Source organism: Phocoena phocoena, chromosome 9 (assembly GCF_963924675.1).
Source record: "Phocoena phocoena chromosome 9, mPhoPho1.1, whole genome shotgun sequence".
Classification (NCBI taxonomy): domain Eukaryota; kingdom Metazoa; phylum Chordata; class Mammalia; order Artiodactyla; family Phocoenidae; genus Phocoena; species Phocoena phocoena.
In genome coordinates this window covers 3,411,817-3,483,905 of record NC_089227.1, presented here as the reverse complement: position 1 = coordinate 3,483,905, position 72,089 = coordinate 3,411,817, and the positions used below count along the sequence as shown (strand labels likewise).

The window sequence follows — 72,089 nt, the reverse complement described above, 5'->3', positions numbered from 1 at the left end:
AGAAAAGCACAATCTTCTGACACTGAACCAGGAACAAATAGAAAATGCAAAGAGATTAATCACAAGCACTGAAATTGAAATTGTGATTAAAAATCTTCCAACTTCGGGCTTCCCTGGTGGCACGGTGGTTGAGAGTCCGCCAGCCGATGCAGGGGACACGGGTTCGTGCCCCAGTCTGGGAGGATCCCGCATGCCGCAGAGCGGCTGGGCCCGTGAGCCATGGCCACTGAGCCTGTACGTCCGGAGCCTGTGCTCTGCAATGGGAGAGGCCACAACAGTGAGAGGTCCGCGTACCGCAAAAAAAAAAAAAAAAAAAAATCTTCCAACTTCAAAGCTTTTGCACAGCAAAGGAAACCATAAACAAGACCAAAAGACAACCCTCAGAATGGGAGAAAATATTTGCAAATGAAGCAACTGACAAAGGATTAATCTCCAAAATTTACAAGCAGCTCATATAGCTCATTATCAAAAAAACCCCACCCAATCCAAAAATGGTCAGAAGACCTAAACAGACATTTCTCCAAAGAAGATAGAGTGCCAACAAACACATAAAAGGATGTTCAACATCATTAATCATTAGAGAAATGCAAATCAAACTACAATGAGGTATCACCTCACACCTGTCAGTATGACCATCATCAAAAAATTCTACAGACAATAAATGCCAGGGAGGGTGTAGAGAAAAGGGAACCCTCTTTCACTGTTGGTGGGAATGTAAATTGATACAGCCACTATGGAGAACAGTATGGAGGTTCTTTAAAAAACGACAAATAGAACTACCATAGGACCCAGCAATTCCACTACTGGGCATATACCCTGAGAAAAACCATAATTCAAAAAGAGTCATGTACCACAATTTTCACTGCAGCTCTATTTACAATAACCAGGACATGGAAGGAACCTAAGTGTCCATCTACAGATGAATGGATAAAGAAGATGTGGCACGTATATACAATGGAATATTACTCAGCCATAAAAAGAAATGAAATTGAGTTGTTTGTAGCGAGGTGGATGGACCTAGAGACTGTCATACAGAGTGAATTGAGTCAGAAAGAGAAAAACAAATAGCACATGCTAACACATATATATTGAATCTTTAAAAAGTAAAAAAGGTTTCTGAAAACCCTAGGGGCAGGACAGGAATAAAGATGCAGACATAGAGAATGGAGTTGAGGACACGCAGATAGGGAATTGTAAGCTGGGATGAAGTCATCATCTTTGTGTCCATGTAGAGAGGTTGGATAGGGAGGGTGGGACGGAGACATAAGAGGGAGGAGCTACGGGGTTGTATGTATATGTATAGCTGATTCACTTTGTTATACAGCAGAAATTAACACACCATTGTAAAGCAATTATACTCCAATAAAGATGTTAAAACAAAAAATGTATTGAAGACCTAAATGTGAGACTGGATACTATAAAACTCTTTGAGGAAAACACAGGCAGAACACTCTCTGACATAAATCGCAGCAATATCTTTCTCAATCTGTCTCCCAGAGTAATGGAAATGAAAACAAAAATAAACAAATGAGACCTAATTAAACTTAAAAGCTTTTGCATAGTGAAGGAAACCATAAACCAAATGAAAAAACAACCCACAGAATGGGAGAAAATATTTGCAAATTATGTGACTGACAAGGGATTAGTCTCCAAAATTTAGAAACAGCTCATGTGGCTTTATGTCATCAATATAAACAACCCAATCAAAAAAATGCACATTCTTCATTTCTGTGACAGTGTTTTTGATTGCTATAGGTTCCTTTTGATTATTTCTTAGAGTTTACATCACTCTGCCTACATTACCCATCTGTTCTTACATATTGCCCACTTTTTCTGTTATAGCCCTTAGTTTATAATAATAGCTGCTTTATATTCCCAGATAATTCCAAAATTTCTGCCATATCTTAGTCTGGTTATCTTGCTTACTCTGTCTCTTACAACTATGCTTTTTGTCTTTTAGTGTGTCTGGTAACCGCTGAAATCTGGACATGAAGTCCTGGGTAAGAGAAAATAAGTTTTAAAATCCTTTTGTGTGAGGTTTTCTTTTACATGGTGGGGATATGCAGTGCTTACTGCCTGCTCTACATGTAGGTGTCAGAGGCTAATATTTTCTCTTGTGCCCTTATTTTTGTCTCTCTGGCTGTCCTCAGGTTTCCTTTAGATATTTTTTTTTTCTTTAACAGTGTCTGAGATGCACAGCTCTTTTCATTGTATCACATAGTATCTCTATTTATATGGTGATATGGTGGGGTTTTTTAGAAAGTATTTTTTCTATATTGTATCTTTTCTTTGCATTTATAACAAAATTCACTTCAACAATCACAGAATCCTTTTCCTCCAATGCCACAAATTGTTTTTCAAATGAAAGAACTGGTACTGATGCTTATCAAAATATAGAAGACAATTGATATTTTATATAAAACTACTTTATATGTTAACTTTTTCCCCAGAAACATTTTTTTTTTTTGGCCTGGCTAAAAAGGGCAAGCAGGGAAACTATTTATTTATATAACTGTGTATCAGTCTTTTAGTAAGCCTGTGCTTCTCAGCTCTGGATTTTTGTTTATTTGTTCTTTCTTAGATGAGACAGGAAATCTAGAAAAGGCTGGAGTTGGATAGTTCCCTTCACCAGGCTGGTTAGGTTCTGGTAAAAAAGTTTCTCTGAGGCCAGGCCTTGTTAAGAAAATCAGAATGCTCTGGGCATACTTCTAAATGGCAAATTTTCCCTCCCCTGGCCAAAAGCATAAATGGAGTTTTCTCTGCCCTTTACTTGGAAAACCTGGTCAGGTTCCTTGGGGATAAAACTCACCAATTGTGGGGACTCCCCTCACACTGGGCCTGTGGGTTTTTAGCTTTTAAACTCTTCCATATGGTGCCTCCAGAAATTTGTTAATCACAATTTACATTGTACTCCTGGGCTTTTGTGCTGCTGAGTTATGATTCTCTGTTTCCACCTGCCCATCTCTTCAGTGTTGTGGGCAGTCATCTGCCCTGTGTCCTCAGTTCTCTAAGGATCTAAGATGAATTCTTGATGTTCAGTTTGTTCAGCTTTTTATGTTTTTATTTTATTTTATTTTATTTGTAGAACAAGAGTGTTGACCTTACATGTGAGAACAAAACCCAGAAATCTCCATGTACTTCTTTAAATGCAGGAAAAAAGACAAGATGCCTGGTGTCACTGCTGTTATGCATGGTACTAGAAGTTCTGGATAACACTTGCAGACCAGCAAAAGAGACAAAGCATGTATGTTTTTTAAAAAAAAATTAAGTAGAATGTCCGTTATTTATAGATTTTTATGGGCAAGTACAGAAAACATATCGGATATACTACTAAAAGTAAAAAAGACTACAACAAATTTTCTAGCACAGATTTTAAAATAATCTAGACCAGTCCTTTACACTGGCAAGAGCAAAAATACATACCTAGGACCTAAGCCCACAGAGAAAGCACAACTACTCTCTGAAGAAAATTCTTAAAACGTTAGAGTACAAAGAAAGAAAAATATATTGTTTAACCACAAATTCACATATAAATTTATAATTTAATGAAATCAAATTAAAAACTCAGTTGGATTTTTTTCAAGTGCTTTTTTGAAAAGAAGTTGTCTAAAACTTTATAGGAGAGAATAAAGTTCCATCAATAAATTAGTCTTGAGAAAATAAAAGAGAGAATTGTCATACAAGAATTTAAGATAGAATGTAATGTAATAATAATAATGCTGATGTTAATAATAATAAAATAACATGATACTATGATACCACTTAAAATATAGACTCACAACAGAAAAGCAAGCTCAGAAATAAATGCTCATAAAACAGATACAACTTGATATAAGAGTGGTACCAACAAATCAATAATAAAGAAAAAATATTAAATAGCTTTCTTGGGGAAGACTGTTCACCTCACATGAAATTTAAGCTGGGTCTGTATCTTTCATTAACTACAAGATGGATGCAGAATTAAGGACTTGAAAGTGAAAGATAACATAAAACTAAGAGATGAAAATATAGAAAAATATCTTTGTGATATAGAAGTAAGGAATTTCCTCTTTGGTAATATTAAACATTCACAAACCATGAAGATCAAAAACTTACTGGAACTTACTCTACCAAACTTTGAAATATCTGTTCAACAAAGAGAGACAAATAGGAGGCCACCTGACAGATGATAGACTGAGACAAGATTAATTGAAATGTAAAAACTTGACAAGACTAATATTTAAGAATATATCAGAGTCTTAAAAATGTAAAGAAATACAGGAAAACTAATAAAAATGCAATTCATCAAAGACAGAAAATAAGTTAATAATAAAAGGGAAATCTAAAAAGCTAACAAGTTCAGAAAAAGATGGTTAAATTCATTAGTAGGCAGATATTTTCAAAGAAAAGCAACAGTAAGATATCATTCTGCCAACCACGTAGCTCATGGCTTGGTAGCAAAAACAAGCAAGCTGCTTGTTTTTCTGCAGTACACAAGCTAAGGATGATTTATGTATTTAAATGGTTGGAGGAAAAATCAAAAGAAGAATAATATTTCATAAAGTGAAAATTACTGAAATTCATATTTCAGTGTCCATATAAAGTGGTATGAATGTAAATTTTTTTAAATTATTTTTAAAAGGATATTCTACACCAATCAGCTTGATAAAAACAAGAAAGGTAATTATAAATGTGGTGGAATATATGGGAGAATAAGCATCCACATACCTTAGGTAAGAATGCAAATTTGTACATCATTTTTGGGAAGCAATATGGCAGTACTTATTATGTAGAGATAATGAAGACATATAACCTATGATTTGCAAGCTCTTCTCCTAAGTATACCTCTCCCAGAGAAATTCACATGTCCACAAGGCAACATTCATGGGACTAATCTTGGCTTCAATATTTGTGGTATAACAAGTTCGGAGCAACTTAAATGTTAATTCCTAAGAAAATAGACAAATAAAATATGATGTTTACATGAAGAGAATACCTTGAAATATTAAAACAGATATATTCTATCTACATAAGGCAACACTGGTGATCTTAAATGCTTAGGGTTATGTATTAAAAAAAGAAAAGACAGAAGAACGTCTATAGCACAATAGCACTTATAAAATTTTAAAACGTATGCATCCAAGACACTACGAGATTCATTCAACAAAGCATTGAATGACAATTATAGATCACACATTGTCCTAAGTGTTGGAGATTATCAAGGAACAAAACAGAAAAAAAAAAAACCCTTGTCCTATCAGAACATACACTTTAGTGGTGGAAACTGACAATAAACTAACTAAATTAGTAAATGACAGAAAGTATAAGGACTACAGGGAATAAAAGAGCAGGAAAGGGCTGAACAAGCAAAGATTAAGCAGCAGCATCCAGTGAGAAGGGAGGAAAATAAGAATATTCTGAGGAGAGATTTTCATAAAGAAGGTGGTCAGAGATGTCAAATGCTGCTAAGTGAACAGAATGGGGACCAATGGAGTGACGTCAGCAGTGTACTATGATGTCATAGTAACCCATCAAGAGCAGATTCCCTGGGATTGCAGGAACCAGTGCCCAGAAGACTGACTGTGAAGAGATGAGGTTAAGTGGGTACAGCAAATACGTGCAACCCTTTCAAGCTGTGCCGTGCAGAGAAGCAAAGAAATGAGGCATCACCTGGTGAGGACACACACTCAGGAGTAGGTGTGCCGTTTAGTTTCAGTGTGGAGTGTTGGCATGTCTGTGGCCTAAGGGAAGAGAGAATTCAGTAATCAAGTGGGAAAGAGATTAGTTGCAGCTGCAAAATAGTCACCAGCACGGGCAGGATTAGTACCCTAAGTAGTAGAGCAGCAGTAGCCTTTGGGTAGAGAAAGGGCACTTTGCCATTGTCCAGGACGGAGCATCCAGACTGTAGATGCAGATGTGTGGAATCGGAGGACTTGATGGCAGGAAAATAAGCTTCTTCCCATCATTTCTTCTCTCCATAAAGTGTGAGGTAGGATGATTAGCTGCAACATGGCACTTTTGGAGAGTCTTATGTAGGTAGATTCAACCCCTCGAGCTGTGAATCCTGGGTTCTGGGCCCAGTTGTGTTCAGATGAAGTGAAAAGTTTTCAGAGGCTCCTTTCTCCCACCCCACCCCAGAAGGTAGCCCTTCAGAGATGCAAGGGGGTTTTGTCCACACGTGGCCCATGGACCTGTCCTCACTGGTGGTCAGAGACAATAGAGTTCCAAAGATAAAGGTAGAGAAACGCTTCTGAATCATGGCAGGGGAAAAAGACCTTCAAAAAGGAGAAGGAAAAGGTGGGACATGGAAAACAAAATCAGCATTAAGAACATATCATAAGCAGTTCAGTATTCCACCTACAGTGGCCGCATATTCATGGATTGTGAAATCAATGAAGTGGGGTCAAGATCATCATTTTTAAAATAAAAGAATGGAAGAGAAGAGAAAAGACTAGAAAAAAATGAAATTATGAGCATTCATCTCATGGATACACACATATGTGTGAGTACTGTGTCATGATGTAGGGTGTATTCACACTGTCAGTTGTTCTTATACTGCTGGAAAACAGACTCACAGACACAGAAAACAAACTTATTGTTACCAAAGGAGATAGCTGGGGGGGGATAAATTAGGAGTTTGGCATTAATATATGCACACTACCATATATTTAACAGATAAACAACAAGGACATAGTGTATGGTACAGGGAACTATACTCAATATCATGTAATAACCTATAATGGAAAAAAATCTGAAAATGAATATGTATATACATACACGTATATATATAACTGAATCACTTTGCTGTACAGTTGAAACAATATTGTAAATTAACTAGACTTCAATTTAAATTTTTTAATTAAAAAAATGATAAGGGAAATGAAAGGGAAAAATATATAGATTTAGAGCAGTAGTTCCTAAATTCTAAGAAAGATAATGTTCCTTGCGTGCTAGGCTGTGAATGAACTCAATGTAACATCCTCTGGAACAATCTTCTCCCCACCCCCAAAAATTTCATCCACAAGATGCAGTTGTGTTTCTTGAATCTAGAGGCCTTTGTTTATTTATACTCCTCTTGTAAATGATGCATTTTCAGTTTTTTAAACACCTTCTGAATTTTCTCTGGAATCTATTTTATGATTAGAAAATACTGTTAGAAATGCATTTTATAAGGGTTTTTTTTTTTTTTCCTCTTGAAGATATTAGCTAACAGAGTTGAGTTGTACAAGTTGTGATGAGTTGAAAAAGCAGCAGTGAATGGTACTCTTTTGTGCTATCTATAGAACATGGTGGGATCATTTTCTTTGTCACTCCAATACTTTGTTCTTCACTGCCCTTCAAACTGCATTGTATTATCCTTTGAGTTAGTCTGAATGGAAGTGAACATATTCAGAAGTTAGATTTAGAAAAAAATAAAACAAAATGTGCATATCTCTCAAAGACATTTTGCCATTCTAAATATTTCATCAGAGGATTAATAGCAGTTTAACCATAATTCCTTCCCTTTCCCAGGGTGATAATATTTTCTAGAGAACTATTACCTCTCCTTACACTTATACACTCATATTTTACATATGAAACACTACAGAATTGTATATATTATTTTCCTTAGTTATATCTTCATTTTATTTCCCCCTTTTTGAGACAGAAAATGCAGTTTCTGTGTTGCTGTAACCTATTTATGCAAATCTCTATCCTGGTTACGCCATTGGAGATTTTTTAAAGGACTCTGATCATTTTTATTGTGTTTTAAATTACTAAAAATATACAATGCAGATTTTATATTTATACCACAACAGAAGCAAAGAACCCAACCATCTACCTATGCCCAATCCAGCCTGGCACTGCTCAGGCACCCACCCAGCTACTCCCAGTGTTTTTGTTCCCAATAAGACAGTCAGCTGTACAAAATTTCCAGGCTCAGGGCAGAGACATTACTTTAGCCACAGTTGTCTTTGAAACAATTTTATTGTGCTTAGAAATAGTCAGAAACCTTGAGAGCAGGAGGTTTTGCTCTGGAAATCTGGTAGAATATTCTGAGGCAAAGGAAAGGAAGCAGCAGCATTGAAAAAGAAAATGTTAGCTACACTCTTGATGCTGCTGAGAAGGCAGAGGGAGAGGGATTCCTTCAGGAATAAACCTGTCTGAGGGCTTTAGGTTCTGAGGGGCTGACACTGGAACCCCAGTCCTGTCAAATGTACACTCTCCTCCTCCTAAACCTCACTGGAAGCTGTCTTTTCCCTGAGGAAGGTTGTTGCTAAATATTTGAAGGAATCATGGTTAAGAATTTTCCAAAATTCATGACAGACATCCAACCACACATCCAGGAAGTTCAGAGCACATCAAGCAGGATAAATACTGAAAAAAATTTACACTGAGGCATATCATATTCAAACTACAGAAAACAAAAACCAAGACAAAGTCTTGAAAGAAGCCAAAAGGAAAAAAAAAATCTCACTTATAGAGGATCAAGGGTAAGTATTATAGCAGACTTCTCATCAGAAATCATGCAAGCAAGAGGAGAATGGAGAGAAATATTTACTGTTGAAAGAAGAAAACCAAGGCTGGAAAATAAGATTTCAAACGGGTTTATTAATATTATGGAGACAGGGAGTATTATTTTAACAACTTTTTGATGTATAATTGATTTATCATAAACTGCACATGTCTAAATTGTATAATTTAATGTTTTGACATATGTATATGCCTGTGAAGCCATTACCACAACCAAGATAATGAATATATCCATCACCCTCCCAAAGATTTTTTGTGTAATTCCTGTAATTCCCCCCTTCTAGGCTACCTTGCCCCTCCACCCCAGCAATCTGTGATCTGCTTTCCTTTGTCACTATAGATTAGTTTGCATTTTCTGTAACTTCATGCAGTATATGCTTTTATGTCTGGCTTTTTTCACTCAGCATAATTATTTTGAGAATTATCCACATTGAAGTATATATATATCAACAGTTGATTCCTCTTTATCATGATTGTCGATTTCATTTAAGGATATTCCACAATTTGTTTACCTATTCACCTATTTATTTGGCTATTTGGGTTGTTTCCAGTTTGGGGCTATTATGATTAAAGCAGCTGTGGACAGAAGAAGGAGAAGAGGAAGAAGGGGAGGAAAAGGGGGATGGGAGGGCAGAGGAGAGGGAGAAGGAGGAAGAACTGACCTCTCCAGCTAAGCCAATAAGGCCACTGAGGAGGGGTGACTTTCCTAGTTCACTTTTCTCCTAAGTGGAGTTACATGACACAAAGACACATGGATACATACTCCCTGGCCTCCCCTCTCCCCCCACAAACCCCCTTCAGCCTTCCTCTACTTCATCTCTGGAAATCATGCTGGAAGACTGGTATCTATGCAAACTAGATTGATCCAACTAATGTGATCTTGGTTCCCCAACACTCTCTGCTCCAGTGACCCTCCAACTCACAACACAGTGGTCACCCAGGGGCCCATGATTTGTCATCACCCACAAGTAACCAACACCTGGAGTCTCAAGGCCCAGTGTTGTTGTGCTCCCACCACAAGCTCTGAACTTCCAGCTTGCTCGCCTCCATGTTTCCACAGCTTCTACTCTCCAGGTTCATCGCATCTGCCAGACAGTGACCCCTCTGTGTTTGCAATCTCTACAGTCCTCACTGACTTATCTTCCCCTCATAGTCCATTGCATGAACCACACTCTGGCCAACACTTAACTGTTTTCCATTTGTCCTTCCCCCACATGTCTTCACATTCATCATTTAACCATCCACTGTTTGCCCCGTAGCTCAGGTGTCTAACATGGCAGAGACAGACACAAATGCTGCCACAAGAGACCCTTTCTTCCAAACTCAAGAGTAGCCACCATTTCATTTGCATCTCCCTAATAAGGTACCACTCCCCTATTTGACTCACTAGCTATATTAAATATATAAAATTTCCCTCCAACCATCTATCAATCTCTTTATCTGAGATGCAGATCCACATTTTTAATTTTAAAAATAAAATAGAGTATCAAGGGACTCCTGCATCCAGATGTGCAGTATGTGAACTGCACAAAAGCAACTGGGTGAGGGCCAGAGCAGAGACTACAATCCAGTCTGGACTGAGGCACACGGTTTCCACATTTTGGATAATCTGTCTGATATGAGACGGAGTTCTTTGGCAATTGGTCCACCCAGATGAGATGATTTTTTGTAATTTGTGCAATTCTGCATCTGGCATTAATTTCTTCTCACCTCCCTCCAACACACACAACAGGCACACACAGACACATACACACACAGACACACACACACACACACACACACACACACTTCATCATTTCCATCAACACCTTCTCTTTCATCTCATAAAGGTCAAATTTCTCCTATTGTTTAGAGTTTTCTACATGCATGTATTCTTCGTCTCATCACCGTGACCTTCCTCTGGAATCTTCCTCCACCATTTTTTCTCTCTTACATCATCAAGCTTTCTAGCATGACTAATTTTCAAAACAATCTAAGAACCAGGAAAAGACTTGCAAAGTAACTTTTGTAACAGAATGAATCCCTGTACCAGGGATTTTCTGGGACACCAACTAGGTTAGGGGAATTAAAAATGAGTTGAAGTAGATAAATTATTACACAGAAAAGAATTGTCAATTAACTTGCTTTAAAAATGTGTCAACATAGTGGGTATGGTATATCATTCCATATCTTTGTGTTGTCTTCAATTTCTTTCATCAATGTCTTATAGTTTTCAGAGTACGGATTGTTCACCTCCTTGGTTAAATTTATTCCTCAATGTTTTATTTTTATGCAATAGTAAATAGGATTTTTTCTCAGTTTCTCTTTCTGATAGTCCATTGTTCATGTATAGAAAAGCAACAGATTTCTGTATATTAATTTTGTGTCCTGCAACTTTACTGAATTCACTTATTACTTCTAATAGGTTTTGGTGGCATCTTTAGGATTTTTTTATATATAGTGTTTATCTGCAAACAGTGACAGTTTTACTTCTTCCTTTCCAATTTGAATTCCTTTTATTTATTTTTCTTGCCTGATTGCTGTGGCTAGGACTTCCAGTACTATGTTGAATAAAGTGGTGAGAGTGGCATCCTATTTTTTTTTTTCAGTTATTTTATTCTTTAGCTCTGTTTGGTCCTTTATATTTTCTCTTCGGTAAACTTCTCACTGTGTTCATCCATTCTTGTTCCAAGTTCATTGAGCACCTTTATGATCATTACCCTGAATTCTTTATTTGGTAGATTGCTTGTCTCCACTTCACTTAGTTCTTCTTTTTACCTTGTTTCTTCATTTGAAACATATTCCTCTATCACCTCATTTTACCTAATTATCTGTTTTGTTTTATTTTATTTGTATTAGGTAGGGTGGTTATGTTTCTTGACTTTAGAGAAGTGGCCTTAGGTAGGACATGTCCTATGTGTCCCAGCAGCACACTCCCCTCTGCTCACCAGAGCTGTATGCTTTAGGGGTGCCTCTTATGTGGGCTTCATGGGACCTTCTGTAGTGGCCAGGCTGACTACTATGGGCACTCTGGTAGGTGGGGCTAGTCCCTGGCCTGATTGGCTGCTAGGTTCTCCCTTGTGAAGATGCTACTGGCCCAATGGTGGGCTGGGATGCATTCTTGTATGTCTGGCTGTGCTACCTGGAGCATCCCAGGGCTGGCACCACCCTGCTGGTGGTTGGAACCAGCTCCCAGGGTGGTTGCTTGCAGGGCTCAGGTAGTCCAAGGGCTGGTGCCAGCACACTGTGGGTGTGACTGAGTCTCCATGTGGCTGGCTACTCTGCCTGGTGTGTCCCAGGACTGGTACTAACTGGATGATTGGCAGGTAAACCCTCACCACTAATAGACCAAAGGGAGGATTCCAAAATGGTGCTTGCTGACACCAGTGTCCTTCTGGTAGAACGAGCTCCCAAATTTGGCTGCCACTAGCATTTATGTTCCTGGGCAGGGTGCAGGGGTGTCCCAGTTGCCTCCTGACTCTCCAGGAGGCTCTCCAATGTCAGCAAGTGGGTCTGACCCAATTTTCTTTCAAAGTACTGCCTCTGTGCTGGGTCTTGAAGCATGTGAGGTTCTGTGTGAGCCTTTCAAGACCAAAGTCTTTGTTTCCTACAACCCCCCAGCTCTCCCATATGCCAGCCCCACTGCCCTTCAAAGCCAGATGCTCTTGGTGCAGAATCTCCAGCCTAGGAAGCCCGATGTGGAGATTAGACACTCACTCCTTCAGGAGAACCTCTGAAATTGTGATTTCCTCCTGTTTGTGGGTTACCCACCCAGGGGTATGGGTCTTTATTGCATCTCTGCCCCTCCTACTCATCTCATTGTTGTTCTTTCTTTATATCTTTAAGTGTGGAAAATCTTTTCTGCTTATCTTCAGGTCATTCTCATAGATAGCTGCTTTGCAATTAGTTGCAATTTTGATTTGCCCATGGGAGAAGGTAGGCTCAGAACCTTCCTACTCCATCACCTTGACCACACTCCCTCCTCCATGAATTCTGAGCAGGAAAAGAGCATGCTGTGTCAGTCACTCTATATGGCTGGATCTGTGGTATAAATGCTCAAGTAAGCTGGAAACTGACACTATGTGAGGTCATCTATTTCATGAGTGATACTCAAAGGATATTTAAGAATAGCTTGGTGTGATGAATTGGGAGATTGGGATTGACATATATACACTAATATGTATAAAATGGATAACTAATAAGAACCTGCAGTATAAAAAAATAAATGAAATAAAATTTCAAAAAGTATCTTTGACACAGGACAGAAATAATGAACACTGTCAATTCTCCCTCTGTGTTATAAAAAAATGGTTTAAAAATGAGACTATTTCTTCTTCTTTTAATTCTCATATGGTGCCACTTATTTAGTTACATCATAGATCACTTGTATCACCTCAGCATTTGTTTGGACATCAATGAGGTAGGAAACATCCATAATTCTATTCTAATTGGTAAAGACCTACAGAGTGCAAGGCACCAGGAGAACACAGAGATGCATTTGACAAGCATTTTATACACAAGAAACTTACAGTGTAGAATTGGAGAAATAGGACAATCATCCACATCAAATTCCCTCGATTCCCTTTAACACCGAAGAATCGGATTTCTCTGGAGGGATCATGTCTAAAAAATGTTATGTATTGGCAATCCCTACTTACTTGTTTCCTTCAGAAAGTAAAATAAATTTTTAAAAAAGTATATTTAGACAAAGATAACAGCAAGTTTGTCATAAATATTTCTGCCATTGATTGAAACTATTCAATAATTACAAACATCTGAAAGATCATATCGAACCTCAAGCTTTTAAAAATTCAAATAATTCCAATTGCCTAGTTGTTGATTCTTCATCTGTTATATGTGTGTATCTAACTGGAAACTATTTGAGGCAGAGCACTGAAATCTTATACATTAAACTTGTACATTAATCTACCAAGAGAGTCCCAGGTCTTTTACTGTTTTGTGAATTCTGAATTTTCCCCCAGGAAAGTAGACACCAAAGCAAAAGGGAGAACTTTTGAACCAAAGCACCAACTCACATGGGAAAATGTAACTTCATAATTAAACGTTATTTTTTCTTCTTCCATTGATTCCCTTGGAGTGAACAAGAAAGGGGAGTTTTTTCCTTCTTTTGCAGTTGCCAGCCCTTCTTCCATCCTTATCATCTCTGATGACCAGCGCCAAATCATTTCACTGCCCTAGATGTAAGGAAGCAGCCCTGGCCTCCATATTTAGAGGGGAATCCATCCTGGCATTGGTTCCTGAGAATTTATCTACAAATAGTCTAGCTAGATAGGGAATTCTGCAGCAGAGAAATGAGTATAATCATGGTCTGTTAAAAATGAAAAATCAGAATATAGAAACTTACTGTGGAGGCACCACAGAGCTCCTGTAACATTCACTCCCAGAACCCTAGAGAGGTTGCACACCTATTTCAGAATGCAAGAAGGAGCTGCATGAAGCATGCTACCCATATAACTCCTGTGATAGATGGTGACAGATGGAGCATGTGATGATGGACACAGCTGTAGCTGGGCCAGGACAAAAGAAGAAGAAAGTACTACTTCCAAGCAAATATTTCTAATTATCTGCTTCTTTTTAATATGGGAAATGCTATTGTATCTGTCTTCTAAATATTGAACACAAAGCATACTGTATTAATTTCCATCTAGGACTTCAAGATGCTATCCATTCTATGCCAAAAGACACCTACCACCCAACTCCTACTATATTAGAGTATTAATATAATTACAATATGCCTGGTTCTAGAAAGTATGGTCAAAACTTATTTATTGCAGTCATTTCTTCCTCCAAAGCTGTCACTCAATGGATGAAAGAGAAATAGAACTTTGATTGTAAATAAACTATACTTGAACAAAATAAATTTTAAAAGTAAAAATAGAAAACAAGAAATAGAACTTTGAAAGAAGCTGTTATCTTTCCAGATAAGTTTCTTTGTTCCCTTTTGTTTCACAATGTTATTCTAATTTTAAAGTAGAATAGTGGGAAAAAATCAGAAAACAATGGATTTTAAGTGTAGCCCTCCTATGTAACATTGAAGAAATTTTATTTAACTTTTCTGAGATGCACTTTGAAAAAAATTCAAGGAATGGCATTAGTTCTCTTATAAATTTAATTTGAGGATGAAATACAGTAATGATTAGTGTTAACCTTCTAACAGTGAGATAGATAAGTATAACTTGTATAACTAAGTATTTGTCAAGTGTAGGAATAGATAATCTTATCAGTATTATAACTTTTATTATCTCTATTTCTATTAAGCATATTTTAGAAAATGGGTGTTGCTCTTTTTTCACTGTACTCATTTTCCCCTTTGATGACTTAAGATCGTGATACCATGAACAAGTTATGCAGCCAAGTTGGACCTCGGCTAGGACAAAATCAGGAGTCAGCCATGCGGGAAGATCAGGGACAAAGTCAACATTCCCTGGTATGTCAGGGTACCCGCACCAACAGAGAATGTACTTATTGACTCTGGACAAAAACACCCTTCCTGCATCATCTTGGCCTTGTAGCTCCACTGCTTTGAGTTTCTACTTCTTCAAATGCTCTTTGGGGTTAGTGAGAAATACCACTGAAGTTTCTGGATGCATGATCTATATTAAAATTCCAGCATTATGCCTGGAGTTTAAGTCCCCAATCCACGACAGTCGTTGCTATTGTTGATTATGTTCATTTCAGTTTTATTTTGACTTTGGGTCCAAAGTCACCTTCACTCTAGGTCTTCCCCTTCTGGATCTATAAATACACCCCACACACATACCACATAAACACACACACTTCATTCATGACAGTTTCAGATACAAGCTCTCTGTGAGCAAACCTGGTAGGTTTGAGCCATTCCATCAGACCAGGGTTTCTCTGTGCCATAGACAAGACTCAGCCCACAATGCCCCAAGAGACAAGGTCTGGGCATCCGTGTTCCCCCAAGCTGAAGACTCTCCTCAGCATCTGGGCTGAGACGATGCATCCCATAAGATTGTGCAAGGTGCCAACCCTGCAGGTTTCCTGGTACTCCTGCTTCTTCCAGGCCCAGAATTTAGTGGCTAAGGCAGTCTGCTGCCTTGTCAGAATTTTGCTGTTTCTCCTCTGAACTGGAGCTTCACCCCTATATCTCGATTTAGGGTTTGGAATCCTTCCCCTTGGACAAACCTACTGGATGGAAACCTGGTTAAGTCATGAAGATCTCTCTCCCAGATTTCCCACCACTCCAACTTGACTACTGGTTGCAGGGACTTTCAATGACCCCACCACAACCTCTGGAGGTTGCATCTCAGATTATTTTGTGGGAAATTCTGAGGGGAAAACTTTTGGAAAGTGGATGAGATTGTGATATTTATATTGATGAAACTACTCTATTTAAAATGGAGCTACTCAATTTGTCCCTAAGTTGATGATATCTATGAAAATATAAATTTTACTAAGAGAGATCTATTAATCATATTTATTCACATTTAACAAATCTAAATATAGACTAAATATAAATATAAATATCGCAGTATTTACCTAAACTTTTCCATCTTCAGAAGCAAGGAATTCTTCCTGAATTATAAAGTATATATGGGTATACCTTACTTTATTGTGCTTTGCTTTATTGAGTTGCACAGATACTGCATTCTTTACAAACTGAAGTTGTGACAACCCTGTGCAGAGCAAGTTTATCAGAGCCTATTTTTCCAACAGCATTTGCTCACTTCGTGTCTCTGTATCATATTTTGATAATTCTTGCAATATTTCAAACTTTTCATTATTATTCTATTTTTATGGTGATCTGTGATCAGTTGTCTTTGATGTTATTTATAATTATTTGGGGGCTCCACAAACCACACCCATTTAAGACAGCATACTTAATTGATAAGTGTTCTGACTGCTCCATCTGTTGGTTGTTTTCCCATCACTCTCCCTCACCTCAGGCTTCCCTGTTCCCTGAGACACAACAAGATTTAAATTAGGCCAATTAATAACCCCACAATGGCCTCTAAGTGTTCAAGTGAAAGGAAGAGTCACGCATCTCTCACTTTAGATCAAAATCTAGAAATGATTAATCTTAGTGAGGAGCGCAGGTTAAAAGCTGAGACAGGCTGAAAGGTAGGCTTATTGCACCAAAGAGTTAGCCAAGCTGTGACTGCAAAGGGAAAGTTCTTGAGGGAAATTAAAAGTGTTACTGCGGTGATCACACTAATGATAAGAAAGCAAAACTGCTTTATTGCTGATATGGAGAAAGTTGTAGTGATCTGGATAGAAGATCAAATCAGCCACAACATTCTGTTAAGCCAAAGTCTAATCCAGAGCAAAGCCCTAGTGCTCTTCAATTCTATGAAAGCTGAAAGATGAAGAAGCAGCAGAAGAAAAGTTTGAAACCAGCAGAGGTTATTTTATAAAGTTTAAGGGAAAAAGCTGTCTCTGTAACATAAAATTGCAAGCAGAAGCAGCAAGTGCTGATGTAGAAGCTGTAACAAGTTATCCAGAGGATCTTGACTAATATCATTAATGAAAGTGGCTACACTAAGCAACAGATTTTCAATGTAAACAAAATAACCTTATGTTGGAAGAAGATGCCATCTAGGACTCTCATAGCTAGAGAGGAAAAGTCAATAGCTGGCTTCAAGCTTCAAGACAGCCTCTCTTGTTAGGGGCTAATGCAGCTAATGATAAGTTGAAGCCAATGCTCACCATTCTGAATTATGCTCAGTCTATTCTGTCTGTGCTCTATAAATGGAACAACAAAGCCTGGATGATAGCACAACTGTTTTCAACATGGTTTACTGAATATCTTAAGCTCACTCTTGAGACCTACTGCTCAGAAAAAAAGACGCCTTTCAAAGTATTACTACTCATTGACAATGTACCTGGTCACCCAAGAGCTCTGATAGAGATATACAGAGATTAATGTTATTTTCATGGTAGCTAACATAACATTCATTTTTAAGCCCGTGGATCAAGGAGTAATTATGACTTTCAAGCCTTATTATTTAAGAAATACATGTTGTAAGCCTACAGCTGCCATAGATAGTGATTCCTCTGATGGATCTTGGTAAAATCAGTTGAAAACCTTCTGGAAAGGATTCACCGTTCTAGATGCCAAGAACAACATTTATGATTCATGAAAACAGGTCAAAATACCAACAGTAACTGGAGTTTGGAAGAAGTTGATTCCAACCCTCATGGATGACTTTGAGGGATTCAAGACTTCAGTGGAGGAAGTAACTGCAGATGTGGTGGAAACAGCAAGAAACCTAGAATTAGAAGTGGGGCCTGAAGATATGACTGAATTTCTGCAAACTCAGGATAAAACTTGAACAAATGAGAAGTTGACTCTTACTGATGAGCAAAGAAAGTGGTTTCTTGAGATGGAATCTACTCTTGGTGAAGATGCTGTGAAGATTGTTAAAATGACAAAAAAAGGATTTAGAATATGACAAAAATGTAATTGATAAAGCAGCAGCAGGGTTTGAGAGGACTGATTCTAATGTTGAAAGAAGTTCTACTGTGGGTGAAAAACTATCAAAACAGCATTGCATGCTACAGAAAAATCAGTAGTGAAAACAAGAGTCAATCAATGTGGCAAACTTCATTGTTGTCTTCTTTTAAGAAATGGCCACAGACACCACAACCTTCATCAAACACCACCCTGATCAGTCAGGAGGCACCAACATCAAGGCAAGACCCTCCACCAGTGAAAAGGTTATGACTCACTGAAAGCTCAGACAATGGTTAACAATTTTTAGCAATAAAGAATTTTTTATTTAAGGTACTTACATAGTTTTTTTTTTTTTGACATAACAGCATTGCACACTTAATAGACTACAGGATAGTGTAAACATAACTTTTATGTGCACTGGGAAATGAAAAAAATTAATTTGAAACACTTTATTGTGATATTCACTTTATTGGGATGGTCTGGACAGAACCTGCAATATCTCTAAAATATGTCTGCAATTGTTTTCTAAATGCCTCTTCACATTTTATTAAAAATAGTAACTAATATTTATGTATTTACTATGTGCCACTTTCAGAACAATTCTAAGAGTCTTACATGAATTACCTCTTTTATTCTTCATGAGAAATACATGAGGGAAATACAGTATAGTCCCCACTTTACAGATACAGAAACTTTTGTTAACCCAAAGTTCAATTATTTTTTTAATTATAAAATTCTATATATGTCAGGTATGACCTCCTCTACTTTGAGTTCAATACCTATAACAAGCATTTATTTCATTGCAGTATTTTTATTTCTTCTAAAAGTTATTCACAGATAAACAAATAAATAAGCAAAAATGCATTCTGCTCCTGAATGCAAAATTCCCTTATTTTATACCTAAAGGAAAAATAGTTGCTACTGAGGACCCCAAATATCCATACAGGGTTAGGAAATGAGCACAGTGATATTAGGGCTTCACAAAGAGGTAATTAGACCACATAGGAAGCACAAAGGCCTGGTGAGAAGAGGTTTATAAGTGGGAATAAATGGGGGAGGGAGAGAGATATTTTATTTAAAAGTCACAATCCTATAGAAAAAAATTAAATTGGTTCCATATGCCAAGAAATACATAAACATGAAAGTGCATGGCTTGGAAACATTCTTTCTGTGTGGGAAGATGCAAGGGCAGAGGAGCATGGAATCAATGGTGTGTTCTACATACTGGCCTAAATATTGACAAGGAAGCCAAATAGAGTATCTGTGTGGACCTGAGAGATTAACATAAACCCACATCAGCAGGCTTAATACTAAAGACCTGATTTTTTTAAAAAAATCATACACTCCTAGCTTAAAATGGTATGGGGAACGCTTTGATTGCCCTTTCCCATCATGTGTGATGCCATAGAAACCCACTGTTGTTTCCATCCACCTGCTCCAAAGACATTACTCTCATAACATGGGATGCATCCTCCATGAATGCTCTGAGACTCTGTATATCTTCAAGGGAAGATGCAATCAAACCCAGGACACTATGGTGGAGAGCACTTCAGGGGTACATTCCTTGAGCTTGGCATCCACATGGACTGGAATATTCACCAGAGGGGAAGCAGAACTGAGACCATTAGAAGAGAACAGATTGCTTTGTCTTGGGGGTGCCTCAAAGGAAACCAAAAGCCTAAACACATCTGAAAAAGAAAGTGCAGAATAAATCAATACACGTTAACTTGTAGTTCAAGGTTATGCATTCAGTTAAAACCTCTTGAACATTTCAAGTTTCATTTCTTTAAGTTCAAAGAATTTGTGCATTTGAAATTTGAAGAAAAGATTAAACTTTACATTTTCACAGAAGGTGGCACATCTCTGGAGTAATCATTATTCAGGATTACATGTTTCGTACCGTTTATTCAGAACACTTTATTTTTATCCTACTTTGTCCCAGAATTGTTGGGAAGATTGAAATATGATCCAGAGCTCATACCTGTGATGCATGTTCATTTCTTTGGGACACTTGAATCAAGTCTTTTTTGTAGTAAAGTCCAATCTGAAGTCATATCCCCTTTTGATTTACCTTGACGTGTTCTTTTACGTGAAAGGCAGCTTGAAGACAGAGACAGGATAAATGTTCCTCTTTGGATAGAGCCAAAAACTCTCCTAGTCAAAACTTCTCCCCCACCTGCCTTTCTGATAAATGAAAAAGAACTTCCTGAAAAGATGAAAGAAGCATCTATCAGCCACTGACATCTTGCACAGGTGAGGTTATCAGAATAGCAATAGCTGAAACAAGTCTCTCCATAAAGAGCACAGGTGAGGGTTCTTTGGAAGAAAGAGAGGATCAGGGGATCTAGTGCATGTTTTGCTCACTCCTGAGAGGGCTGGCTCTGCAGGACATCACAGCATTTTTCTATTGAGAGGTGATGGCCAAGGCTATGTCTTCTGGATTTGGGATGCCTCAGTTTGCTCATCTGTAAAATGATTAATATTACACCCTCTCTTTAAGGGTTGTTTTGAGGAATAGCTAAGTTGTAAAGCACCGAGAATAGTAACAGGCACATGATCAAATGTTATCTAAAGACTGCCATCGTATCACCCTCATCCTTCTCATCCTCATTCTCATTAAAACCAGTAGGGACACTACCTATTAAGAAGATTTTTAATGTGGATATTAAAATCCAAAATGGTTAACTAATTCAGGACCTTAAAGGCAGCCAAAGAGAAAATGACAATGAACCCAGAGGGGTAAGGTGGTGTGGAAATTAACTGGAGACCAAAGTACCATTTTGAGAATTTTTTTTTTTTTACCAGAAATATCACTAGATTGGGGTTTAGGAGACCTGGGGTGTCAGCCCTGTGCTGCCCAAGCTTAATGCATAACGGTGACCTAAGGCTCAACTTCCCGTCCTCAGCTCAGTCATCTTTGAAATGCCGTTCTACCTCACAGAATTGTAACAAGGATTTATCAATATAATAAATGAAAAATACTATATTTTATTTATATTAAATATTTTAAAATATTAAATATTAAATAATTTTAATAAATATTAAAATATTTATTTATATTAAATATTTTAAAATATTAAAATATTTTATTTATATTATAAAGCACTATGGAAATAATTGTAATAGCCAATATTTATTGTGAGCTTAATTTCCTAAGAGCCTGGCAATTTTCTAAACTCTTTCTCCATGTTAATTAATTTCAGGGTCACAACATTTTGATGAGACAAGACTATTATTTTCCCGATTAAACAGATGAGTCCTGGGGGCTGAATGGCACTCCCAAGGCCACATGGGTAATAAGGGTTCCACCTGGCATGTCAATCTCGTCTCTCTCCAGGTCCTGGACCCCAACCACTGCACAAACTGCCTGGAAAACTGATTTGTTGATTGATTGTCCAATTGATTAATTGATTCAACAGATGTGCATTGAACTAGCATGTGCCAGGCACCATCAAAGGCCCTGGGATTCAACAGTGGTCATGAGTGACAAAGCAGTGGCCTCAGTGATGCTGCTTTGTAATGTAGGAAACTGAAAAACAAATAGCTCCAATGCCGGATGGCAGAAGTGGTAAGAAGGAAAATAAAGCAAGATAAAGGGGTGAAATAGTTAAAAGGCAGAGACATGCTTGAACAGGACTTCCTAGGTAAGATGATCTGGTGGCCTGCAAAGGTTGAACTGGCTGGGGTGAGGGGGGAAGGGGAGAGGCAGGAGGGCCATGACGCTGACCATGGCTAAACACCTCTTTATGTATGTGATGTCCATGGGAGGTGCTTGGAGAAAACACTTACAGAATAAGAAGGGAAAGAAGGTTCCAAGAGAGAGGAAACAGCAAGTGAAGGTGTTATGGGTCATTCTTGACCAGTGGGGCTGGAGCTTCATGGGCGAGGGACAGAGTGATCATCAGAGTCAGCCAGGGTCCCGATTGTGTGTGTGTGTGGAGGAGCGCACATGGAGGGAGCAGCACGATTCACAGAGGTACCCAAGGTATCAGAGATAATGGATTTCAGCGTCAACATCTTAAATACAGGCTCGTGAAAAAAAGTCACTTAACTAAACCAATCCATCAAGAGGGACACCAGTCAGAGAAAAGTTAGGTTTAGTAGACACACTTAGTACCAGATAATAGTCTAAAGGCCACTGAATCAGCAACCAGTTTGATGGAAATCATGTTGTCCCTGGCAAACACCATTCACCTAAAAAATGACCTACAAAAGTGTGATTGCATTATCCAGACAACTCTCAAAATGTATCAATAAACAAGTATCCAAGCCTTGATATCATTTTAAACATCTTTGTACAGAAATACTCAGGAATTACAGTTTGTTGGTGAATTAACAAACTTTTATCCATTTTTCTACTGTGTACAGTTAAGTGAAAATAGCGCATCATTTATTAAAGACCTGGAAAATGTTTCCAATACAATTGATTTACTTTCCCAACAAGAAAAGTCAGTGTCCTTGGATTGTAACAACATCTGAAAATATCCATCTAAGTAGACGTTAAAAAATCCATGAGAAGAATTCATTTTACCTGTCATCTGAGTTTCGACTGTTGAACTTTCCAACAAATGAAAAGCAACTGAAGAAGTTACTTGGCAAACCAGACAAACATAATGTCAAAGGCTGACTCCATCACTTGGAAACAGCAGGAAGTATGAACCACAATTGATGCAACAAGAAAACCGAGCAGCCTTACTGGATGGGGCCCCCAGCGTCTAAGTCTTCAGGGTCTGTACTGCTCTATGACTTTGAATTTAGCACTTGGACAAATGAGTTCAGCCTCACATTTCAGACCAAAGTAATAAAGAACCTTAAGGTCACACAGGCTGCCCACTTATGCCACTGATATGTTCAAACAGGACTTCCTGGGCAAGGTGGTTACCAACACAGCATAGGTTGAACCGAGGTTAATATGGTGGGTGGTGGACAGGAATTATCATGATGCTGATAAGGGCAGAGTGCCTCTTAGTGTGGGGTGTCTATGGGAGATATTGGGTAAAATGATATCCGCAGCATAGGAGAGGGGACATTAAGACATTGAAGGGCTTCATAGCTTCATCAGTGTCCTACAGTAATTGTGTGTTTGAACAGGACGGAGGGGAGGAGAGGAGGGCTCAGTCTGCAGTCTATCACCCTGCTCTTCCCAGAAATCTCTCAGTATTGAGAATCCCAGTGTAGTGCTGTGCTCTAGCACGAGTGCCAGAACAGGCTTCCTGGGTTCAAGTTCCAACTCTGCCCCTTCTGAGCAGTGACTTTCAGCATGTTAGGAACCTCCCTGCACCACAGCTTCCCTATCTACAAAGCCTTGAGTAAGAAATATAAGAGCTTCTAGGGATTGTTGGAAGAATTATGTGAGTTAAAACATGTAAATCAATCAAATTATTCCTGGTACATAGTAAATGCTCACTAAATGTTAGACTTACGACCATAAAAAGGAGCTAAAGTCATACTGGCTGAAATAATAGCTACAATGCAAAACAATCTGCATGAATAGCATAGAAGAGATAAGTGGACATAAATAAGATCACTTTCCAGCTGAAGGCAGTAGAAATATTATTTGAAATAAACCTTAAAGGATATGTGGAGTTAGGCCATTTTGGGTAGAAGAAGGGCTTGCAAGAGAGGGTACAGGGTACATTTTAGATCTCATCTGACTTGACTCGGCTGTGGGATTTACCATCATAGCAACAGGAACTCAAATTAAAACTGTCAGAGTAGGTGACAGGTTTTTTCTAACTGCTTTTATGTACATTAATTTGCTTAATCCTCAAACTATCCTGTGTATGTATGTACTACTATTATCTCCATTTTACAGAGGAAGAACTAGAGCACAGAGAGATTTAGTAAATTGCCAAAGGTTACAGCTAACATCTGGCAGAGCTGGGATTCCAAAGAAGGGAGTCTGGACCCAGCCTCTGTGTTCTTCCCCATCAAACTCAACTACCTCTGAAAAAGCAAATGACATCATTGAAATTCTTCACAATCTGCATCTTCTGATCATTTGTCTATCAAAACCATCCTCTCTGGGATAGAAAAAAAGGTACTAAAGGATCCCCTGGAAAAGTACTGGGAACCTAGTGTATGTTTTTTTAGACTCTGAAATGACGGTGTGGCTCTTTTACAAGTTTGCCTTTCTACGTAGGCAAATTTATTCTGCATAAAGAGTTATAATTAGAAAATATTGAATGCCACGTGTTCTTGTACCCTAGAGGATATACAGTCAAATTGAGTATTTAATAGGCACTGAAAGTCACCGAGTTATATTCAGGTTCAAATAAATAGCACTACCTTCCTCCTACCCAAACTATTTACTCGTGGGGAAGACTGCCCAGGTGTGCTACAAAATGACCCACATTCTGGAATTTTTTTTAAATTTTATGCTGAGGTGCTTTAACTTGTTTTTCTGTCTTTTATACTATAGTATGTTGTTGACTGAACGTTAACTCTGAAAGCTCAGCTGGATGAGGTTATATATATTTTATGAAGAGTCTTCATAGGACGTGCTACCTACTTCATTTGCGTCACTCAGGAGACACAGATAGTAACATCAAGTCAATAAAGATTGTGGTGAGATTAAGCTCTTGACGGACACACCTCTCCACTGAAGTTACACTGCAGCCCTCAGGACTAGTAATGATACGTGAAGTGATAACTTGGCACAATGTGAATTTTATTTTCTGACAAACTTTCAAGTAATGATTTTATCACCCTTTGATAAGGATTATCTGAACTAATTGCTCCATTAGGATTTGTAAAATGGCCATGATTAAATTCAGTAATTCATTTTATATAAAGAGCTTTTGCTTGAGAAATGGACATTTTTGGTTACCTTGAAATACAGTTGTATCAGAGAGGCAGTTTAATACTTATTTCTTTCTTTTAAGCTATCAATTTTCAAAGAAAGTTCTCAGTATAACTGTCACCTCCAATAATGCCAAATACGTTTTGCTGATTTATTTTTATATGTAGCTCTTTATATAGCAAATATAATTATAGACTAAAGAAACACACACATGTTTTAACTGTTTCCATCAATTACAGTCATCATTTGGGGGGAGGTGCTCAGTGCTCTAAGTGTCCCAATTTGTCCCATTGAATCTCCTTCCCACTGATTCCCAGGTCCACTTGTCAGAACCCCATTCAGTTTTGAGAACTTCTTTGTTTTCAGTGCAGCAAGATTCTTCTCTAAATTAAAAGAGGCAGAAGAGGCTATCACTTCTGGAAAAATGGAGCAGACATAGTTTCTCCTATCCCTCTACACAGCTAAAGTTAGTCTCAACCTTAAATACAACTAAAACTCCTGGAATCATATGCAAAGCAAACACAGGAAGACTCTAAAGGTGAAGAGAAGGCAGACTGGCCAGGGATCTCGAGACCCAAGCAGAAGCACAGTGGTGATTTCTTTGGGTTTTCTTTTTACCTCAGATATGCCAGGCTCATAGCTGGAGAAGACAGCAAACCAGAAATGTTAAGATGAACCAACTAATAAATAAAAATATGCTCCTCAATAAAAATCTGCTCTCTGTATCCAAAGGAGCAGGACAGGTTAGCAAAATAGAACAGTTTTCTTTTACATAATAAACATTTTACCACAGAAACACGGAAGAAACTGTTCCCACCCACATCCATGTCAGCAAAGGCCGAGTGGGGAACCTGGATGTCTATCCCTGTGAGGCTTCCATGAGGTACCACAGCATTCACACCAGGGTGGAGTCAGAAAGAGACAAGTAGTCAGGTTTTTCAAATCCCCACATGCTGGCAACAAAAGCTCTTTGCTCCTCATGGTATCAGTGGAGACTCTATGGAGAGACCAGATTCTCTGACACTGGGGTAGTGTTAGAGAAGGCTAGTGAAGAGAATGAACTTTCACCATCATCCAGCAGTAGCAGTGTGAGTGGAGACCACATGGGGAGAAAGGGCTCCCACCTGGCAGGAATGAGAAGAGACCCATTGGATATCAATGGAGGTTAATTGAGGAGCCTGAACTTTACAACCACATGGCAGTAATGAGGCAGCACCCCCTAACCCACAGTGCCAAATAAAGCATCTAAAACAGAAGGTTTAAATAAGATTCAGCCTCTCATAACACAATATGAAAATTTCCAAGTTTCAATTAAAAAAATAACTCATAATGCCAGAAACAGAAGATCTCAAACTGAATGAAAAAAAGCAAATTAATGTATGCCAACAGCAAGATGACTGAGATGGTAGAAATATCTAACAAAGCAGCCATCAGAAATATGCTTCAAAAATTACAAGTGTGCTTAAGTAAAAAATACAAAACCTCAGCAAACAAATAGAAACTACAAAGAAGAACCATATGGGAATTTTAAAAATGAAAAATACTAAAAATAAAAGAAAAAGCTTGGTGGATGAACTAAACAGCAGAACGGATGGAGACAGAGAAAAAAAATCAGTGAACTAAAAAATAGAACAAGAGAAATTATCCAGTCCAAATGACAGAGGAAAGATGTCCTATAAAAAATAATAAGAATGAGGAGAGTCTTAGGGACCTCTGTGACTATAAAAAAAGATGTAACATTTGTATCATCAGAGTCCCAGGAGAAAGAGGTGAGGCTAAAAATAATACTCAAAGAAATATTGACTGAAAACTACCCAAATTTGTCAAGTCATAAAACCACAGATTCAAGAATCTACAAAAACCTCAAACAGAATAAACCCAAAGAGATCTACACCTTGACACCTCATAATTAAAATCCTGTAAACTAAGGACAATGAAAAAATATTTAAAGTAGCAATAAAATAAATAGCACTTTCCCACAGGAAAAACAATTTAAATGACAGTGAATTTCTTATCAGAAGCCATGGCGGCCAGGAAGCCACAATATTTTCAAGTGCTGGAAGAAAAGAACTCATACCTAGCAAAATATTCTTCAGGAAATCAATGCATTCTAAGCTGAAGGAAATAAGAAAGTCTGTCATCAGTAGAACTACCATAAAATAATAGCTAAATAAATTTTTCTAAACAGAATGGTAATGAGGAAAGAAGGAAGCTTGAAAATCTGAAAGAAGAGCCTGCTAAGCAAAAATATGGGTAAATAAAATAGGTTTTCCTTCTTTTGAATTTTCTAAATTATGTTTGACAGTTACAACTAAAGCATAAAATGTTTATAAAGAACATATTGAAAACAATTATAAATTGAGGAGCTTAAAGAGATCTAAAGAGAGGTAAGATTTCTATAATTCACTGGTAAAATGATGATACCAGCAAATTGTGACAAAATATTAACATATAATTTTATACCCAGTCACTAAAAATGCTATACAAAGATATACACTAAAAAAATTATAGAAAAATAAAAATGTTATTCTAAAAATGGTCAAAAAAGGAGAAGTAAAACATAAAAACAAAATATAGACAGAAAATAGAAAAAAGACAAAATGGAAAATTTAAGCCCTAACATATCCATAATTACATTAAAACTAAAAGGTCTAAATAAACCAATTAAAAGATACAGATTTATAGAGTGGATTACAAAACATGACCTTACTATATGCTGTCTTCAAGAAACTGACTTCAAATATAGTAGTCTAAACAGGTTGAAAGTTAAAAGATAGAAAAACATATATCACATATGCACTAATCAAGTGAAATGTCAGATAAAGTAGATTTCAAGGAAAAAATTTACCAGAGACAATGAAGGACACACTAAAATGAAAAAAAAGTGGTGGTACATCAAGAAGTGAGAGCAATCCCAAATGTATATGCACCAAACAAAGGAGCTTCAAAATTCATGAAATAAAACTGATAGAACTTCTAGCAGAAGTAGAAAAATCCACAACTATAATTGGAAAATTTAACTCTCCTCTCTTAACAATTGATAGAATAATTAGACACAAAAGATGCATGAACACAAGAACCCCAGCAACCAACAGGACCTGAACAATTCAGCAACCAAAGAAGGATGATAAAACTGGCTTTAATATGTCAGCAGAAAACAAAATTAAACAAACCCCACACAGTATATGTGGGAAAATGCTCTCCGTTATTCAGTCTACAGATGAGTATCTTTATTATTATAGTCTCTCTATTTTCCTACATGCCAGTGCTGAATGTCATGAAGACAGAACCCTCATGAGCATATTTTCCCCGCCTTGTCTGTTTTTCACTGTTAAAAGAAGTCTGTTGGACCTCAAATGATGAGTCATGCAGTCATAAAGCTGAAATGCTCTTGTCAATGAGTACAAAGTACAATTCAATGATTTTATTCTGGAAGCAAAAGGACATCATGGAAAATTATTAAAAATAATCAAAAATGAATTGTAGAAAAATCACCTTTGGCAGTGATGTAAGGAAACAGTTGGTGTAGTTGCGACTGTCATAGCTGTTTAAGTGATTAAAGAAAAGGGATTGACATGAGGCAGACACAGTGTTAATATAGGAAGGGGACATGCTTCAAAAGCTCACAGAAGTTAGAAGAAATGAGGCTCCTGGTGGGATGAGAGGATGGTCAAAGCACGCATCCACGTTAGAGGCTTAGGAGACAGGGTGCTGGCATTGCTGTTATTTAGGACCAAGTGTATGGAAAGAAATAATATTGGGGAGTAAAATCAAGAAATTTTTAAATAGGTTCATTGATGAACTTAGGAAAATTAAGGCTGAGAAATGGCACTCAAAGGGAGGTCTGGACTAAAGGTTTATTTTAGAAGTCTAGAGCATGCAGGAAATAGTGGACACCTGGTAATGACACTAGGGGAGAACTGAAGAACAGACAAATGTTATTCATAGTACAAATATTTGGTTGGAAGATTCAAAAAAATAACAAATCATAAGTACAAATCAACTCCCATTCTATAAACAATTGTCAATAAGAAGATAGAATAAAACAATGTGTGTGGTTTACAGAAGTGACACAAATGCATAGTAACTAAAAAGAAATTTAACAGGAATTATGTGATGCCTTTAGGAGTGTGACTTTATCAGGCAGCTCAGGCTAAGTTATATGGTGATAATAAACAATCCCTAAAATCTCACGTATTTCTCATGTGTGCTACAGGTACATCACAGATCAGCTGGGACGCTCTTCACTAGTGTTTATCTGAGGGTCATGCTGAATGAGCAGACCCCGTAAAGACATTTTCAATACCATGATAGGACAAAAGAGTATACAGTAGAAACATCATCACATCTTAACCCTTCCTCTTGAATGTGGCAGTGCCGCTTCTGGTCACACTTCCTTAGTCAAATGGCCAGGACTGACATCAGTGGAGAAGGATGTGTGATTATTCCACAGAATTTAAACAATTATACATTCCCACCCATGTCACTTTTAAGTGACATTGATAAATTTTATAGCGGAAAAAGTGACTTTTGTATAGAAAAAGCCAACTACACATAAAAAAGGTGAAAAGAAAATGGAGAATGATTTGCTAAATATATAACACAAATGGTCACCAAAGACATAATAGCAATTATCTAGAATGTAGGACTTCTCAATCACCTACCTTATTCATGCTCTTCTCCCTTAGATGAGGACTAATAGAGAGGAAGCAGACTAATCTGTGTTCTCATTCCCCTCATGGGCAGAACCAGGCCACTGTACAATGATTTCATCACCCCTTTTCTTTATGCTTCTCTACACATATTTATTGTTTTTGCAATTAGTATGTATCATTTTCACAAGAATTGTAATGGTTCTAAAATTGTAAGAAAATTAGCAACACTCCAATAGATAGATGGGTGATTATCATGAGTGGAACCATCAAAAATTAGGAAATAGACCCAATAAAGAAACATATGGAAAATATCCAGGAACATTTGTAATGAAAGCATCGAAGTTTAAGCAACAACGAAATTCAATTTTACACCTATTAAAGTAACATAAATCTAAGTACATGTTAGGCTCTAATCCAAAATGAGACATGCAGAATCACACTAATTCCTCCCTGTAACACTGCAGATTGGTACAATTTTGGAAAACATAATGGGAATACATTTCAAGAGCTAAGAGGAAATTATAATCTTTGACCCAATAATCCAACTCCTGGGTATTTATTCCTAAGAAATAATTCAATAGAAGAATTCTCCCAGGAGCTTACATTATTTTGCCAACACAGACATGAATTGAAAGCTAGTTCAGGAAAATTATTTCCCCTCAGTCTTTGCAAGTGGAGGGGCTCATCCCCACCACAGTCTAGAGATGGTGGAGGAGTCAGCATGCCTCACTCCCTAAGGCTCCTTCAACTCCCATGAACCTAGGCTTAAATGCACTTAACTGGGAGGAAGGAACTCAGAAGGTGAGTCCTCAATGACTACTTCCTGAATGACTTAATTAAAGATCTCACCATAGAGAAATTACCTTAAATATAAAACAGTGGCACATATATACAATGGAATATTACTCAACCATAAAAAGAAACAAATTTGAGCTATTTGTAATGAGGTGGATAGACCTAGAGTCTGTCATACAGAGTGAAGTAAGTCAGAAAGAGAAAGACAAATACCATATGCTAACACATATATATGGAATTTTAGGGGAAAAAAATGTTATGAAGAACCTTGGGGTAAGACAGGAATAAAGATACAGACCTACTAGAGAATGGATTTGAGGATATGGGGAGGGGGAAGGGTGAGCTGTGACAAAGCGAGAGAGAGGCATGGACATATATACACTACCAAACACAAGGTAAATAGCTAGTGGGAAGCAGCCGCATAGCACAGGGAGATCAGTTCGGTGCTTTGTGACCGCCTGGAGGGGTGGGATAGGGAGGGTGGGAGGGAGGGAGACGCAAGCGGGAAGAGATATGGGAACATATGTATACGTATAACTGATTCACTTTGTTATAAAGCAGAAAGCAACACACCATTGTAAAGCAATTATACTCCAATAAAGATGTAAAAAAAAAAAAAAAAAACAGTAGCACCCAAGAATGTTATCTGTGACATAACTGGTCAAACTCCCAAGTTTGAAAAATAAAGCAAAATTAGCTGAATAAAGAGTAGTTTGAAAGGTCAGGATCATTATCTTGCAGCCATCACTAAAAATGATGCTTCAGAGGTGAATTTCAAAAGATACGTCCTAAGCAGTTACTGAGAATTATTATCCCATTCATACGGAGAAACACACACACACACACACACACACACACACACACACACACACACACACACATACATCCCTATTCAAAGCTCTGCAGAATATGAGGGAAACATTTTTAAACTACCATATTATTTTTTCTTTTAATGTTCTCCATAGTCATTGCCTCTGAAAACAGAAGTTGGAGTCAGGTAATACCCTGGCTGGCAGATGGCGTGGGTATCACTTCTGCTCCTTACACCCGCACCTAGCTGCACTCAGCATCCGAGTACCTCCCATCCGAGATGCACGCCCTGTTCACCACCAGCAACCTGCTGACTGAGCCCTTTGAAACATTCTATACGTGGCACTTTTAAACTTTTGGTTAATTACAGCCACACTACATCTTGTGCTCTTAATTGACTTAAATTCCAAATATCATCAGCCCAAATTTTTGAAGAAGTTGCAATAGCATTCATACTCTATTTTTCATTTTCTTCATTTAATGGAACTTGGTTCCTTATCTGAAATGAGCTCTCCTCTCTGATCCTGAAGTTAATTCCTTCTTCTTAGCATCTTCATTAGCTCCTACACATGCAGCAGCGCCTGGCCCAATAAATCTCCCTGTGTAACTGGTCCCTCCCATGGGACTCCCCATCAGGCTGCCCACGCAGTGATGAATGTACAAGAAAATGCCTGAATCATTCATTATTTCTTCCTCTGCTTTAAATTAGCATCTTGCTTCCTTTTGTTTCCCATTTTCTCAGAGGATAGTTAGAAAGCAAGAAGGATCACAGGTGCCATGTTTAGAGCACACAATACAGTTCTACTTTTCAAGTCAACTGATTCTTCTCTAAGTAACTTTTTCAGGAGGGAATTGTTTGGTGAGTCACCCATAACATGCCAAATTCAAGAGTAAACTTAAACAATTGTCAGGTATTGCTCTCAACTGATGCTGACTTTCTGAAACCTTTGAGACACTAACTGATAATTTTGAAATGCTAAACTGAAACCTAATGCATGCTATTAGAAGAGCAGTTACTAAAAGGGATGATTCTTTGTTTAAAACAAGCCTTCAGTTATCGGCATTTTGACTTTTATATTTAATTCTCTAGGGGTCTCTGACTTTTCACTAGCAATTTCTGTACATCCTACATCCCATCAATTTTCTTTAAGTTTTTTTCAGCCCGTTCATTTCTCCCTGCCATAGTTTTACTCTGCCACAAGCCATGATTTCATCTCGAAATGCAATCTGTTTGACCAGCTGTGGAAAATAAAATGCAGACGTGGCCACCAATAAACTGTATTTGTCATGACAACACCCGTGAAGAGATACATGCCCTTATCTGTGAAATTCTGCCAATCCTGGGGCAAAAGAAACAAGTGGATAACTGACTTCTATTTGGTGGAAAACATGGACAAGGAAGCAGCAAGCCCCATCACAAATTTCACTGGGCTGCCTGAAATGCAACCTTAGGTCTGGGTAGCTGTCAAGGCACATGAGGCAGTCACGTTCTTAGATTCTCAGCCTCACCAAGACACTTTGAGTGGCTTTCCTGTTCCAGTAGCTCTCCATCATGGTGAAATACACAAGGAATATTCAGACCATAAACGGTGCATTAGAGAAAATGAGTACTGTATTTCATGACCTATCAGTCTGGGGAGAGTTGTTCAGAGTAAAACCTAAAAACCCCTTAATGAGAAAACAGGAACATCATCAATCACAATAATATAAAAATTGAATTTGGAAGGGGCAACGTAAATAATTCCAAATGTTTATGGAACACAACAGTTGCTTCAAAATTTATAACTATAACTAACACCTAGATTTTCCTTTGACCTTTTGATATATTTCACACAATGAACTTTATCTATGCCATAAAATGTGGTATCACCCATTCTTCTAAGATTGTATGTAGAATACAAGCATATCAATTGAATGCTAACCTGAATATTCATTTTGGGCCAGGTACTCTGCTATGTACTTTCACAGGAAAGGTATCTAGCCTCCAAAAAATCATAAAATGTTTGAATCATACAAACTAAATCTCTCATAGGTTAGGTACCTTCTCATGTACCATGTGAGTGGAAGGGATATGGGAGTGGAGGTTTGCCCCACTCAAAAGTGCACCTTCAAAAAAAAAAGAAAGTGCATCTTCTGTAATGACACAATTCTGCTTTTCATCATTTTAAGAGAAATCACCAAATACTGAAAGCATAAGTTACTACAATACATGTATTTTTCAATGGTATTTAATTTACATCTAGGGAATAATTTTTCTATTGAGAAAAACATATGTATGCCATAACTAGTGATGATTTATTTAAATGTTTTCTCCTTTTGTTCCTTCCATCTTCTTAATTTAATTTAATTTATTTTTTAGCCTAATCTTATTCTCTGTTTTCAGTTTATTTACCTATATCTAATATTCCCTTGTTCTGAGTTTGTTCTGTATCTAAATTTCTCCTTTGACTAAGATATATTTCAGTAAGCTACTTTAAATCTTTTTTAAAAAATAAGGTAGGGAGAACCTGCAAGATGGTGGAGGAGTAAGACATGGAGATCACCTTCCTCCCCACAAATATGTCAAAACCACATCTACAAGTGGAAAAACTCCTACAGAACACCTACTGAATGCTGGAAGAAGACCTCAGACTTCCCAAAAGGCAAGAAACTCCCCATGTACCTGGGTAGGACAAAAGAAAAAAGAAAAAACAGAGGCAAAAGAATAAGGACAGGACCTTTACCTCTGGGAGGGAGCTGTGAAGGAGGAAAAGCTTCCACACACTAGGAAGTCCCTTCACTGGTGGAGACGGAGGGTGGGTGGTGGGGGGAAGCTTCAGAGCCACGGAGGCAAGCACAGCCACAAGGGTGCAGAGGACAAAGCAGAAAGATTCCTGCACAAAGGATCAGTGCCGACCAGCACTCACCAGCCTGAGAGACTTGTCTGCTCACCCACTGGGGCAGGGAAGGGCTGGGAGCTGAGGCTCTGGCTTCAGAGGTCAGACCCCAGCGAGAGGACTGGGGTTGGCTGTATAAACACAGCCTGAAGGGGGCCAGTGTGCCACAGCTAACTGAGAGGGAGTCTGTGGGAAATGTCTGAACCTGCCTAAGAAGCAAGAGACCATTGTTTTGGGGTGCATGAGGAGAGGGGATTCCTTCCCTGTATGCCCACAGAAGGCAGAGCACCACCAAAGGGAGCTCCAGAAGTGGGCATGAGCTGCAGCTATCAGCTTGGACCACCAAGACAGGCAAGAAACACTAACGCTGCAGCTGCAGCCACCAAGAATCCTGTGTGCAAGCACAGGTCACTATCAACACCCCCCAGGGGGCCTGTGCAGCCTGCCACTGCCAAGGTCCCATGATCCAGGGACAAGTTTCCTGGGAGAACACAACATGCACCTCAGGCTGTTTCAATGTCACTATGGCCTCTGCCACTGTAGTAGCACCCAGAATTCCAATTATAACTACGTTACCCCTCCCTCCCCCCAACCTGAATGAGCAAGAGTTCCCTAATCAGCCACTGCTTTAATCCTGTCCTGTCTGGGCAGAACAGATACCTGAGGTGACTTACATGCAGAGGTGGGGCCAAAATCAAGGTTGAACCCCAGGAGCTGTGCAAAAAAAGAAAAGAAAGAGAAATCTCTCTGTGCAGCCTCAGGAGCAGCAGATTAAATCTCCACAATCAACTAGATGTACCCTGCATCTGTGGAATACCTGAATAGACAATGAATTATCCCAAAATTGAGGCCATGGACATTGGGAGAAACTGTAGACTTGGGGTCTGCTGTCTGTGACTGATTTGTTTCTGGTTTTTATGTTTATCTTAGATTAGTTTTTAGTGCTTGTTATGGTTGGTGGATTTATTGGTTTGGAAGTTCTCTTCTTTTTTTTAATTATTATTTATTTATTTATTATTTTATTTATGTTTTTCTTTCTTGTTTTCTCCCTTTTATTCTGAGACATGTGGCTGACAGGGTCTTAGTGCTCTGGCTGGGTGTCAGGCCTGAGCCTCTGAGGTGGGAGAGCAAAGTTCAGGACATTGGCCCACCAGAGACCTCAAGGCCCCATGTAATATCAATCACAGAGGGCAATCCCAGAGATCTCCATCTCAACACTAAGACTCAGCTCAACCCAATGGCCAACAAGTTCCAGTGCTGGACGTCCCATGTCAAACAACTAGCAAGACAGGAACACAAACACACCCATTAGCAGAGAGGCTGCCTAAAATCATACTAAGTTCACACACACCCCAAAACACAACACCAGACATGGCCCTGCCCACCAGAAAGACAAGATCCAGGCCCACCCACCAGAACACAGGCACCAGTCCCCTCACCAGGAGGCCTACAAAAGCCACTGAACAAACCTCACCAACTTGAGGCAGACAACAAAAACAATGTGAACTACAAACCTGTAGCCTAGGAAAAAGAGACCCCAAACACAGTAAGTTAAACAAAATGAGAAGACACAGAAATATGCAACAGATGAAGGATCAAGGTAAAATCCCACCAGACCAAACAAATGAAGAGGAAATAGGCAGTCTACCTGAAAAAGAATTCAGAGTAATGATAATAAAAAAGATCCAAAATCTTGGAAATAGAATGGAGAAAATAAAAGAAACATTTAACAAGGACCTAAAAGAACTAAAGAGCAAGCAAACAATGATGAACCTCATGGTAAATGAAATTTTTAAATCTCTAGAAGGAATCAATAGCAGAATAACTGAGGCAGAAATGGATAAGTGACCTGGCAGATAAAATAGTAGAAATAAATACTTCAGAGAAGAATAAAGAAAACAGAATGAAAACAATTAGGGAGAATCTCAGAGACCTGTAGGACAAAATTAAACACACCAATGTTCAAATTATAGGGGTCCCAGAAGAAGGAGAGAAAAAGAAAGGGTCTGGGAAAATATTTGAAGTGATTATAGTTGAAAATTTCCTTAATATGGGAAAGGCAATAGTCAATCAAGTCCAGAAAGAACAGAGAGTCCCATACAGGATAAATCCAAGGAGAAACATGCCAAGACACATATTAATCAAACTACCAAAAATTAAATACAAAGAAAAAATATTAAAAGCAGGAAGGAAAAAACAACAAATAACATACAAGGGAATCCCCAAAAGGTTAACAGCTGAACTTTCACCAGAAATTTTGCAAGCCATAAGGGGGTGGCAGGACAAATTTAAAGTGATGCATGGGAAAAACCTACAACCAAGATTATTCTACCCAGCAAGGATATCATTCAGATTTGACGGAAAAATTAAAATCTTTACAGAAAGCAAGAGCTAAGAGAATTCACCACCACAAAACCAGCTTTACAACAAATGTTAAAGGAAATTCTCTAGGCAGGAAACACAAGACAAAGAAAAGACCTACAAAAAGAAACCCAAAACAATTAAGAAAATGGTAATAGGAACAGACATATCGATAACTGCCTTAAATGTAAATGGATTAAATGCTCCAACCAAAAGATATAGACTGGTTGAATGGATACAAAAACAAGACACATAAATATATTGTCTATAAGAGACCCACTTCAGACCTAAGGGCACATACAGACTGATAGTGGGGGGTTGGAAAAAGATATTCTATGTAAATGGAAATCAAAAGAGAGCTGGAGTAGCAATTTCATATCAGACAAAATAGACTTTAAAATAAAGACTATTACAAGAGACAAACATGGATACTACATAATGATCAAGGGATCAATCCAAGAAGAAGATATAGAAACTGTAAATATTTATGCCCCCAACATAGGAGCACCTCAGTACATAAGGCAAATGCTAAGAGCCGTGAAAGGGGAAATCAACAGTAACACAATCATAGTAGGGGACTTTAACACCCCACTTTCACCAATGGGTAGATCATACAAAATGAAAATAAATAAGGAAACACAAGCTTCAAATGATACTAAACAAGATGGACTTGATATTTATAGGACATTCCATCGAAAATCAATAGAATACACTTTCTTCTCAAGTGCTCATGGAACATTCTAAAGAATATATCATATCTTGGTTCATAAATCCAGCCTTGGTAAATTTAAGAAAATTGACATTGTATCTAGTATCTTTTCCAACCACAACTCTATGAGACTAGATATCAATTACAGGAAAAAAAACATTAAAAATACAAACACATAGAGGCTACACAATACACTACTAAATAATCAAGAGATCAGTGAAGAATTCAAAGAGGAAATCCAAAAATACCTAGAAAAAAATGACAATGAAAATATGATGAAACAAAACCTGTGGGATGCATCAAAGACAGTTGCCAGAGGGAAGTTTATAGCAATACAATCCTACCTCAAGAAAGAAGGGCTCCCCTGGTCATGCAGTGGTTGAGAGTCCACCTACCAATGCAGGGGACATGGATTCGTGCCCCGGTCCAAGAAGATTCCACATGCCGCAGAGTGGCTGGACCCGTGAGCCATGGCTGCTAAGCCTGCGCGTCCAGAGCTTGTGCTCTGCAACGGGAGAGGCCACAGCAGTGAGAGACCCACATACCACAAAAAAAAAAAGAAAAAAACAAAAAGAAGAAGAAACATCTCACATAAACAATCTAAACCTAAAGCAATTAGAGAAAGAAGAAGAACAACAAAAAAACCCAAAGTTAGCAGAAGAAAAGAAATCATAAAGATCAGATCAGAAATAAATGAAAAAGAAATGAATAAACAATAGCAAAGATTAATAAAACTAAAAGCTGGTTCTTTGAGAAGATAAACAAGGTGGATAAACTATTAGCCAGACTCATCAAGAAAAAAAGGGAGAAGACTCAAATTAATAGAATTAGAAATGGAAAAGGAGAAGTAACAACTGGTACTGCAGAAATACAAAGGATCATGAGAGATTACTCTAAACAACACTCTGCCAATAAAATGGACAATCTGGAAGAAATGGATAAGTTCTTAGAAGAGCACAACCTTCTGAGACAACAAGGAAGAAATAGAAAATATGAATAGACCAATCACAAGCACACAAATTGAAACTGTGATTAAAAATCTTCCAAAAAACAAAAGCCCAGGAACAGATGGATTCACAGATGAATTCTATCAAACATTTAGAGGAGAGCTAATACCTATCCTTCTCAAACTCTTCCAAAATATAGCAGAGGAAGGAACACTCCCAAATTCATTCTACAAGACCGCCATCACCCTGTACGAAAACCAGACAAAGATGTCACAAAAAAGGAAAATTACAGGCCAATATCATGGATGAACATAGATGCAAAAATCCTCAACAAAATACTAGCAAACTGAATCCAACAACACCTTAAAAGGATCATAAACTATGATCAAGTGGGTTTTATACCAGGAATGGAAGGATTCTTCAATATATGCAAATCAATCAATGTGATGCACCATGTTAACAATCTGAAGGATAAAAACCATATGATGATCTCAATAGATGCAGAAAAAATTTCTGACAAAATTGAACACCCATCTATGATAAAAACTCTCCAGAAGGTGGGCATAGAAGGAACTTATCTGAACATAATAAAGGCCATAATGACAAACCCACAGCCAACATCATTCTCAATGATGAAAACTGAAACGATATCCTCTAAGATTAGGAACAAGATATGGTTGCCCACTCTCACCATTATTAGTCAACATAGTTTTGGAAGTTTTAGCCACAGCAATCAGAGAAGAAAAAGAAATAAAAACAATCCAAATTGGAAAAGAAGAAGTACAAGAGTTACTGTTTGCAGGTGACATACTATACATAGAGAATCCTAAAGACGCTACCAGAAAACTACTAGGGCTAATCAATGAATTTGGTAAAGTAGCAGGATAAAAAATTAATGCACAGAAATCTCTTGCATTCCTATACACTAGTGGTGAAATATCTGAAAGAGAAATAAAGAGAACACTCACATTTACCACTGCAACAAAAATAATAAAATGCCTAGGAACAAACCTACCTAAGGAGACAAAAGACCTGTATGCAGAAAACTATGACACTGATGAAAGAAATTAATGATGATACAAACAGAGGGAGAGATATACCATGTTCTTGGATTGGAAGTATCAACATTGTGAAAATGCCTATACTACACAAAGCAATCTACCGATTCAATTCAACCCCTGTCAAACTACCAATGGCATTTTTCACAGAACTAGAACAAAACATTTCACAATTTGTATGGAAACACAAAAGACCTTGAATAGACAAAGCAATCTTGAGAAAGAAAAATGGAGCTCTAGGAATCAGTCTCTCTGTCTTCAGATCATACTACAAAGCTACAGTAATCAAGACAGTATAGTATTGGCACAAAAACAGAAATATAGATCAATGGAACAGGATAGAAAACCCAGAGATAAACTCATGCACTTATGGTCACCTTATCTTTGATAAAGGTGGCAAGAATATACAATGGCGAAAAGACAGCCTCTCCAATCAGTGGTGCTGGGAAAACTGGACAGTTACATGTAAAAGAATGAAGTTAGAACACTCCCTACCACTGTATACAAAAATAAACTCAAATTGGATTAAAGACCTAAATGTAAGGCCAGACACTATAAAACTCTTACAGAAAAGCATAAGCAGAACGCTCTATGACATAAATCACAGCAAGATCTTTTTTGACCCACCTCCTAGAGAAAGGGACATAAAAACAAAAATAAAACAATGGGACCTAATAAAACTTAAAAGCTTTTGCACAACAAAGGAAACCGTAAACAAGACAAAAAGACAACCCACAGACTGGGAGAAAATATTTGCAAATGAATCAAAGGACAAAGGATTAATCTCCAAAATATACAAGCAGCTCATGCAGCTCAATTAAAAAAAAAAACCCAATCCAACAATGGGCAGAAGACCTAAACAGACATTTCTCCAAAGAAGATATACAGATTGCCAACAAACACATGAAAATATGCTCAACATCACTAATCATTAGAGAAATGATAATCAAACCTGCGATGAGGTATCACCTCACACCAGTCAGAATGGCCATCATCAAAAAGTCTACAAACAATAAATGCTGGAGAAGGTGTGGAGAAAAGGGAATCTTCTTGCACTGTTTGTGGGAATGTAAATTGATACAGCCAGTTGGAGAACAGTATGGAGGTTCCTTAAAAAAACAAAAATACAGCTACCATACTACCCAGCAATCCCACTACTGGGCATATACCCTGAGAAAACCATAATTCAAAATAATCATGTAACACAATGTTAATTGCAGTACTATTTACAATAACCAGGACATGGAAGCAATCTAAGTGTCCATCAACAGATGAATGGATAAAGAAGATGTGGCACATATATACAATGGAATATCACTCAGCCATAAAGAGAAACAAAATTGAGTTATTTGTAGTGAGGTGGATGGACCTAGAGTCTGTCATACAGAGTGAAGTAAGTCAGAAAGAGAAAAATAAATACTGTATGCTAAAACATATATATGGAATAAAGAAAAATTGTTCTGAAGGAACTAGGGGTAGGACTGGAATAAATACGCAGACGTAGAGAATGGACCTGAGGACACACGATGGGGAAAGGTAAGCTGGGATGAAGTGAGAGAGTGACATGGACATATATACACTACCAAATGTAAAATAGATAGCTAGAGGGAAGCAGCTGCATAGCACAGGGAGATCAGCTTAGTGCTTTTTGACCACCTAGAGGTGTGGGATAGGGAGGGTAGGAGAGGATGGTATATGGTGATATATGTATACCTATAGTTGATACACTTTTTGATATAGCAGCAACTAACACACCACTGTAAAGCAATTATATTCCAATAAAGATGTTTAGAAAAATGTATAAACAAAAAATGCTGGAGAGGGTGTGGAGAAAAGGAAACCCTCTTGCCCTCTTGGTGGGAATGTAAATTGATACAGCCACTATGGATGACAGTATGGAGGTTCCTCAAAAAAAAATAAAAATACAACTACCATATGACCCAGCAATCGCACTACTGGGCATATACCCAGAGAAAACCATAATTCCAAAAGAGTCATGTACCACAGTGTTCACTGCAACACTATTTACAATAGCCAAGCCAGGGAATCAACCTAAGTGTTCATCGACAGATGAATGGATAAAGAAGATGTGGCACATATATACAGTGAAATATTACTCAGCCATTAAAAGTAACAAAAGTGAGTTATTTGTAGTGATGTGGATGGACCTAGATTCTGTCATACAGAGTGAAGTCAGAAAGAGTAAAACAATTACCGCATGTTAACACATATATATGGAATCTAAAAAAAAAAAAAAAAGTGAGCAGGACAGGAATAAAGATGCAGACGTAGAGAATGGACTTGAAGACATGTGGAGAGGGGGAAGGTAAGCTGGTGTGTAGTGAGAGAGTAGCATTGACATATATACGTTACCAAATGTAAAATACATAGCTAGTGGGAAGCCTCTTCATAGCGCAGGGAGATCAGCTCCGTGCTTTGTGACCACCTAGAGAGGTGACATAGGGAGTGTGGGAGGGAGACACAAGGGGGGCGGGGATATGGGGATATATGTATACGTATAGCTGATTCACTTTGTTATACATCAGAAACTAACAGAACATTGTAAAGCAATTATACTCCAGTAAAGATGTTAGAAAAATAAAATTAAATAATAAAATTAAATTAATAAAAATTTGAATTGAAAAATTAAAAAAAAAATAAGGTAGAACACAAATTAAAAAGTACTTCGGTATTCAGCTTCTAGCCCTTAACAGCATATTCTACCGTTGATGGTAGTCTAGTTTACAGAATGGTTTTGATCGCTGTCTCTTCCATATCCTACTTTTTTTTAAATTACAGTTAGTTGATTTACAATATTATGTTAGTTTCAGGTGTACAGCACAGTGATTACTTAGCTGATACAGGAAATCAGGTAATGGAGGAGCAAGGTCAGTGTCGCCACGAGGCATCACTCTGACAAGTCCAGCATGGGGGTGGTGGACACATTCAGTATTCTCCACATTCAATACCTTGAAATTAAAACAGTAGGGTGACTATTATAGAATAAATGAGATTCAAGAAATCTAATTAGAAATGTAATTTTTTTTTTGATTTAGAAACATTCAGCTAAGGGCAGACAGACATATAGGTAGAGGTAGGTTTATAGAAATACACATACAGAGAAATTGTTGCAAAATGTCCACAACTGTTGAAACCAGATGGGTACAGATGATCAGTTTACTCTTTTCTTCAAATCTTTATATGTCTGAAATTTTTTCAGAACTAAATGTTGCTGAAAAATTGTAAAAATAAAGGACGTTTGAATTAAAAAATCCGTCCTATATCTGTCTCACCTAGCCCTCTAGAAGTAAAGAAATCTGGATAAAGAAAAAGATACAGAGGCAAGTGCACTTTGGATGAACTGCCTAACCTCTTTCTTTATCTGTTATTCTGTGGTAATTGGATCAAAGCCCCTAAAGCTGTTTCTTCAAATAGATCATGCATCCAAGGGGCCTGGAGAACAGTTTAAAACTGCAAAGATCATGGAGGTATTTTCCTCATCAGCTGCCCCACGGTCTCCTGACCCCTCTCTTCTTCTGAGCATCTGTTCTCCATGTTTTCCTTCCTAGACAATAAAATATAACTGGAAAAGTAAGGAGAATAGAGCTAAAGGTCTGTGGAACACGGGTAATAGTAGGTATGAACATGCACAAGGAGACAGAGCCTGGAGGAGATGGCTGTCAGCTTCTCCGAAAGTTCTGTGAAATCGCATTAAACTAATTTTAAAGTTTTGGCAATCGAAAATCTTACTTCACACTCATATAAAATGTCCTTTCCCAAGTGGGAATATTCCAAATAGTTTGAGTTTTCCTGCATAGGGCCACAGTTTCTGCTAAAATAAGCACCACAAGGTCTCCCTAGCCTATGAGATCACCGTCTTGGAACACGTTGCTTCAAATTTAGACCCTTTAAATCAACTATGTATTAGGAAGATTGTTCATGACATCTTGCCTATATATTCATAGTTTTAACTCTCTAAATACACTTCATGACATCACAACACACAAATTAAAAATTATATGAAGTGAAACAAATGATGTGTACAGACAGATGTGTCTATGTGTATGTATGTGTGTCTATGTACAAAGACAAAATATGAGTGTGGGCATGTGTGCACATATGTGTGTGTACAAAATCTTCATCTCCACCAGCTGTCACTATTTATAAATCGAAGGTTTGAGGAAGAGAGATTTCACTTAGTGTCATAGATCTTAGATTGTAGTGTAATTTTTCTTTCTTTCTTTTTTGAAATTTTCCCCTATGCACTTATTATTTCACTAAAATGGAACAGATGAAGATGGCAGAATCTCCAGATACTCTGCTACAACTTCATAAAATAACAAGGTACAGTTGCCTGGACTTTGTCCCTGAGAGGAGAGAAAATAACAATCTTGAGATGAAATCACAGAGAGCTGTTAATCACTTTCTAATATTCATGCACAGAAATATTGATGAGCTATCTGAAACTAGACCCACAAGGCCTGAAGTTTACTTCTGCATCTTGGTGGAATTACAACAGCCATGAAAACACTCAGCCTAGGTCCAGGGCCATGGGATGGGCGAGCCCAACTTCCCCCTTTCCTAATGCACACAAAGTCCCATTTTAATCTTGTCTTCCAGAGAATTAAGTCCCATGGACAGCCACACCAAGTTTTGAATTTGCCTTTTAAAATGTACTCATATCTCAAGTGTTTTTCTACTGTGGCTTCTCAGAAATATTCCAGGGAGGGTTAATATAAAGAGGCATACAGATCATGATTCTAGTCACTTTGCTTTGGGGTATAACTCAAAGAATACTATAGCACATTTTCTTGTGTCTGTGTTTTTCTTTTTAATTTTTTATCTCACATTGGGATGATACCCTTAAAGCATCCCCTAAGAGCTAAAAACCTATCATTGCTTTTCACCAGCTAAAGGGATGCTGTATATGGTTTGCTTAATGATAGAAAAAGATAGTTTAATTATTACCTCTTGCTGAGGAAAAGTTTGTTATGTAAGAAAACCTAATATATATTTGATATTATAAAACAGTCCATGTTTATTCAATTGATTTTAGAAGGGACATAATTGATGCTTTAAATTGTGGCATAATTTCTGATTCAAGGACTGAATTATTGGTTCACCCTTGACTGAACACACTGATTCTAATTTTGTTTTCTCCAATGAAATGGAAGATATTGCAAGTTGGATCGATTCTTCCCTTTTTTCTGTTTAGGTAACCACACATTTCTGCTGGAATAGAAAAATGCTGGAGTTAATATTCCAACAATGACACCAAATCTATAGCCACCCCACTGATCAACTCCATTTCAAACATTTCTGAAAAACAAATTAACAAAATAATAAAAAAAGGTGCTCAGTGTATGACAGTATCCAGATAGGAATTTAATACCCAGTTGCCTCAATTTCACCAAAATAGCAATTATGAGCATGAATAATTTTCCAATAAATCACCAGCACACATTTCAAGTATGTTGTGTATCACCTCTGATAAGTTATTTATGAACATTATTTCAATCAATTTTGAACTTTACAAGATAGTTTCTTATTTTACAGATATGAGAACCTATGCATGGAATTCTGCATACGTCATGTGGCTAGAAGTTTGAAGAATTGAGATTCATACCCCAATCTGTCCCATTCCAGTTATAAAAAGTGCTAGATTGGCCTAAAATGCTTCTCATAACAACCCTGAAACTATTGCTAGACTCTACCAGGAATTTCTATAAATTCCAATATATATGAAGCTGAAATGGAACTCTTTATAATTTGCAGGTTACACTGGTAAACTCTCACTTTTCTAACTGGGGGAGAACAAGGCCATTGGTGGGAAGAATGACGATTTGATTCATGTCTGTATCTCCTCTCTCAAATCTCAGAAAGAGACAGCATTTCCCGTTAAGTCAACCAGCCCCTGAGAGCTGCCTTCCCCCGCCCCGCCCCCGCTCAGGATTCGGATCATCTTGTCAGCTTAAACCCTCATGCATGTGCATCAGCTCTACAAACTGAAATCCCAGTGCATTGAACACCTCCAGAGGTGGAAATACATATCTTGTAGAGCTTTATATTCAAGGGTTAGGAGGGAATCTATGATAAATTAGTTTACTAATAAGGTTTGCAATCTAAGGACGATAGTTATGCATTCACTCTTTTCTATATGGAAAGAAAGAAGGATATTTTCCAGATTCTCAAATAATGAATTTCTTACCTTCTTGTACAGCAGAAGAGAAGCTCTCTCCTTGGCCCAGCTTCCGCATGAAGGAAATGAAAAACAGCTGGAATTTGAACAGGAGCCTCACACACCACCAGATCTAAACTCCTAATGGAAAAGGAGGGATCTGACAACCAGGAGAATAATGAGACCCCTCCCTCCCCATCTGGGCACAAGCATGGAGCTGAACAGACCACTCCTCTTTCAGCAAAGTTGGGAGGTGGTGAGAGTGGACAGAGATACCCTGGTTATGCAGGGAATAAAAGGTCATACTCGTGATAAATAGGAAGAGCATTGTTCTTGGAAGGATGACCACACACAAAACAATGTTCACTTCAGGCTTTCAAAAAATTAAGAAACTATAAATTATGAAACATGAATGTAAGGAAGAGACATTGATCAAGTTGAGTCCACTGAACTTGGGCATAGGCAGCCTCCAGCCAGATTCCAAGAGAAAGAAGGTGTGTCTGTGTCCATCACAAGGTGAGGGCTGGGAGAGGAAGAGAAAAAAGAGAATGGCCAGAGTTTTATGTGGTTTCACATTCACGGAATAACTCTAATTTATATTTCTGCTGTTATGTCCAAATGGGTTTGTATGTACATCCAGCAATGCACTGACAGCTTTGAAAGATGTTCATGCAACTTTATATTTGTCACATTGCTAGACCAATTTTCCATAGTATATTGTGAGACAATATCTCTAATTTGTTTGAAAATTTTGTAAAGTGCCATATGCCAGTTATTGATCTTAGTCGCTGGCAATATAATAAGAATATAAGTGGGCTTCCCTGGTGGCACAATAGTTGAGAATTTGCCTGCTAATGCAGGGGACACAGGTTTGAGCCCTGGTCTGGGAGGATCCCACATGCCATGGAGCAACTAGGTCCGTGAGCCACAACTACTGAGCCTGTGCCTCTGGAGCCTGTGCTCTGCAACAAGAGAGGCCGCGATAGTGAGAGGCCCGCACACCTCGATGAAGAGTGGCCCCTGCTCGCTGCAACTAGGGAAAGCCCTTGCACAGAAATGAAGACCCAACACAGCAAAAATTAATTAATTAATTAATAAACTCCTACCCCCAACATCTTCAAAAAAAAAAAAAAAAAGAATACAAGAGACTAAAGTCTCCATCCTCATAGAGTTTGCATTTTGCTGGGGTGGGAAGAGATGGGGGTACAGATAATTAGCAACTTAACAAATGCTGGGGAGAAAAATAAAGCAGAGAAAAAGACTAAGAAATCTCAGGAGTAGAAGTTGCAAAATTTAAAATGGTCTTAATGAAGGCCTCCCTGGGAGGGTGAGATTGAAGAAAGAATAGAGAGGGTTTGGGGAGGAGCTGGGGAGGAGCAAGATGTATCTGGGGGAGGCCATCCCAGGGGGAAGAGCTTTGTAACAGCAGGTATGTGTTCCAAAAACTGGCAAGGAAGCCATGTGGTTGCAGGCGGTGAGCAGGGGGATCTCAGGAGGAGACACAATGCCAGAGGTGACCAGAGGCCAGACAGTCTGGTGTCACTGAGGCCTCTGCAAAGCCTTTGTGCATTATAAGGGGTGAGGTGCGGAGACACTGGAAGTTTGAAGGAGAGTGGTGGCATTTCTTGGGCACACTAAATGGTTGCTATGCTGAGAATAGACTGGAATTGAGACAGAGAGCCAGGTCAGAAGTAGGGAGAGTTAGGAGATTACCACAAGATCTCCGTTCAGATATTATGGTGGATTGCAACAGGGTCATAGGGATGGTGAGAGAAATGGCCAAATTCTGGACACGCTTTGAAGGTAGATGATTTGTTGATGGATTTTGTATGGAGTATGAAAAAAAGAATAAAATGATAGCAAGATTTTGGATCCAATCAACAGGAAAAATGGAGTTGCTACTAACTGAGAAAAGGAAAAAAATGGGGCTGGAGGTATAGATTTGGAGGAGATAAATCAAGAAATTTCTTCCGGTACTGAGATGCCAAATTAGATATTCAAGTGGAGGTGTCAACTAAATAGTTGGATCTAAGAGTCTGGTGTGATACAGAGCGCTGGAGACTTTCTAATGTCAAGTATTTAGAGAGATGAGGCCATAGCAAAGTATGCAGACAATGTATATGGGAAAGATGAAATGAGTGAGGGAAGGGAAAATCAGTAGTGTGGTGTCCTGGAAACCACCTGATCAAAGATTTCAAAGTGGAGGGAACCCCCAGCTGTATCCAATGATTATATGGGGGCAAGTGAGATGAGGATTTAGACATGACTGATGGATGTAACAGTAAGATGGACATTGGTGGCTTTGGCAGAGGTGGTGGTGAATGCCATATTGCAAGGAGTGGAAGAGAAATGGAAGAGAGAATTCAGAGATGATGAGCACAGACAATCCTTTTGAAGAGCCGGTAGAGAAATTAGGTGGGAAGTGGAGAGTTAAAAGAAATGGTCCATTAGAGAGAGAAAATATGCTGACACCAGAAGAATAGGGCAGAATTCCTGGAGCAGTGTCCTTGACTAGTTGATACAGGATGGCATTCATGAATGTTCTGGTGAGATCACAATGAAGGCATGACTTGGAGAAGAGGATTCTCAAAAGTGAACCCTTACGATAGTGAGTGGTAGGTGTCGTGAGCTAGAAAGGGGAGAGATGGGTAATAGCTACTTCATGGATAGTTATCAGTGTTTCCTAAAGTTAGCATTTTTATTATTTAAAACATGAGGCAACTGAAGACCATGGACCAACATCTTAGAGTTTTGGGGGGACTGACAAGACCTGAATGCAGGCAACCAATTGTGCTCCCTCCCAGAGATCCAAAAGCCTGAGAAATAAGCTATCAATATAACTTTCATAGAGATAGATCTAAGGATATTTGAGCTTACAAATATTGGAATCAACCTTAAAAGAAACACCTCAAGAATCATAGAATTGCAATATAAAATGAATAGCAGTGACCATTATAAACTGAACAAATAATGACTAAATAATTGATTTGAGCATGCTTCCAAACAGAATACAAACAAAAAGTAACTCTTGAGAAAAGATACAATTTAACATTAATAAGTAATATCATCCCAGCTCATACAAACATTCATGAGAGACGTAAGGAGGTAAAATATTTTACATATATTAAAATGTAAATATATTGTCTTCTATTCTGTGTTATAGCTTAATTCTAACCCTGGTAATATGAAGCTATAGGCTAAATCACGTCTCTCTGTGGATGTTAGCTTATATTAGTAAGCTGTTTTTGAAAAATGACTTTAAAGTAGCCCATAAAAGAATTTAAATAGGAGCACAAGCTTTCTAAATTTCAAGGAAAAAATGAAATATAATTCAATAATTAAAGGGATACATAAGCAGATAAGAAATATATAAAAAGAAATAAAAGAGACAAAATCTCCAAAAAGATGACAGAAACGTACTATATGCATTCTTTTCTCTTATAATATGATAAATGTGTTCCTTAAAAAATCCCTAAATATTAAGACTCTACTATTAAAAATCATGTTAGAGATATAAAGCCATGGGGAAAATCGTACTCACATTGAAGCCAATGTAGAATGTATTTCAAAACAATATGATTCTAATTTTTAAAACTGTATAACATATTTATACCAAAAAATGAAAACATTAACGTTTATTTTAGTCATAGGATTTCAGGAAGGTCTTATTCTCCTTAATTTTACTTTTTAATGTGAAAGAAATTTACTTCAGTAAACTCGCAAGAGAGTTTTATTCAGAAAAGAAATATAATTTTGTGAAACATTTTTCTACTGCCTACAAAGAGCAAAATTGTAATTGTTTAATAAGATAATAGCTCAGAAATAACATGTTAATTTCAATGTAAAATTGAAATAGATATTTATGTCAAATGTTCCTTTGTACCATATAAGATATGTAAAGGGTGATAAAGTAATAGATATTTTGACTCAGAGGTGAGTGGACTTGTTTCCGAGTCACAGAAGAAATGTCAAAATGTGTAACGTTTTGAGTTGAACTCTGGATTGAGTTTGGGCTAATTGGTATTAGTACTCTTTCAACTGTGAACTGACAAGATTTTGTTTTGATTCCCCTTCCGGCCCTTACATCTAACTTATAAAGAAGAAAATAACATCTGTAACAGCAAATCCTTGTTGTAGAGACCACATTCTCGAGGGCAATAACAGCATCCACTCATCACAACACTTAAACCACAGTTGCCTCTCAGTGTCTGGGAGCAGGGATATGAGGACGGGAATTCATTAGACATGCGGTCAAGTACCCAGAAATATAGGGTTAATAAGCAAATGAATAACAGCAAAGGGCACAAAATGGAAATATTAGAAAATCAAGAATGCTTCCCTTTTCTCTACAATCAATTCAATCAGATTCTTCTATAAGTGGAGAGGGTAATACTAATGCAAAGGCTTCACTGACTAGAGTTTTAAAATTTGCAGTGAGAGAATTACCATAACTTAGAGAAGACATATTCAACTAAGCCTGTCTGTTGTTCAAAATCTTCAGTCTCCTCAAACAAATTACTGAGCACTTGACGATGATGAATTAAAAGCTCTTCTCCTGTATCCACCACAACAAATGGGGACATAAAGCTAAGAATCTTAAAAACAGGAAATGATATGTTTTCACACATTCAAATGTGTGACTGTATTTTAAAATTTGTAATGAGGTGGATAGACCTAGAGTCTGTCATACAGAGTGAAGTAAGTCAGAAAGAGAGAGACAAATACTGTATGCTAACACATATATATGGAATTTAAGGGAAAAAAATGTCATGAAAAACCTAGGGGTGAAACAGGAATAAAGACACAAACTCACTAGAGAATGGACTTGAGGCTATGGGGAGGGGGAAGGGTGAGCTGTGACAAAGCGAGAGAGAGGCATGGACATATATACACTACCAAACGTAAGGTAGATAGCTAGTGGGAAGCAACTGCATGGCACAGGGACATCGGCTCGGTGCTTTGTGACTGCCTGGAGGGGTGGGATAGGAAGGGTGGGAGGGAGGGAGACGCAAGGGGGAAGAGATATGGGAACATATGCATATATATAACTGATTCATTTTGTTGTGAAGCTGAAGCTAACATACCATTGTAAAGCAATTATACTCCAATAAAGATGTTAAAATGAAAAAAAAAGAAATAAAATTTGGAAGAGATACCAATTAAAAAGAAAAAGTTGATGTGCCAATGTTTATAAGGATTTTAAGAACATCTAAAACTACAGTCTTTTAAGGAAATACATTTGTAATAGATTGGAACCAATCAATCACCTCTAGGCTGGCAAATGGTGGCAGTAGGTCAGTTGTATCTGTCATGGACTGTACTATGCAGGTATGTATCATAAATGCCCACAGAAGAGCAGGGTACCCAGCCGGATGCACCACGCACAAACAGAGTCCACTGTTACTTTTCACTAGAAGATCTTGCAAGGTTAGTGTTTCCTGAAATAAACACTTTGAGAAAAGCAGCACGTTGGGAGATTTTTAAATAAGCAGTGGTATAAATTAACACAATGTTGTAAATCAACTATACTTCAATTAACAAAAATGAACACAAAGGAAAATGAGACAGTAAATCAGTCAAGTATAAAAATAAATAAATGAGTGATGGAAAAAGAGAAAGATGGCTAAATCATACTCTGTGATTGCTATTCTCCTTTCCATTTCTTACTATCAGAAAATGCCACAGAATCCATCAGGAATTTACTCTTGGAACTGGGATAGCCTTCATTTCAAGCACTTTTCTAGACACTGATGCATTTCATCATTTGAAGATTTCAAATTCAGTTCTCTGCTTGATAATTTCTTTGGGAAAGTAGACATAATGTCTATGATAAAAAATACCACCACTTGGGAAATATTTGACCTTTTACCTATCTGTTTTATAAAAATTGTCTTAAAATATATGCCAGGGTAAATATATTCCTAAAAGCACAGCTGTTTAAACACATTTGAAATTTAATGGAGGAGACTTCCCAAACATATTTATATTGCAAGGTGAAACTAACAAAAACTAGTATCAGTCTCACCAGTAGAAGTCTTACAGTTATTGGAATAGTGATAGCAATCCTGGTTCCCTTTGTCCAATTTTAATATAAAACAAAGAGGAAATCACTCTAGTAATACACTTCAGTTTCTCTAGTACTACACAACAAAGAAAAATGTTAAAGTTTCATTGTTTTTCTCTGTTTTTTATATTTCATCTTTCTTTGCAATGAAGTTATTTCTTCAAATATATATTCTCAAATGACTATAATAAAGTCTAAATATAAAATGACTATAGTATAAGCTTGGTGAAGGCATGTTTCCTCTTTCTCTCTTATACCTCTCTGCATTCTCTGTCTATGGATGTGTCTATATTTCTACCATTTCAAACAGAATTTGGAGAAATTTAAGGCATGATTACAATGAAATCAAAAATCATCATCAAAGAATAGCAAATGTAGTGTAAAGGGAAAGACAAATAGAAAAAATCAAGAAACTCTGACTCAGGAGAATACTGTTGCAGACAAACGTTACTCTGAGACAAGTGGGAAAGTAAAGGCTTTTACTCAGTATCTTCATTTAATTTTTTTCCCTCTTTTCAATACCCTTGAAGGCAGGGATCAGACCTGTCTACTGTCATTCCTCCAGAAATTACTGTACAGATGTGACATCTAGGTGCTAACTCAGGGCTCAGTACCAGCGCCCACAGTCCACCTCCTTCTCACACTTAACCTAAGGTGAAGGACTCAATTCTAAATATAAAAAGGCAAATCTGGTTTGATGTAGTCCCTTTTTATTCTTGCATTTGTTGCTTCTGATTTTGGTGTCATAACCAATAATGTATTGCCAAGACTAATGTCAAGAAGCTTTCTCCTATGTTTTCTTCTAGGAAATTTACCGTTCCTACTCCTATGTTTAAGTCTTTAACTTATTTTGAAATTGTTTATATGTATGGAATAGGAGTCCATTGTCATTCTTTTGCATGTTAATATCAAGCTTTCCCAACTACATTTGTTGAAGAGACTATGTTTCCCCATTGTGTATTCTTGATACCCCTGTGGAAGATCAGTTGATTGTATATGTCTGGGTTTATTTATGGGCTCTCTATTCTGTCCCACCAGCCTATATATCATGGACAAGTGGGACTACATCAAACTAAAAATCTTCTGGACAGCAAAGGAAACAATCAACAGGATAAAAACACAACCTATGGAATGGGAGAAAATATTTGCAAACCATATGTATTTGGGCTCTCCAGAGAGATTTATTATGAGATAATTGATTATGAGAGACACTATAAAGGGATTTATGATGAGGAATTGGCTCAGGTGATTATCGAGGCTGAAGTCCCACAGTCTGCTCTCTGCAAGCTGGAGACCCTGGAAAGCCAGTGGAGTATTTCCAGCCCTAGTTCAAAGGCCTGAGAACCAGGGGAGGCATTGGTGTAAATCTACATCCAGGTCCAAAGGCAGAAGAAGACCACCATCCCAGCTCAACAGGCAGGCAGGAAACAAAAGGGGGTGAATTGCTCCTTGCTCCACTTTTTGTTCTATTCAGGCCCTTGATGGATTGGAGTATGCTCACCAACATTAGGGAGAACCATCTCATTTACTGAATCGACCAACTCAAATGCTAATCTCATCTAGAAACATCCTCACAGACACACCCAGAAATAATATGTAATCTGAGCACCTCTGGCCCAGTCAAGGTGACAACTAAAATTAACCATCCTGCCATATATTTGATAAGGGACTAATGTCCAAAATATGTGAGTAACTCCTACCACTCAAAAACAAGAAAACAATCTGGTTTTTAAAATGGGCAAATGACTTAAATATACATTTCTCCAAAGAAGACTTGCAAATGGCTAACGTTTTTAAAATGGGCAAATGACTTAAATATACATTTCTCCAAAGACTTGCAAATGGCTAACGTTTTTAAAATGGGCAAATGACTTAAATATACATTTCTCCAAAGAAGACTTGCAAACGGCTAACAGGCACATGAAAATGTGCTCAACATCAGTAATCATGAGGGAAATGAAAAACAAAACCACAATGACATACCACCTCATACCTGTTTGGATGGCTATTATCAGACAAACAAAAGATTGCAAGCATTGGCAAAGATGTGGAGAAATTAAAACCCTTCTACACTGTTGACGAGAATGTTTTGTAGTCACCATGCAAAACATTATGGAGGTTCCTCAAAAATTAATAGAACTGAAGGGCTAAATAGACATTTCTCCAAGAAAGATGTAAAGATGGTCAAGAGGCACATGAAAAGATGCTCAACATCACTAATTATTATATTATAAAAATACAAATCAAAACCACAATGAGCTATCACCTCATACCAGTCAAAATGGTTATCATCCAAAAGTCTATAAATGCTAAATGTTGGAGAGGGTGTGAAGAAAAAGGAACTCTCCTACATTGTTGGTGGAAATGTAAATTGGTGCAGGCACTATGGAAAACAGCATGAAGGTTTCTTAAAAAACTAAAAATAGAGCTAACTTATGATCCAGCCATCCCATTCCTGGGCATATATCTGGAGAAAATTCTAATTTGAAAAGGTACATGCACTCCAATATCCACAGCGGCACTATTTACAATAGCCAAGACATGGAAGCAAATTAAAGTGCCCATAGACAGATGAATGGATAAAGATGTGGTACATATACACAATGGAATATTACTCAGTCGTTAAAAAGAATGAAATAATGCCATTTGCAGCAACGTGACTGGACCTAGAGATTATCATACTAAGTGGAGTAAGTCAAAGACAAATATCACATATAATCACTTATATGTGGAATCTAAAAAATAATACAAATGAACTTAATTACCAAATGGAACAGACTCACAGATGTAGAAAACAAATTTATGGTTACAAAACAGGAAGGGGAAGGAAGAGATAAATTAGGAGTATGGAATTAACAGATATGCACTACTGTATATAAAATATATAAACAACAAATATTTACTATATAGCACACAGAACTATATTCAATATCTTGTAATATTCTATAATGGAAAAGAATTTGAAATATATATATTTCAGAGATATATATATATGAATTGCTTTGCTGTATACGTGAAACACAATATTTTAAATCCACTAAACTTCAATTTAAAACAAATAAAAATTAATATAACTACATGATGATCCACCAATCCCATTTCTTTGTATATAAGCAAAAGAATTGAACTTTAGTTACAGAAGGCAAGTGATGCATGATTCCACTTACATGAGATGCTCCAAATGTTCAAACTCACAGAAGCAGAGAATAGGACAGTGGTTATATGGAGTAAGGGAGAGGGGGAAATGAGAGTTTTTTCAATTGGCACAGAGTTTCAGTTATGCAAGATAATTCAGTTCTAGAGATCTTCCATACAGCAAAGGGCCTATAGTCAACAATACTTAAAATTTCGTTACAAAGGTAGATGTCTGCCTGCATCTCTTCCATCCCATCTTGTAGACCTGAACTTGGTCAAATGGCCACACTAAGAAAAAAGGGAGACTGGGAAATGTTGCCTTTATTCTCTGCAGCCATGAGCCCAGTACAAAACTGAGAATCCTGTCACTGTGAAGAGGTGAGAATTGTAACCCTGGGAGTGAGAGCTAAGGCAATCTTCATTTTCATTTGAGCAAGAAACACTCCAAAGTAAGGACTTCCAATGCCTTGCTTGTTTGTGAGGCTAGACAAATGTTTTTATGAAAAAGTGACAGTGATCCTTTTATAAGTCAGCACCTGATGCTTTTTTCTTGAGCTTTGGCATTTTGTGATTGCACACTGGGCCTACTATAAGTTATTTACTGAATTTTTATTATTTTACTGTTATACTGGAACATATCTGTGGGGCTTAAACCAGTAAAACCCCAACAGAATTCAGAACTCAGTGAGAAAGCAGTTAGAAATACCTACACTACAGCCAGCAGCAAGGCCATAATTCTTGACACTGGCTTATACACTATTAATGACCCTTTCATCTGAATTTAACAGCAATTTTTTTAACATCTTTATATGAGTAAAATTGCTTTACATTGTTGTGTTAGTTTCTGCTGTATAAAAAAGTGAATCAGCTATATCTATACTTATATCATCATGTCCCCTCCCTCTTGTGTCTCCCTCTCACCCTCCCTATCCCACCCCTCTAGGTAGTCACAAAGCACCAGGCTGATCTCTCTGTGCTATGCAGCACTTCCCACAAGCTATCTATTTTACATTTTGTAGCATATATATGTACATGCCACTCTCTCACTTCGTCCCAGCTTTGCCTTCCCCCTCCCTGATTCCTTAAGTCTGGTCCCTACATCTGCATCTTTATTCCTGTCCTGCCCCTAGGTTCTTCAGAACAATTTTTTTTAATTCTATACATATGTGTTAGCATATGGGATTTGTTTTTTGCTTTCTGACTTACTTCACTGTGTGACAGATTCTAGGTCCATCCACCTCACTACAAATAACTCAATTTAATTTCTTTTTACGGCTAATATTACATTGTATACATGTGCCACATCTTCTCTATCCATTCATCTGTCAATGGACACTTCCATGTACTGGCTACTTTAACTACTGCTGCAATGAACATTGTGGTACGTGACTCTTTTTGAATTATGGTTTTCTCAGGGTATATGCCCAGTAGTGGGATTGCTGGGTCATATGGTAGTTGTATTTCTATTTTTTAAGGCACTGCCATACTGTTCTCCATAATGGCTGGATCAATTTACATTCCCACCAACAGTGAAGGAGGGTATCCTTTTCTCCACACCCCCTCCAGCATTTATTGTTTGTAGATTTTTTGATGATGGCCATTCTGACTAGTGTGAGGTGATACCTCATTGTAGGCTTGATTTTCCTTTCTCTAATGATTAGTGATGTTGAGCATCGTTTCCTGTGTTTGTTGGCAATCTGTATATCTTTGGAGAAAAGTCTATTTAGGTCTTCTGCCCATTTTTGGATTGGGTTGTTTCTGTTTATGTTTTTGTTTGATATTGAGTTCCATGAACAGCTTTTATATTTTGGAGGTTAATCCTTTGCCATTGCTTTGTTTGCAAATATTTTCTCCCATACTGAGGGTTGTTTTTTCATTTTGTTTATGGTTTTCTTTGTTGTGCAAAAGCTTCTAAGGTTCACTATGTCCCATTTGTTTAATTTTGTTTTTATTTCCATTTCCCTAGGAGGTGGGTCAAGAAGGATCTTGCTGTGATTGACATCATAGAGTGTTCTGCCTATGTTCTGCCTCTAAGAATTTTATAGGGTCTGGCCTTACATTTAGGTGTGTAATCCATTTTGAATTTTTTTTTGTATACTGTGGTAGGGAGTGTTCTAATTTCATTCTTTTACATGTTGCTGTCCAGTTTTCCCAGCACCACTTATTGAAGAGGCTGTCTTTTCTCCATTAAATATTCTTGCCTCCTTTATCAAAGATAAGGTGACCATATTGTGTGAGTTTATCTCTGGGCTTTCTATACTGTTCCATTGATCTATATTTCTGTTTTTGTGCCAGTACCATACTGTCTTGATTAGTGTAACTTTGTAGTGTAGTCTGAAGTCAGGGAGACTGATTCCTAGAGCTCCATTTTTCTTTCTCAAGATTGCTTTGTCTATTCAGGGTTTTTTGTGTTTCCATACAAATTGTGAAATTTTTTGTTATAGTTCTGTGACAAATGCCATTGGTAGTTTGATAGGGATTCCACTGATTCTGTAGATTGCTTTGGGTAATATAGACATTTTCACAATGTTGATTCTTCCAATCTAAGAATATGGTATATCTCTCCATCTGTTTGTATCATCTTTAATTTCTTTCATCAGTGTCTTATAGTTTTCTCATACAGGTCTTTTTTCTCCTTAGGTAGGTTTATTCCTAAATATTTTATTCTTTTTATTGCAGTGGTAAATGGGAGTGTTTCCTTAATTTCTCTTTCAGATATTTCATCATTAGTGTATAGGAATGCTAGAGATTTCTGTGCATTAATTTTTTATCCTGCTACTTCACCAAGTTCATTGATTAGATCTGTAGTTTTCTGGTGGCATCTTTAGGATACTCTAGGCATAGTATCATATTATCTGCAAACAGTGACAAATTTACTTCTTTTCTGATTTGGATTCCATTTATTTCTTTTTCTTCTCTGATTGGTGTGGCTGAAACTTCCAAAACTATGTTGAATAATAGTGGTGAGAATTGACAATCTTGTCTTGCTCCTGATCTTAGAGGAAATGCTTTCAGTTTTTCACCATTGAGAACGATGTTGGCTGTGGGTTTGTCATATATGGCCTATATTACGTTGAGGTAGGTTCCTTCCATGCCTACTTTCTGGACATTTTTTATCATAATTGGGTGTAGAATTTTGTCAAAAGTTTTTTCTGCATCTTTTGAGATGATCATATGTTTTTTCTCCTTCAATTTGCTAATATGGTGTATCACATTCATTGATTTGTATATATTGATGAATCCTTGCATTCCTGGAATAAACTCCACTTGATCATGGTGTATGATCCTTTTAATGTGCTGTTGGATTCTGTTTGGTATATTTTGTTGAGGATTTTTGCATCTATGTTCATCAGTGATATTGGCCTGTAGTTTTCTTTGTTTGATACATCTTTGTCTGGTTTTCGTATCAGGGTGATGGTGACCTTGTAGGATGAGTTTGGGAGTGTTCCTCTCTCTGATATATTTAGGAAAAGTTTGAGTAGGATGGGTCTTAGTTATTCTCTAAATGTTTGATAGAATTCTCCTGTGAAGCCATCTGGTCATCGGCTTATGTTTGCTGGAATATTTTTAAACACAATTTCAATTTCAGTGCTTGTGATTGGTCTGTTTATATTTTCTATATCTTCTGGTTCAGTCTCGGAAGGTTGTGCTTTTCTAAGAATTTGTCGATTTCTTCCAGGTTGTCCATTTTATTGGCATAGAGTTGCTTGTTGTAATCACTCATGATCCTTTGTATTTCTCAGTGTCAGTTGTTACTTCTTTTTGATTTCTAATTCTATTGAATTGAGTCTTCCTTTTTCTCTTGATGAGTCTGACTAATGGTTTATCCATTTTGTTTATCTTCTCAAAGAACCAGCTTTAAGTTGTATTGATCTTTGCTACTGTTTCCTTCCATTTTCGTTTATTTCTGATCTGATATTTATGATTTATTTTCTTCTAAAACTTTGGGGTTTTTTGCTCTTCTTTCTCTAATTTCTTTAGGTATAAAGTTAGGTGGTTGATTTGAGAGTTTTCTTGTTTCTTAAGCTAGGATTGTATTGCTATAAACTTTCCTCTTGGAAAGTTTATAGCTTTTGCTGCATTCCATAGGTTTTGGGGTGTCATGTTTTTATTGTTATTTTTCCAGGTATTTTTTTATTTCTTCAGTGATCTCTTGGTTATTTAGTAGTGTATTGCTTAGCCTCCATGTGTTTGTACTTTTTACAGGTTTTTTTCCCTGTAATTGATATCTAATCTCATAGCTCTGTGGTTAAAAAAGATACTTGATATGATTTCAATAATCTTAAATTTACCAAGGCTTGATTTGTAACCCAAGATAAGATCTATCCTGGAGAATGTTCCATGAGCACTTGAGAAGAAAGTGTATTCTATTGTTTTCTGGATGGAATGTCCTATAAATATCAATGGAGTCCATGTTGTTTAATGTATCATTTAAAGTTTGTGATTTCTTTTTTATTTTCCTTTTGGATGTTCTACCCATTGGTGAAAGTGGGGTGTTAACATCGTCTACTATGACTGTGTTACTGTTGATTTCCCTTTTATGGCTGTTAGCGTTTGCCTTATGTACTGAGGTGTTCCTATGTTGGGTGCATAAGTATTTACAATTGTTATATCTTCTCCTTAGATTGATATCTTGATCATTATGTAGTGTCCTTCTTTGTCTCTTGTAATAGTCTTTATTTTAAAGTCTATTTTGTCTGATATGAGAATTGCTACCCCAGCTTTCTTTTGATTTCCATTTGCATGGAATAACTTTTTCCATCCCCTCACTTTCAGTCTGTATGTGTCTCTAGGTCTGAAGTGGATCTCTTGTAGACAGCGAATATATGCGTCTTGCTTTGGTATGCATTCAACCAGTCTATGTTTTTTGGTGGGAACATTCAATCCATTTATATTTAAGGTAATTATCGATGTGTATGTTCCTATTACCATTTTCTTAATTGTTTTGGGTTTGTTATTGTAGTTCTTTCTCTTCTCTTGTTTTCCCTGCCTAGAGCAGTTCCTTTAGCATTTGTTGTAAAGCTGGTTTGGTGGTTCTGAATTCTCTTAGCTTTTGCTTGTCCATAAAAGTTTTAATTTCTCCATCAAATCTGAGTGAGATCCTTGCTGGGTAGAGTAATCTTGGTTGTAGTTTATTTTTCTCTTTCATCACTTTAAATTTGTTCTGACACTCCTTTCTGGTTTTCAGAATTTCTGCTGAAAGATCAGCTGTTAACCTTATGGGGATTCCCTTGTATATTATCAGTTGCTTTTCCCTTGCTGCTTTCAATATTTGTAATTTGTATTTAATTTTTGATAGTTTGATTAATATGTGTCTTGGCATGTTTCTCCTTGGATTTATCTTGTATGGGACTCTGCACTTCCTGGACTTGATTGACTATTTCTTTTCCCATATTAGGGATGTTTTAAACTATAATCTCTTCAAATATTTTTATCAAATCCTTTCTTTTTCTATTCTTCTTCTGGGACCCCTATAAATTGAATGTTGGTGTGTTTAATGTTGTACCAGAAATCTCTGAGACTATCCTCAATTCTTTTTATTTTTTTTTTCTTTATTCTGCTTTGTGGTAGTTATTTCCACTATTTTATTTTCCAGGTCACTTATCCATTCTTCTTTCTCAGTTATTCTGCTATGGATTCCTTCTAGAAAAATTTTAATGTCATTTCTTATGTTGTTCATCATTTTTTTTTTTGCTCTTTAGTTCTTCTAGGTCCTTGTTAAATGTTTCTTGTATTTTCTCCATTCTATTTCAAAGATTTTGGATCATCTTTACTATCTTTACTCTGAATTCTTTTTCAGGTAGACTGTCTATTTCCTCTTTATTTGTTTGATCTGATGGGATTTTATCTTGCTCCTTCATCTGTTGAATATTTCTGTGTCTTCTCATTTTGCTTAATTTACTGTGTTTGGGGTCTCTTTTTGGTAGGCTGCAGTTTCATATTTCCCATAGTTTTTGGTGTCTGCCCCCCATGGGCAAGGTTGGTTCAGTGGGTTGTGTAGGCTTCCTGGTGGAGGGGACTGGTACCTGTGTTCTGGTGGATGAGGCATGATCTTGTCTTTCTGGTGGGCAGGACCATGTACAGTGGTGTGTTTTGTGATGTCTGTGAACTTATTATGATTTTCAGCAGCCTCTCTGCTAATAGGTGGGCTTGTGTTCCTGTCTTGTAAGTTGTTTGGCATGAGGTGTCCAGTACTGGAGCTTGCTGGCCGTTGAGTGGAGCTGGGTCTTAATGTTGAGATGGAGATCTCTGGGAGAGATCTCACAATTTGATATTATGTGAGTCCAAGAGGTCTCTCATGGTCCAATGTCCTGAACTCAGCTCTCCCTCCTTAGGGGCTCAGGCCTGACCCCTGGCCAGAGCACCAAGACCCTGTCTGCCACACAATATTGTTCTTCTCTCTTTTCTTCTCAGAATTTTCTGTCTCCTCTTCCCTGATGTTTTAGGGCTGCTAGTGTTGGAGGGTCTTCCACAGAGGCAGGTCAGCAGTGGCTCACGGCAGGGACAAGGACACTGGAAGCAGAATTCTGGGAAATACTCCTTGTTGTGAGCCCTCCCATAGTCTGCCATTAGCCCCACCAAAGGCTAAAACCAATTTTCAAAAAGTATGAACCTGCTATAGCTGGAATTAAGAATAAAAATTTTGGGAAATGGATGAATAATAAGAAATCAGATTTTATTATATTAATACAAATACCCTAAGCATTTTAATGTATTTTTTCTCCCCCTCATACATCTCTCTTTTTATTTATAATTGCATTCAGAGTATTATGACATACATGAAAATTGAACACAGACATATTATAATGTTTACTCATTATGTTTACTGCTTGTAATGGTGGCCTCATTGAGTGCAGGGATACTACTGGTTGGTAGACTCTGAAGTATTTTGTATAAAAATTGTGTACTCCATGGCATAGGAATCAAGTACAGACTGACTCCATAAGAGAAAGCCTTTATAATAATTCCTTCCTTTTCAATCCCATTCCCATCACAACACAACATCAGGATTTCCCACATCCATAGACTAAATACTCATTATATCCATCTACACCATCATTTAAGATAGAAGACAATTCAATGACATTTTCAGACAAAACCTGGGAGAGGTTAGTGCCTGTATAGGAAGCAAAATTTCTCCTCTACCTTCTTGGGTTTAAGTTTGGGGTCTACAATTTAAATTGAAACCAACACCTTAACAGGGGGGAAATACAAAGTTTATTCAAATACATATGGGAATGCACAAAAGGAGTGGCTCTCTAAACAGCTAAAGATGAGGGTTTATATACATAACTTAATGGGGCAGGGGAGAATAAAAAAGCTTATATGAGAAGAGCAAATGTGTTTCCAGGAGAACAAACAGGAAATAAGAATGTTTGTCTCAAGGTTTGTTTATGCAGATGTGAGTGGTTTTCTCTGTTTTCTCCTTCATAACCATAATGATCCTCTGGATAAGGGATTATGGCAGCCTCACTCCCAGAAATTTCTGCTTTTAGTGACATATGGGAAGCTCTGAGGAAGTTTCTTTTTGCATCTGTTGAATCTCAAATGTGTTTAATTTAAAATAATCTTTACACCAATTTGGGGGGTCTGAATGGATCCCACAATTACCCATCTGAAATTTCCCTAGAAGTTTCCAGAAGAACTGGGTAGATTGCTATGGAGGGAAGATTCCAGTTAGAAGTTGTGAGATAAAAGAACTGCCGGTGAATGAAGAACGTGGGTTATAAAGAGGAAACAAAAGGAAAAAAAGACTAATGGTTAAAACAGATTTCTGTATCCAGAGGGCAGCCAGATTTCTAGATGTTGGGCTCAAAACATTTTTAGTTAAGATGTTATTGGCTGTGTCACAGTCATGGTTATTTCCTGGAGCAGGGCATGAAAAGATGTTTGCAAACAATATATAGGACTCAAACCTGATAACCCACAAGTATGCACTACAGTTTTCTCTTGAAGCATAAACTTTCCCATCAAAATCATCTCGTCTTTAATTTTTGTTCAGATAAGAAATGTCACTTCAGTCTTGTTTGTAAAATAAGTCTAATCTCATTAAATTTTGCCTTCTTATTTACACAGGGTCAGAAATAATGGTAATCAATCACAGAAATGTTTTAAAGAATGTTTTGTTGGGACTTATATAAGGAATCTTAAATTGGACTTTCAAAAGTCTCTCAAGACTATGAAGCCAAGTCAAGAATTTATCATCACCAGATTGTACCTGTAGTACTGTAACTGCAAGCAGGTAGCTAGATATGAGCAGAGAAAGGGGGCCACAGGCCAGGTAGCAGGAAACCATGCATCTTGTAAACAGTGGAGGTCCATGGGCAGACAAATAAAGGCAGGAACCTCCAGACAGGAAACCACTTATTTTGGGTGATAAGTGTCCTGGAGACAAAAAAAGGTAGGGGAAGGCGGGAATCTCCAGTGTAATCTGTTGCTCATTATGTTCACATTACAGTAAAATTAGCCTTGCAGATGAGAAGTTTCATCATGCACTGACACCATGACATTTCCTATAAAATCTAAATAAAGACAAAAATCCCTCTTCCCCTTGGGAAGGTGGAACTGGGTTGAAAATCAGGGAATATGACCCCCAAACCCCTCTTTCCCTGATAAATATTCCACCCCTTCATTTGTATGCCCCTCATAACAGGCTTGCTAAGAAACCCAGGGCAGCCACTCCTCACCTGTCTGCTCACTCTCCCTCTGAGAGCACATCCTTGCTTAAGTAAATCCTCACTTTTCTTTCTTGATCTCCTTGTTTCATCTCTGAATTCTTTCTGCAAGGAGATAAGAACTTTGCCTCCCCAAGGACAGTACCTATAGCTTTGTAATATTTCCTTTCTCCAGAAGGTCCCAAAATACACTAAGATTCCAAGACTTGTCAGAAAGTTACCTCCTTTACTCACCTATAAGACTGAGAACTCTATAAGCCAGGTACTGGGACGAGTTTTTCTACAAAGGTTTTGTAAACATTGGCTTCATAAAATCCTTAAAACTGTCTCATCATATCTGATTTTATGCACATAATTTCAAGTGTGACACTCCAGCTGAAGCCTTGGTTATGTAACCAATGTTATCCATTATAACCTGTTACAAGGAAAAGAGACTCTTTTTTCCAATTTTATTGAGATATGATTTCCATATAACATTGTATACGTTTAAGGTACACAACATAATATATACGTATGAATGTTGTAAAATGGTCACCGTAGTAAGTTTGGTTAATATCCGTCACCTTACATAGTTACAAAAATTTTTTCTTCTTGATGAAAATATTTAAGATCTACTCTCTTAGTGAAACCGAGCAGAACCCTGTGGGGACCTCCTGGGTATGACTCCTTTCCATCCACCCCACCCCCCAACCCCCCAACCCTACCCCCACCCCCACTCCCCTGTTTCTTGTTTGTAGGAAATAAGCTTCATTCAGCCTCCTAGGCCTTCCCTGAGTTCCAAAGGGCATATTCAAACAGTTGCTAATTAGGGAAGTGACGGAATGCAGAAACAAAAGAAGACCAGTCAAGAGAAAACAGTGCAGCAATGGGGCAGGGTCCTGCTTCCTTCAAGGAATATGCATAACAATATCTCTGAGTTCTTCCACTGGGACTAAGGCCCCAACTCAGGTAGAGGATGGTAACTTCGGGCTGAGCACAAGATTCCTGGAGCACTGACCTTTTACCTCACCACCAACCAATCAGAAGAAAATCACACACCTTGCAGCCCTCACTCTAAATTTTGCCTATAAAAACTCCCAGAAAACCTTCAGGGAGTTTGGGATTTTTGAGAACAAGCCACCTGTTCTCCTTCCTTGGCCCTACAATAAACCTTTCTCTGCTCCAAACTCTGGCATTTCAATTTGTTTGGCCTTGAAACTGAGCAGGACCCTATGGGGTTTCTGGGCACTGAAGCCTTTCTGTACCCTGTTTCTTGTTTGTAGAGGACAGACACCAGCCTCCATGGCCTTCCCTGAGTTTCAAAGGGCAGATACAGTTGCTAAACAAGGGAGGAGCAGCCAAGAAACCACCTGAGGCAAGATTAAAGGGACCATAAAGATTAGGAGACCTACAACCTGAGACCAGATTAAAGGAGTGTAGGCCCTGCACACACCCTAATCTTGTCAGCAACTCCACCTTTGAACTATTGCTGTAAAACTCCTCACCAAATCCTCCTAGGTTGGGACACATATTTTGGGGGGGTGGGGGGGCACGAGCCCACTGTGCCCCCTTTTGCCTAGCAAAGCAATATAACTATTCTTTTCTATTTCACCCAAAACTCTGTCTCTGAGATTTAGCTGGGCACTGGTGCACAGAGACCAAGCTTTCGACATCAGCCTCCCTGTGCTTTGGGCACAGGAACTTGCCTTCAGCAGCATTAGAAATTTTCAAATATACAACACAATATTGTTAACTATAGTCATTTTGTTGTATGTTCCCTGAACTTATTCACCTTATAACTGAATGTTTATACCCTTTGACCAACATCTCACCATTTCCTTCACTCTCAAGGCCCTAGTAGCCACCCATCTACTCTTTCTTCCTATGCATTTGACGATTTTAGATGCCACATATAAATGAGTTTACATAGTATTTTTCTTTTTCTGTCTGACTTATTTTAGTTAGCATATTGCCTTTAAGGTCCAAGTCCATCCATGAGGCCCCAAATGGTAGGATTTCCTTCTTTTTTAAGGACAAATTATATATATATATAATATATATATAAGTTATATATATAATTTTATTTTATATATTATATATATAATAAAATCTCATTTCCTTCAGATATATACTCAGAAGTTGGATGGCTGGATCATATGGTAATCCTATTTTTAACTTTTTGAGGAACCTCCACACTGTTTTCCATATAGCTATACCAATTTTCATTCCCACAAACAATACACAAAGATTCCATTTAGAAGAGCAAATTCTTATTGCACTTATGCAAATAACTATGTTGCTATGAAAATAAGAATATTCACTAAGATTTCTTGAATTCTGTAGGGATAAGTAGAGAGAAAAATAAATGCTTGATTGCTATTTATAAAAGTATAACCTACTAAATTATTGTAAGTTAGAGATAGCTTAAAAGACAAAAAATGTGTTTCCTAAATGCATTAAATAAAACATTAAAGAACCAAAAATATTCCAAGCAAAAGTCATAAAAGGAATCCTAACCATGTTTCATCAGTCTGCTCAGTCCTATGTGATTAATTTCAGTCCTTTTTGCTCTTGGGTTAGGAATTTCATAAACCCATCAGTTTCAAATTGTTGTTGAACCCAAGTTTGTGTGCCTGATGCACATGGAAGCCAAATAAAATGAAACAGCAGAGTTTGGAGCAGAGAAAGGTTTATTGCAGGACCAAGCAAAGAGAGCATGCAGGTCATGCTCAAAAACCCTGAACTCCCTGGTGGTTTTCAGGGAAGAGTTTTCATAGGCTAAATTTGGGGTGAGGGCTGCAGGGTATGTTACTTTCTTCTGATTGGTTGGTGGTGAGGTAACAGGGTAGTGTTCCAGGAATCTGTGCTCAGCCTAAGGTTACCATCCTCCACCTGGAAGGGGGCCTTAGTTCCTGCAGAAGAGCTCAAAGATATTGTTATATATATCCCTTGAGGAGGAATCAAGACCCTGCACTATGGTTTCTTGACTCCTCCTCTTTTGTTTCTGCATCCCCTCACTTCCCTAATTAGCAACTGTTTGAATCTGCCCTTTGAAATTCAGGGAGGGTCTAGGAAACTAAAGCCTTTTTCTACAAACAAGAAACAGGGAACAGAGAAAGGCTTTTGTAGCCAGAAAAGCTCCACTGTGTCCTACTCAGTTTCAATGCCCCTTCTTTGATACTCTTAATTGTGAGAGGAACAGGTGTTGGGCAAGAAAGGTAATAATGTTTTGGATAGAGAGGTTAGTCATAAGCTAGGCAGAGGGACTCAGTTTTAGGGGGACTCTGTTTCATTATTAGTTCTGGAAATCCTAACTTAAATCGGCAGTATGATCCCAAAGTAATTAATGCCATCAGAATCCTGAACCCCAGAGCAACTGTCACATTCCTTTCCCTGTGTCTCTGAGACAGCCCCCTTTGGTGACAGCAAGAACTTTGGCCTGTAGCTGATTGAAAAAGATTTTAGAGAAACATCAGAATAAAACAATAACTCTCTGTTAATGACAAAAGATTTTAAATGGTCATGGATCTGATGAGGCGTCATTATAATTCAAATAACAAGGAAATTTGGTTGTCTCTGGGGCATACAACATTTTAACATAATAATTGGAATTATGACTGATAGCATTATGTCAGGACATATCATGGACAGTAAGGACATTGATAAAATTCTAGAAACTTTATATAATTTCTGAAATACTTTATTAATAACATATTCATAAAAACAGAACCTAGTGAAGGTTAAATATTTCCTCTTATTTGACAATTTAGCATATCAATTAAACCTAATTAGTTTTAACATCCACTTTTTATAAGGTGAGGGAATAAATCCTTTGAGGTTTCCAGTGGCCCTCTGGGAAATTTCACTGTCACTTCAAGGTCAAGAAGGTTTCACTTACAGTTTGATTGGGAAAAGTTTTCAAAAATGTCAAAAGGTTTAAATATTCAATGAAATAAAATCACAGGCTAAAACTGAGCAGGACCATATGGGGCTCCTGAACCTGAAAGTCTTTCTGTATTACCTGATCCTTGTTTGTAGGGAATAGGCTTCAGCCTCCATGACCTTCGCTGAGTTCCAAAGGACAGATGTAAATAGTTGCTAATCAGGGGGGACGAGGAGAAGATGGAGGAAGAGTAAGACGCAGAGATCACCTTCCTCCCCACAAATACATCAGAAATACATCTACACGTGGAGCAACTCCTACAGAACCCCTACTGAACACTGGCATAAGACCTCAGACCTCCCAAAAGGCAAGAAACTCCCCACATACCTGCGTAGGGCAAAAGAAGAAAGAATAAACAGAAACAAAAGGATAGGAATGAGACCTGCACCAGTGGGAGGGAGCCGTGAAGGAGGAAAGGTTTCCACACACTAAGAAGCCCCTTCGCAGGTGGAGACTGAGGGAGGCGGAGGTGGAAAGCTTCGGAGCCACAGAGGAGAGCACAGCCAAAGGGGTGCAGAGGGCAAAGTGGAGAGATTCCCGCACAGAGGATCGGTGCCGACCGGCACTCACCAGCCCGGGAGGCTTGTCTGCTCACCGGCCAGGGCGGGCAGGGCTGGGAGCTGAGGCTTTGGCTTCGGTCGGAGCGCAGGGAGAGGACTGGAGTTGGCGGTGTGAACACATCCTCCAGGAGGTTAGTGCACCACAGCTAGCCGGGAGGGAGTCCAGTGAAAAGTCTGGAGCGACCGAAGAGGCAAGAGACTTTTTCTTCCCTCTTTGTTTCCTGGTGCACGAGGAGAGGGGATTAAGAGGGCTGCTTAAAGGAGCTCCAGAGACGGGCACAAGCCGCAGCTAAAAGCGTGGACCCCAGAGACGGGCGTGAGACACTAAGGCTGCTGCTGCTGCCACCAAGAAACCTGCGTGCGAGCACAGGTCACCCTCCACACTCCCCTTCCAGGGAGCCTGTGCAGCCCGCCACTGCCAGGGTCCCGGGATCCAGGGACGACTTCCTTGGGAGAACGCATGGCACAGCTCAGGCTGGTGCAACGTCACACTGGCATCTGCCACCGCAGGCCCACCCCACACTCTGTACCCCTCCCTCCTCCCAGCCTGAGTGAGCCAGAGTCCCCGAATCAGCTGCTCCTTTTACCCCGTCCTGTCTAAGCGAAGAACAGATGTCCTCTGTGACCTACACGCAGAGGAGGGACCAAATGCAAAGCTGAGCCCCAGGAGCTGTGAGAACAAAGAAGAGAAAGGGAAATTTCTCCCAGCAACCACAGAAGCAGCGGATTAAAACTCCATAGTCAACTGATGTACCTGCATCTGCGGAATACCTGAATAGACAACGAATCATCCCAAATTGAGGAGGTGGACTTATAGAGCAAGATTTATTATTTTTTCCCCTTTTCCACTTTTTGTGAGTGCGTATGTGTATGCTTCCGTGTGAGATTTTGTCTGTATAGCTTTGCTTGCACTATTTGTCCTAGGGTTCTATCCATCCATTTTGTTGTTGTTTAATTTTTTTCTTAATAATTATTTTTAATTTTAATAACTTTATTTTATTTTATCTTACTTTATTTTATCTTCTTTCTTTCTTTCCTTCCTTCCCTCCTTTAGACAACAAATCATCCCAAATTGAGAAGGTGGACTTTGAGAGAAAGGTTTATTATTTTCTCCCCTTTTACACTTTTTTGAGTGGGTATGTGTATGCGTTTGTGTGAGATTTTGTCTTTATACCTTTGCTTCTACTATTTGTCCTAGGGTTCTATCCATCCTTTTTTTTAAATTTTTTTTTGTAATAATTATTTTTATTTTAATAACTTTATTTTATTTTATCTTACTGTATTTTATTTTACTTTGTCTTCTTTCTTTATTTCTTTCTTTCTTTCCTTCCTTCTCTCATTCCTTCCTTCCTTCCTCCCTCCCTCCCTCCCTCCTTTCTTTCTTTCTTTCTTTCTTTCTACTTCTACTAATTCTTTCTTTCTACATTTTCTCCCTTTAATTCTGAGCCGTGTGGATGAAAGGCTCTTGGTGCTACATCCAGGAGTCAGTGCTGTGTCTCTGAGGTGGGAGAGCCAACTTGAGGGCATGGTCCAGAAGAGACCTCCCAGCTCCACATAATATCAAATGGCGAAAATCTCCCAGAGATCTCCATCTCAACACAAGCACCCAGCTTCACTCAACAACAAGCAAGCTACAGTGCTGGACACCCTATGCCAAACAAATAGCAAGACAGGAACACAACCACACGCATTAGCAGAGAGGCTGCCTAAAATCATAATAAGTCCACAGACACCTCAAAACATATGACCAGACATGTACCTGCCCACCAGAAAAACAAGATCAGGGCTTATCCACCAGAACACAGGCATTAGTACCCTCCACCAGGAAGCCTACACAACCCACTGAACCAAACTTAGCCACTGGGGATAGACACCAAAAACAATGGGAACTACAAACCTGCAGCCTGCAAAAAGGAGACCCCAAACACAGTAAGATAAGCAAAATGAGAAGACAGAAAAACACACATCAGATGAAGGAGCAAGATAAAAACCCACCAGACCTAACAAATGAAGAGGAAATAGGCAGTCTACCTGAAAAAGAATTCAAAATAATGATAGTAAAGATGATCCCAAATCCTGAAAATAGAATAGACAAAATACAAGAAACATTTAACAAGGACCTAGAAGAACTAAAGATGAAACAAGCAATGATGAACAACACAATAAATGAAATTAAAAATACTCTAGATGGGATCAATAGCAGAATAACTGAGGCAGAAGAACGGATAAGTGACCTGGAAGATAAAACTCTGGAAATAACTACTGCAGAGCAGAATAAAGAAAAAAGAATGAAAAGAACTGAGGACAGTCTCAAAGACCTCTGGGACAACATTAAATGCACCAACATTCGAATTATAGGGGTTCCAGAAGAAGAAGAGAAAAAGAAAGGGACTGAGAAAATATTTGAAGAGATTATAGTTGAAAACTTCCCTAATATGGGAAAGGAAATAGTTAATCAAGTCCAGGAAGCACAGAGAGTCCCATATAGAATAAATCCAAGGAGAAATACACTAAGACACATATAAATCAAACTGTCAAAAATTAAATACAAAGAAAACATATTAAAAGCAGCAAGGGAAAAACAACAAATAACACACAAGGGAACCCCATAAGGTAAACAGCTGATCTTTCAGCAGAAACTCTGCAAGCCAGAAGGGACTGGCAGGACATATTTAAAGGGATGAAGGAGAAAAACCTGCAACCAAGATTACTCTACCCAGCAAGGATCTTATTCAGATTTGATGGAGAAATTAAAAGCTGTAGAGACAAGAAAAAGCTGAGAGAGCTCAGCACCACCAAACCAGCTTTAAAACAAATGCTAAAGGAACTTCTCTAGGCAAGAAACACAAAAGAAGGAAAAGACCTACAATAACGAACCCAAAACAATTAAGAAAATGGGAATAGGAGCACACATATCTATAATTACCTTAAATGTAAATGGATTAAATGCTCCCACCAAAAGACACAGATTGGCTGAATGGATACAAAAACAAGACCCATATATATATGCTGGCTACAAGAGACCCACTTCAGACCTAGAGACACATACAGACTGAAAGTAAGGAGATAGAAAAAGATATTCCATGCGAATGGAAATCAAAAGAAAGCTGGAGTAGCAATTCTCATATCAGACAAAATAGACTTTAAAATAAAGACTATTACAAGAGACAAAGAAGGACACTACATAATGATCAAGGGATTGATCCAAGAAGAAGATATAACAATTGTAATTATTTATGCGCCCAACATAGGAACACCTCAATACATAAGGCAAATACTAACAGCCATAAAACAGGAAATCAACAGTAACACATTCATAGTAGGGGATTTTAACGCCCCACTTTCACCAATGGACAGATCATCCAAAATGAAAATAAATAAGGAAACACAAGCTTTAAATGATACATTGAACAAGATGGACTTAATTGATATTTTTAGGACATTCCATCCAAAAACAACAGAATACACATTTTTCTCAAGTGCTGTTGGAACATTCTCCAGGATAGATCATATCTTGGGTCACAAATTAAGCCTTGGTAAATTTAAGAAAGTTGAAATAGTTTCAAGTATCTTTTCTGACCACAACACTATTAGACTAGATATCAATTACAGGAAAACATTTGTAAATAATACAAACACATGGAGGCTAAACAGTACACTACTTAATAGCAAAGTGATCACTGAAGAAATCAAAGAGGAAATAAAAAATTACATAGAAACAAATGACAAGGGAGACACGACAACCCAAACCTATGGGATGCAGCAAAAGCAGCTCTAAGGGGGAAGTTTATAGCAATACAATCCTACCTTAAGAAACAGGAAACATCTCAAATAAACAACCTAACCTTGCACTTAAAGCAATTAAAGAAAGAAGAACAAAAAAAACCCAAAGCTAGCAGAAGGAAAGAAATCATAAAAATCAGATCAGAAATAAATGAAAAAGAAATGAAGGAAATGATAGCAAAGATCAATAAAACTAAAAGCTGGTTCTTTGAGAAGATAAACAAAATTGATAAACCTTTAGCCAGGCTCATCAAGAAAAAAAGGGAGAACACTCAAATCAATAGAATTGGAAATGAAAAAGGAGAAGTAACAACTGACACTGCAGAAATACAAAAGGTCATGAGAGATTACTACAAGCAACTCTATGCCAATAAAATGGACAACCTGGAAGAAATGAACAAATTCTTAGAAAGGTACAACCTGCCGAGACTGAACCAGGAAGAAATAGAAAATATGAACAGACCAATCACAACCACTGAAATTGAAACTGTGATTAAAAATCTTCCAACAAACAAAAGCCCAGGATCAGATGCCTTCACAGGCGAATTATATCAAACATTTAAAAAAGAGCTAACACCTATCCTTCTCAAACTCTTCCAAAATATAGCAGAGGGAGGAACACTCCCAAACTCATTCTACGAGGCCACCATCACCTTGATACCAAAACCAGACAAGGATGCCACAAAGAAAGAAAACTACAGGGCAATATCACTGATGAACATAGATGCAAAAATTCTCCACAAAATACTAGCAAACAGAATCCAACAGCACATTAAAAGAATCATACAACATGATCAAGTGGGGTTTATTCCAGGAATGCAAGGATTCTTCAATATACGCAAATCAGT

At 37.9% G+C, this 72,089-nt stretch overlaps 1 pseudogene; it reads left to right on the top strand.

The window, feature by feature from the left end:
* The first annotated feature begins 16,461 nt into the window (after positions 1–16,461).
* Positions 16,462–18,208, top strand: LOC136128521 (tigger transposable element-derived protein 1-like; annotated as a pseudogene).
* Positions 18,209–72,089: the final 53,881 nt, after the last annotated feature.